This window comes from Triticum urartu, chromosome 4 (genome assembly GCF_003073215.2).
Source record: "Triticum urartu cultivar G1812 chromosome 4, Tu2.1, whole genome shotgun sequence".
NCBI lineage: Eukaryota > Viridiplantae > Streptophyta > Magnoliopsida > Poales > Poaceae > Triticum > Triticum urartu.
The window spans coordinates 121,995,794-122,067,882 of record NC_053025.1 but is presented as its reverse complement, the minus strand read 5'-3'; the positions used below and the strand labels follow the sequence as shown (position 1 = coordinate 122,067,882).

The 72,089-nt window shown below is 44.0% G+C and overlaps 2 protein-coding genes across 2 annotated transcripts; one reads left to right on the top strand and one right to left on the bottom strand.

The window, feature by feature from the left end:
• Nucleotides 1-23,821: 23,821 nt before the first annotated feature.
• On the top strand, nt 23,822-31,670 carry LOC125551026. The gene is made up of 4 exons (XM_048714175.1): nt 23,822-27,009; nt 27,093-28,716; nt 28,806-28,916; nt 28,985-31,670. The coding sequence occupies exons 1-3, from the start codon at nt 26,959-26,961 to the stop codon at nt 28,859-28,861; spliced, it is 1,731 nt and encodes a 576-aa protein (XP_048570132.1). The 5' UTR covers nt 23,822-26,958; the 3' UTR covers nt 28,862-28,916; nt 28,985-31,670.
• Nucleotides 31,557-35,085, bottom strand: LOC125551027 (calcium-binding protein CBP-like). Its single transcript, XM_048714176.1, has 5 exons — nt 34,297-35,085; nt 32,518-32,564; nt 32,235-32,410; nt 31,970-31,988; nt 31,557-31,878 (listed from the first exon to the last, which is right to left on the bottom strand). The coding sequence occupies exons 1-5, from the start codon at nt 34,925-34,927 to the stop codon at nt 31,774-31,776; spliced, it is 978 nt and encodes a 325-aa protein (XP_048570133.1). The 5' UTR covers nt 34,928-35,085; the 3' UTR covers nt 31,557-31,773.
• Between the last annotated feature and the right edge of the window lie 37,004 nt (nt 35,086-72,089).

Below are 72,089 nucleotides of genomic sequence, written 5' to 3'. Positions count from 1 at the left end.
TCCCCCTTTTGTCAGTAAGGACCAAAAAGGTTTGAAGACATAGAGCATCTACTCGTTCCCATGAAGAGTAGGTGAAGCCGCAGGGTCGTCGGTGGTGTTCGGCGGTGCAGAAGAACTTGGAGCAGTGTCGAAGCGTGCTGAAGGAGGTGGCGGTGAAGTAGCATCATCTTCATCCTTGATCACTCTGGCATTCACAGTTGCAGCAGAGGAAGAGAACTCAGAGTCTTCAAGAGATGGAGTTCGTCGCAGCACTGCCCTTCGAGGAGGTGTGGAGTCAAACTTGAAGCGTTCAGAGAAGCCATCCTCTTGAAGATCGTCTTTAGAACACATCAGCGTCAGCCCTTTCCATGTGCGTCGAGAGGTTTCATGGGCAACAAAGGCATTCTTGGTGGCAAGATTGCGAATGCGATTAACATCCACCAAGAGGCTTTGCATTTGACGCTTCAGCCAGTCATGATGCCTATCCTATTTCTGATGAAGAGCCATAAGAAGCTCTCGGTCATTGAGAACACGAGTGCGCTTCTTGGGTCGTTGGGCAATTGTACTATCAGTGGATTCAGTGAGAGCAGGATGCGGTGCACGTGTAGTGCCAGCCAAAGGATACACACGAGTGACTGCTTCAACTCCTTCAATGTTCTGAGAAAAACTTTGATGCTCTGCATTCTGAAGATTTAGAGGTTCCTTGGCAGGCTCAGGATAGATGGCTTCAATAGACATATCCACATCAGGCAGAAAGATCCGATGATTGCGAGTAGATGGCTGATATGAGATAGCGGAGTGAAGTTTGATCAGCCGCATTACCCATGGGGCGTAGAACTTCAAGCCAAAAAGATCAGAGCCTGATGCAGCAAGTTGGCGAATGAAGAAGTCCTGTGCATTGAAGCATTTGCCATGAAGAATATAGAAGACCAAAGTCTTCATTGCACCTTCCAGCTTGGCATGTGGAGAGTGTCCTTTGATGGGCCAGAGAGTTCACCTTATGATGTGATAAATAGTCCTTGGCAGATACTCAAGGTCTTCAATAAAGAACTCTTTGGGATATGCACCATCTTGGGGCAATGGCTTCATCATACTGAGCATCTGACTCATGTTAGGTTCAGACTTCTGAAAGATGCTCTCCACAGCTTCACTGTGATGTTGACAGCCAGATTCGTAGAGATCGCCGGGAGTGGGTAGACCAGTGAGCTCAATGATGTCAAAGGCTTTGGCTTCATGATGAACATTTCCTGTCATCCACTCCAGGACCCAAGTCTTCGGATCTCTGTTATACCCGCGGATGTGAAGTGTGGCATAGAATTGGAGCAGCAACTCTTCATTCCAATGCTCTTGGTCGGTGACGAACGGTAGCAGTCCAACCTCTTTGAAGCAATCTAGAGCTTCTTCCAGACAAGGCAGACCAGCTATTGCTTCAATGTCAAGACGCTTGTGTGGGAAGATGCAACCTTGATTGTATAGAATGCAGGAGTAATAGCTTCGCTGCGGATAGCTCCAGAACCGATCAGATGATATTCTTTCCCTTGAGTAGGGGTTCCTGGAGCTATTGAAGAATGTGTTGTCTGCTCTGAAGCCATTGACATTGAAGGATCCAGGTGCTGATGCAGGACCTGGAAAACTGGGCAATCTTGGGATTGGCTTCTGTACCTGAGGCCTGTGCTCAACATGATAGTCGAACTGAGGACCGGCAGCAGGCGCAAGAACAGAAGCAGTGGGATCAGTGGCTTCGCTGACTTCTGGTGCTTGGGTTGGTGAAGGCTCCACATTAGCTTCAGTCATGACAGCGTCAGTGGCTTCATTGGTGTTGATGGTGGCAGCCTCAAGATTTTCAACCTCCACTTGACGAGCTGGAGGGTCAGTCACAGTCACGTTCTCCTCGAGAACAGCTTCTTGGTGGGACAGGGGAGTAGCAGCTTGTGGGGCTTCTTCTTCATCGGCTGATGCAGCCGGAATGTCTTCAGCAGCTTTAGCTTCAGACTCAGAGACTGGAGGCCTTGGTCCTTTGCGAAGCCTGCGCAACGCTGGCGACGCCTGTGGAGTTGGTGTTGGCTGGGCCTCAAAGTCTTCTTCCTCTTGTGGGCGATCAGCCCATGATGCATCCTGAGCAATTGGCGTCAAAGGACGACCAATGCTGATGAGCTCGCTGTGCGTTAGCACAGGCGATGATACCTGTTGGTGCTCGAGCTGAGGAAGAACTGCATCATCTTCAACATGGTCATGGTGACCAATGTCTTCAGCAGCGATGGGATCAGCTGCTGGAAAGTCTTCAGCTTCATGAGCCTCTGTGAAAGCAGGCTCATGGACAGTCAGTTGACGTTCTTGCGGTTCAGCGTCAGGGTGAACCATGGAGATGGGTTCAACAATCAAGGGCTCTGTGGGAGCAGCCCGTTCCTTCTTGGTCTTCCTCTTCTTCTTGGAGGGGGCAGTAGCAGAGGCTTCAGGATGTTTCCTCTTCCTGGCTTCAGCCTCAGCAGTCCTCGTCTTCTTTAGCTCTGAAGCGGTTGACCGGGCCTTTGGCTTTGAGCCAGTCATGCTAGTTGGGAACACAATGGGATCTGCTTCCTGCCTTGGTGCGTTGGGTTCGGCCACAATGGGCTTCTTCTTCTGCTGCTTAGCAGCCATCCTGGGATCAATGCCCGGACGCCCAAGGGCCTTGCTCTTCTCAGCCTCATTGTAGCCTTGCACACACTTGTCAGCCAGGCTCTTCATGCGCTCCCGAGAACCCTGAGCTTCTGTGCGTTTCTTGAGAAAGGCTTCTTTGAGCTCGTGCAGCATAATCTTGAAGTTTTTCACCTCTTGCACGCTAAGCTTGGCCATATGCTTCTTGAACTGAGCCTTTTCATAGTCAATCTTTTGCTTCAGTTCGACGATGCGCTGAGCGAGAGCTAGCTCTGAAGCAATGCCGCCATGGAAGGCGACACTGAGGCCAATGGGTAGTTGCAGATCATTGAAGATTTCTGCTTCTTCTTTGCTCTTGATGAGTTTCTCAAGAGCGTCATCTGCAAGATCTTCATCACTGGACAGATCAATGGCATCGTTGCGCAGAATGGCAGCAGCTGTCAGCTCTTGGCCGGTGTGTGGCAGAGGCATCTTGACCTTCTGGGGCTTGGAGATGCGTGACAAATCTTCAGACTGCACACTATCTTCAGGAGGTGCAGTTGCCAATGGCTTCGCTCGTGAGATTTTTTGTGCAGAGGCAGGCTTGGAAGCTTTTGGCTGCTTCAGTTTATTTGGCTTCGGCGCTGCAGGCGCTTCATATGAGTCAGCGTCAACTGCAGGCTCATTTACGGCAGTCCCTTGAACCACTATGTGGGTGATGAGACCTTCAAGGTTGTAGAAGGGCCCAAGAAGATTGGGTTCAGCTTCGCGAGTTCCATCAGCACGGGGAGCAGAGGGACCAGGGTTGAAATCTAATCCCAAAGACTTTTTGTTCTGCTTCGCTAAGTTCTGGGCAAACTGGAAGTTGCGCTTAAACAGATTGTCGTCACGACACCATAGCAGTGACGATGGGTCAGCATCCGCAGGACGCTTAACCAGTTCCCATACATTATTCATCTCAAACTGTTGAAGCTCTTCTTGCATAGCTTGAATCCATTCAGGTTCCATGAAGACTTCTTCAACTTTCTTGGGTTCTGTTATTGAGACGAATGCGAAGTGCCCACAGAAATTTGCTAGCTGAGTTTCCCTTGAACGAGTGAGCGGACCGGGTGCATTGATGCCATCAATTATTCTCTCAATCTGCACTTCATTGGCAACACGAGGATGTACAGGGCGAAAGTTTTGCTCTTGCTGATCATTGTCATTGTTAGTGGGATTGTCTTCAGGCTGAGCATTGTCTTCAGGTTGATCAGGTGCGGATATGATAAGTTCCTCTTCAGGTTGAGCTTCAGAGGGTATGATTTCTCCGGTTCCCATAAGCTTGATTGATTCGCTGGATGGAACTTCATCTAGCACATTTGGGAGGTGCTCTCTTTGTGAACCGTTAGTCTCATCAAACCGCACATCCACTGTTTCAACCACTTTATAATGAAAGAGATTGAAGACTCTGTAGGAGTGCGAATCCTTTCCATATCCAAGCATAAAACCCTCATGTGCTTTTGGTGCAAATTTTGAAGTGTGATGTGGATCCTTGATCCAGCACCTCGCTCCAAATACTCTGAAGTAACTGACATTTGGCTTCTTGCCAGTAAGGAGCACATAAGATGTCTTGTTCAGAAGCTTGTGAAGATAAACACGATTGATTGTATGGCATGCAGTATCAATGGCTTCAGGCCAGAATTTTCTTGGAGTCTTGTATTCATCAAGCATCGTTCGGGCCATCTCAATGAGTGTTATGTTCTTGCGTTCGATGACGCCATTCTGCTGTGGTGTGTACGGGGCTGAGAATTCATGTGTGATGCCCAAGGTATCAAGATATGTATCAAGGCCGGTGTTCTTGAATTCAGTGTCATTGTCACTTCTGATGTGCTCTATCTTGGCGCCATAGTTGTTCATTGCTCGATTGGCGAAGCGTCTGAAGACATCCTCCACTTCAGTCTTGTAGAGGATTATGTGCACCCAAGTATATCTAGAATAATCATCAACAATGACAAAGCCATAGAGACAAGAAGTAGTAGTAAGAGTTGAGTAATGAGTGGGACCGAAAAGATCCATGTGGAGCAGTTCGAAGGGTCGAGTAGTTGTCATGATTGTCTTCGAGGGATGTTTGGCCCTCGTCATCTTTCCTGCTTCACAGGCACCGCATAAGTGATCTTTCTTGAACTTGACGCTCTCGATGCCTATGACATGCTTCTTCTTTGCAAGGGTGTGGAGGTTCCTCATGCCAGCATGCCCTAGCCTCCGATGCCAGAGCGAGCATTCTGAAGCTTTTGCTAGAAGACATATGGCAAGCTGTGGTCCTGCTGAGAAATCTACCACGTACAAATCATCTTTTTGATACCCTTCAAACACTAGAGACTTGTCAGATTCCATTAGAACAAGGTAGCGATATTTTCCAAACATTACGATCATGTTCAAATCGCAAAGCATTTAGACAGACATTAAGTTGAAGCCAAGGGATTCAACAAGGATGACTTTATCCATGTGTTGATCCTTTGAGATTGCAACTCTACCTAGACCCAATACCTTACTTTTACCAGTATCAGCAAATGTGATGTGACTCTTGTCGGATGGACGTAAGGTTGAGTCCATAAGAAGGCTTCTTTTGCCAGTCATGTGATTGATACACCCACTATCAATAATCCATTCTGAAGATGCTGGTGTCGTACCCTACAGTGCAGTTAGGGGGATAGGCTTCACGAAGAGAATTGTGAAGCAAAAACATTTGACGAACCAGTGGGTTATGAAAGCTTAGATCCAGATTAGGACTAATAGGGAGAGTAGCAAGCAATTCAGGAACGAAGTACATAGTAAGACCATTCGGGCATTTGATCTTGCGCCCTACAAGATGTTTAAGGTCCCCAGCAATAGCGTCAGACGATTTTGGTTTTCTGCTGGAGACCTTTCCCTGCAAAAGAGAGTTAAGCTTTCTTAGCCACCCACATCTTCAAGGGTGGCTTAGAAGCAATAAGTCGAAGTACAGCATCTGAGAACTTTGGCTTTGGAGCCCTAGCAAAAAGTCTTGCAGGCGGACAATAGTACTCATAAGAATAAGTAGAATAGTTCTTGGTCTTATGAACATGGCGGTTTGATGAACCGCGCTCATATTCATAGGGCTGAGTATGGTTTCCCTGCAAAACATTTGCGTTAGTGCGACTCAGGTGAGTCCTCTCTCTGTATGAAGCCTTTGGACCGTATGAAGCCTTTGGTCTGGGGTTTGTCTTCTTCACGTGTGGTGTCATGATGACATTCACAGGAAGATTCTCCAGACACTTTTTTGGAACCCAGATCTTCTTCATAGGCGGTCCATTCCTGCAGTTAGTACCAATGTACCTGGCAAACACTTCACCATTCTGATTCTTAAACAATTTATAGTTTGCATCAAAGGATTCATCAATGACAATGGGGTTGGCACAAGTGAAGCCAGATAGAGTGGATGGATCTGCTGAAGATTCCTTTCCAGCAACCCATGTGGTTTTGGGGTACTACTCAGGTTTCCAGTAAGAGCCATCAGCATTCATTTTCCTTACGAACCCAACACCCTCTTTCCTCGGGTTTCGGTTCAGGATCTGCTTTTTGAGGACATCACATAGTGTCTGATGCCCTTTAAGACTTTTGTACATCCCTGTTTCAAGCAATGTCTTCAACCTAGCATTCTCATTAGCAATAGCAGTGGAATCCTCAGCATAGGGGTTAGTTCCCACATCAACAGTTGAAGATATTGCAACAGTACCATCAGTAGAACATTCAGCAACAGTAGTAGCATTATCACGCTCAATGCATTTAAGACATGGTGGTTCAAATCCTTCCTGAGCGGAACCTATCTGTTTGGCCCGAAGTGACTCATTTTCCTTTTGAAGATCTTCATGAGCCGCTCTCAATTTCTCAAGATCTTGCTTCCTTTGAAGATAATCATAGGAAAGCTTTTCATGAGTTGTTGAGAGCGTTTCATGACGACTTTCAAGTTCCTCATACTTAACGTGAATATTTTTTATGTCTTCAATTAAGGACTCAGAACGAGTTATTTCAGCGCCTAACAGATCATCGCTTTTGTCTAATAGTTTTTGAATATGTTCCATGGCTTTCTGTTCTTCAGTTGCAATTTTAGCAAGTGTTTTGTAGCTGGGTTTTGAACCACAATCAGAGTCATCGTCACTAGATGTTTGATAGTGAGTAGTGCGTGTGTTTACCTTGGCACCGCGTGCCATGAAGCAGTAGGTAGGAGCGGAGTAGTCCTTGTCATTTGCATCGGTGTCGGTGATGAAGTCATTGTCTTCAGTGTTGAAGATGGACTTGGCAACGTATGCTGTAGCCAGACTTGCGACGCCAGAATCGGACTCCTCCTCAGACTCCACCTCCGCCTCCTCAGAAGCGGACTCCTCCTCTGAATCCATTTCCTTGCCAACAAACGCACGTGCCTTGCCAGATGTGCTCTTCTTGTGTGATGAAGACTTTGAGGAAGACTTGGAAGAAGACTTTGAGTATTTCTTCTTCTTCTTGTCGTCAGAGTCATATTCCTTGCTCTTCTTCTTATTTTTGTTCTCATTGTCCCACTGTGGACACTCAGAGATGAAGTGGACAGGTTTCTTGCACTTGTGACATGTTTTCTTCTTGTAGTCATGAGCAGAAGCTTCATCATTCCTTGAGCTTGATCGGGAAGACTTTCTGAAACCTTTCTTCTTGGTGAATTTTTGGAACTTCTTCACAAGCATAGCAAGTTCCCTTCCAATGTCTTCAGGATCATCAGAACTATTGTCAGATTCTTCTTCAAATGAGGAGACAGCTTTTGCCTTCAAGGCACGAGTTCGCCCATAGTTTGGACCGTAATATCTCTTTTCTCAGAAAGCTGAAACTCATGTGTGTTGAGCCTCTCAAGTATGTCATACGAATCGAGTGTCTTGAAATCAGGACATTCTTGAATCATCAGGGCTAGGGTGTCAAACGAACTGTCAAGTGATCTTAGTAGTGTCTTGGCGACTTCATGCTTGGTGATCTCAGTAGCGCCAAGGGCTTGAAGCTCATTCCTGATGTCAGTGAGTCGATCAAATGTGAGCTGGATATTCTCATTGTCATTTCTCTTGAAGCGGTTGAAGAGGTTGCGAAGGACACTGATTCTCTGATCTCTCTGGGTTGAGACGCCTTCGTTGACTTTGGAGAGCCAGTCCCAGACTAGCTTAAATGTTTCCAAAGCACTCACGCGGCCATATTGTCCTTTGGTCAGATGACCGCAGATGATATTCTTGGCAGTAGAGTCCAGTTGAATGAACTTCTTGACATCAGCAGCAGTGACACCTTCTCCAGCCTTGGGAACGCCGTTCTTGACGACATACCATAGGTCGATGTCAATGGCTTCAAGATGCATGCGCATCTTATTCTTCCAGTAGGGATATTCAGTTCCATCGAAGACGGGGCACGCAGCGGAGACTTTAATTATCCCTGCAGTCGACATAGCTAAAACACCAGGTGGTTAAACCGAATCACACAGAACAAGGGAGTACCTTGCTCTGATACCAATTGAAAGTGTGTTATATCAACTAGAGGGGGGGTGAATAGGCGAGTTTTATGAAAGTCTTCAAAACATGGAAGTTTCGAAGACAACCAATAAAAATAAACCAATTACCATGCAGCGGAAGGTAGACTACACTAGGCAAACCATAGTCAAGTATTCAATGGAGTGAGAGCACAATGACTAATAGCAGCAATGTAGTAAGGATCAGGTGGGAAGATGTTATAAAGCCAAACAGAACACACAGTCACTTAGTGAAGACAAAAGATAGTGCAAACATATAATGACTTCACAGGGAGTAACAGTAAGTAAAGGGAAGGGAAGGATGAAACCAGTGACTCGTTGAAGACAATGATTTGTTGGACCAGTTCCAGTTGCTGTGACAACTGTACGTCTGGTTAGGGCGGCTAGGTATTTAAACCTGAGGACACACAGTCCCGGACACCCAGTCCTGAACACGCAGCTCAGGACACCCAGTCCTCACCATATTCCCCTTGAGCTAAGGTCACACAGACCTCGCCCAATCACTCTGGTAAGTCTTCAAGGTAGACTCCCAAACCTTCACAGACTTCATTCACCGGCGATCCACAATGTCTCTTGGATGCTCAGAACGCGACGCCTAACCGGCTGGAGGATTCACAGTCCTCAAGTGTAATAAGTCTTCAGATCACACAGACAAGAAGACTTAAGTGATGCCTAATTCTCTTTGGCTCTGGGTGGTTAGGGCTTTATCCTCGCAAGGAATTCTCTCTCAAAGGCTTCGAGGTGGGTTGCTCTCAAATGACAAAAGTCGTACTCTAACTCTGAGCAGCCAACTGTTTATGGTTGTAGGGGGTGGGCTATTTATAGCCACTAGGCAATCCGACCTGATTTGTCCGAAATGACCCTGGGTCACTAAGGAACTGACACGTTTTCCAACGGTCAGATTTCAAACTCACACGGCAACTTTACTTGGGCTACAAGCAAAGCTGACTTGTCCGACTCTGGACAAGATTCGCTCTCATAGTCTTCACTCGAAGACATAGGTTTTGGTTAAGCATCACTTCAGTCATTCTGCCTGGTTTTCTTGGACCCCACTTAACAGTACGGTGGTTCCTATGACTCAACAAAGAAGAAAAAGAACTACGAAAGATCTAAGTCTTCGAGCTCCATAGGCTTCATGCGATGTCTTCTCTTGTCATAGTCTTCAATGTGAATATCTTCATATACCACCTTTGACATCAATGTCTTCATACATTTTTAGGGGTCATCTCTGGTAGGAAAACCGAATCAATGAGGGACTTCTACCTGTGTTATCCTGCAATTCTCACAAACACATTAGTCCCTCAACTACGTTTGTCGTCAATTCTCCAAAACCAACTAGGGGTGGCACTAGATGCACTTACAGAGACGAGCTTTGTTTCTGACAACTTGACCATGCTCATCTTGCTTGTTGCGATATATCCATTTGGTGCCTATTATATTGTGCTTCTGAGGATCAGGACGCTTAACCAGTTCCCATACATTATTCAGCTCAAACTGTTGAAGCTCTTCTTGCATAGCTTGAATCCATTCAGGTTCCATGAAGGCTTCTTCAACTTTCTTGGGTTCTGTTATTGAGACGAATGCGAAGTGCCCATAGAAATTTGCTAGCTGTGTTGCCCTTGAACGAGTGAGTGGAACTGGTGCATTATGCTATCAATTATTCTCTCAATTTCACTTCATTTGCAACACGAGGATGTACAGGACGAAGATTTTGCTCTTGCTGATCATTATCATTGTTAGAGGGATTGTCTTCAGGCTGAGGATTGTCTTCAGGTTGATCAGGTGCGGAGATGATAAGTTCTTCTTCAGGTTGAGCTTCGAAGGTATGATTTCTCCAGTTCCCATAAGTTTGATTGATTCACTGGATGGAACTTCATCTAGCACATTTGGCAGCTGCTCTCTCTTTGTGAGCCGTTAGTTTCATCGAACCGCGCATCCACTGTTTCAACCACTTTGTAATGAAAGAGATTGAAGACTCTGTAGGAGTGCGAATCCTTTCCATATCCAAGCATAAAACCCTCCCTCATGTGCTTTTGGTGCAAATTTTGACGTGTGATGTGGATCCTTGATCCAGCACTTGGCGCCAAATACTCTGAAGTAACTGACATTTGGCTTCTTGCCAGTAAGGAGTTCATAGGATGTCTTGTTCAGAAGCTTGTGAAGATAAACACGGTTGATGATATGGCATGCAATGTCAATGGCTTCAGGCCAGAATTTTCTTGGAGTCTTGTATTCATCAAGCATCGTCCGAGCCATCTCAATAAGTGTTTTGTTCTTGCGTTCGACGACGCCATTCTGCTATGGCGTGTACGGAGCTGAGAATTCATGTGTGATGCCCAAAGTATCAAGATATGTATCAAGGCCAGTGTTCTTGAATTCAGTGCCATTGTCACTTCTGATGTGCTTTATCTTGGCGCCATAGTTGTTCATTGCTCGATTGGCGAAGCGTCTGAAGACATCCTACACTTCAGTCTTGTAAAGGATTATATGCACCCAAGTATATCTTGAATAATCATCAACAATGACAAAGCCATAGAGACAAGCAGTAGTAGTAAGAGTTGAGTAATGAGTGGGACCGAAAAGATCCATATGTAGCAGTTCGAAGGGTTGAGTCATTTTCATGATTGTCTTCGAGGGATGCTTGGCCCTCGTCATCTTTCCTGCTTCACAGGCACCGCATAAGTGATCCTTTTTGAACTTGACGCCCTCGATGCCTATGACATGCTTCTTCCTTGCAAGGGTGTGGAGGTTCCTCATACTAGCATGCCCTAGCCTTCGATGCCAGAGCCAGCATTCAGAAGCTTTTGCTAGAAGACATACTGCAAGTTGTGGTCCTGCTGAGAAATCTACCACATACAAATCATCTTTTCGATACCCTTCAAACACTAGAGACTTGTCAGATTCCATTAGTACAAGGCAACGATATTTTCCAAACATCACAATCATGTTTAAATCGCAAAGCATTGAGAAAGACATTAAGTTGAAACCAAGGGATTCAACAAGCATGACTTTATCCATGTGTTGATCCTTTGAGATTGCAACTCTACCTAGACCCAATACCTTGCTTTTACCAGTGTCAGCAAATGTGATGTGACTTTTGTCTGATGGACGTAAAGTTGAGTCCATGAGAAGGCTTCGCTTGCCAGTCATGTGATTTGTACACCCACTATCAATAATCCATTCTGAAGCAGCTGGTGTCGTACCCTACAGTGCAGTTAGGGGGATAGGCTTCACGAAGAGAATTGTGAAGCAAAAACATTTGACGAACCAGTGGATTATTAAAGCTTAGGTCGAGATTAGGACTGATAGGGCAAGTTGCAAGCGATTTAGAAACAAAGTACATAGTAAGACCATTTGGGCATTTGATCTTGCGCCCTACAAGATGTTTAAGGTCCCCAGCAATAGTGTCAGACGATTTTGGTTTTCGGCTGGAGACCTTTCCCTGCAAAAGAGAGTTAAGCTTTCTTAGCCACCCACAACTTCAGGGGTGGCTTCGAAGCAATGAGTCTAAGTGCAGCATCTGAGAACTTTGGCTTTGGAGCCCTAGCAAAAAGTCTTGCAGGTGGACAGTAGTACTCATAAGAATAAGCAGAATAGTTCTTAGTCTTATGAACATGGCGGTTTAAAGGACCGCGCTCATATTCATAGGCCTGAGTATGGCTTCCCTGCAAAACATTTGCGTTAGTTTGACTCCGGTGAGTCCTCTGTCAGTATGAAGCCTTTGGACCGTATGAAGCCTGTGGTCTGGGGTTTGTCTTCTTCACCTGTGGTGTCATGATGACATTCACAGGAAGATTCTCCAAACACCTTTTCGGCACCCAGATCTTCTTCATAGGCGATCCATTCTTGCAGTTAGTACCAATGTACCTGGCAAACACTTCACCATTCTGATTCTTAAACAGTTTATAGTTTGCATCAAAGGATTCATCAATAACAATGGGGTTAGCACAAGTGAAGCCATATAGAGTGGATGGATCTGCTTAAGGTTCCTTTGCAGCAACCCATGTGGTTTTGGGGTACTACTCAGGTTTCCAGTAAGAGCCATCAGCATTCATTTTCCTTACGAACCCAACACCCTCTTTCCTAGGGTTTCGGTTCAGGATCTGCCTTTTGAGGACATCACAAAGCGTCTGATGCCCTTTGAGACTTTTGTACATCCCTGTTTCAAGCAGTGTCTTCAACCTAGCATTCTCATCAGCAATAGCAGTGGTGTCCTCAGCAGAGGGGTTAGTTTCCACATAAATAGTTGAAGATATTGCAACAGTAGCAGCAGTAGAGCATTCAGCAACAGAAGTAGATTTATCATGCTCAATGCATTTAAGACATGGTGGTTCAAATCCTTCCTGAGCTGAACTGATCTGTTCGGCGTGAAGTGACTCGTTTTCCTTTTGAAGATCTTCATGAGCCGCTCTCAATTTCTCAAGATCTTGCTTCCTTTGAAGATAATCATAGGAAAGCCTTTCATGTGCTGTTGAGAGCGTTTCATGACGACTTTCAAGTTCCTCATACTTAACGTGAAGATTTTTTATGTCTTCAATTAAGGACTGAGATTGAGTCATTTCAGCATCTAACAGATCATCGCTTTTGTCTAATAGTTTTTGAATGTGTTCCATGGTTTTCTGTTGTTCAATTGCAATTTTAGCAAGTGTTTTGTAGCTGGGTTTGGAACCACAATCAGAGTCATCGTCACTAGATGTTTGATAGTGAGTAGTGCGTGTGTTTACCTTGGCACCACGTGCCATGAAGCAGTAGGAAGGAGCGGAGTAGTCCTTGTCATTTGCATCGGTGTCGGTGATGAAGTCATTGTCTTCAGTGTTGAAGATGGACTTGGCAACGTATGCTGTAGCCAGACTTGCAACGCCAGAATCGGACTCCTCCTCAGACTCCACCTCCTCAGAAGCGGACTCATCCTCAGAGTCCATTTCCTTGCCAACAAACGCACGTGCCTTGCCAGATGAGCTCTTCTTGTGTGATGAAGACTTGGAGGAAGACTTGGAAGAAGATTTTGAGTATTTCTTCTTCTTCTTTTCGTCAGAGTCATACTCCTTGCTCTTCTTCTTCTTGTTGTTCTCATTGTCCCACTATGGACACTCAGAGATGTAGTGACCAGGTTTCTTGCACTTGTGACATGTTCTCTTCTTGTAGTCATGAGCAGAAGCTTCATCATTCCTTGAGCTTGATTGTGAAGACTTTCTGAAGCCTTTCTTCTTGGTGAATTTTTGGAACTTCTTCACAAGCATAGCAAGCTCCCTTCCAATGTCTTCAGGATCATCAGAACTACTGTCAGACTCTTCTTCAGATGAGGAGACAGCCTTTGCCTTCAAGGCACGAGTTCGCCCATAGTTGGGACCGTAGATGTCTCTTTTCTCAGAAAGCTGAAACTCGTGTGTGTTGAGTCTTTCAAGTATGTCAGACGGATCGAGTGTCTTGAAATCAGGACGTTCTTGAATCATCAGGGCTAGGGTGTCAAACGAACTGTCAAGTGATCTCAGGAGTGTCTTGACGACTTCATGCTTGGTGATCTCAGTAGCGCCGAGGGCTTGAAGCTCATTTGTGATGTCAGTGAGTCGATCAAACGTGAGCTAGACATTCTCATTGTCATTTCTCTTGAAGCGGTTGAAGAGGTTGCGAAGGACACTGATTCTCTGATCTCTCTGGGTTGAGACGCCTTCGTTGACCTTGGAGAGCCAGTCCTAGACTAGCTTAGATGTTTCCAAAGCACTCACGCGGCCATACTGTCCTTTGGTCAGATGACCACAGATGATATTCTTGGCAGTAGAGTCCAGTTGAACGAACTTCTTGACATCAACAGCAGTGACACCTTCTCCAGCCTTGGGAACGCCATTCTTGACGACATACCATAGGTCGACATCAATGGCTTCAATATGCATGCGCATCTTATTGTTCCAGTAGGGATATTCAGTTCCATCGAAGACGGGGCACGCAGCGGAGACTTTGATTATCCCTGCAGTCGACATAGCTAAAACTCCAGGTGGTTAAACCGAATCACACAGAATAAGGGAGTACCTTGCTCTGATACCAATTGAAAGTGCTAGTGATCGACTAAAGAGGGGGGTGAATAGGTGATTTTTATAAAAGTCTTTAAAACATGGAAGTTTCGAAAACAAACGATAGAAATAAACTTATTACCATGCAGCGGAAGGTAGACTACCCTAGGCAAACCATAGTCAAGTATTCAATGAAGTGAAAGCGCAATGACTAATAGCAGCTAGGCAGTAAGGATCAGGTAGGAAGATATTGTAAAGCCAATCAGAACAAGTAATCACTCAGTGAAGCCAAATGGTGATGCAATCGTACAATGACTTCACAAGGACCAACAGTAAGTAAAGGGAAGGGAAGGATGAAACCAGTGACTCGTTGAAGACAATGATTTGTTGGACCAGTTCCAGTTGCTGTGACAACTGTACGTCTGGTTAGGGAGGCTGAGATTCAACTCAGAAGACCACGTCTTCACCTTATTCCCCTTGAGCTAAGGACACCCAGTCCTCGCCCAATCACTCTGGTAAGTCTTCAAGGTAGACTTCCGAACCTTCACAGACTTCGTTCACCGGCGATCCACAATGACTCTTGGATGCTCAGAACGCGACGCCTAACCGGATGGAGGATTCATAGTCCTCAAGTGTAATAAGTCTTCAGATCACACAGACAAGAAGACTTAAGTGATGCCGAACACTCTTTGGCTCTGGGTGGTTAGGGCTTTATCCTCTCAAGGAATTCTCTCTCAAAGGCTTCGAGGTGGGTTGCTCTCAAACGACAAAAGCCGTACTTTAACTCTGAGCAGCCAACCGTTTATGGTTGTAGGGGGTGGGCTATTTATAGCCACTAGGCAACCCGACTTGATTTGTCCGAAATGACCCTGGGTCACTAAGGAACTGACACATGTTCCAACGGTCAGATTTCAAACACACACGACAACTTTACTTTGGGCTACAAGCAAAGCTGACTTGTCCAACTCTGAACAAGATTCGCTCTCATAGTCTTCACTCGATGTCTTCTCTTGTCATAGTCTTCAATGTGAATGTCTTCACATACCACCTTTGACTTCAATGTCTTCATACATTTTTAGGGGTCATCTCTGGTAGGAAAACCGAATCAATGAGGGACTTCTACCTGTGTTATCCTGCAATTCTCACGAACACATTAGTCCCTCAACTAGGTTTGTCGTCAATACTCCAAAACCAACTAGGGATGGCACTAGATGCCCTTACAAAAGCATGTTCTGAATAAATGCCTGGCATAACAGCCTACTATTCATCTACTATCAAAACCTATGAAATGATCTCTGAACCATGATCTAAAAAAAGCATGCTAAATTAGATATTGTATATACATGAAAAGAATTAAAACTACTATGTAGTGTGATGTTGCTGCATTGAATCATAACTACAAAAATCTACACCATTTCTTGACGGTAGCACCACCCCCAACCCAGCCCCCTCACCTGTCTTTGGCACACTGACAGCAGCACCAAACCCAAAAACACCCTCCAAAATCCATCCCAACCAAACTGCATCAACCATATTGATGTTTCCTATGAAGCACGAAGAAACACCAACACCGCCCCCCTACTGATGCAAATGTATCCATCAACCGACCCTCGCAGCAGATCCGGACGAGCCTCATCGCACAAATCACACACCTCCCACCTCCCCCACAACAGATCCAGCGACACATGAGCTCAATCAACCACCATCATGCCCCAGAACCAAAAAACCTCCAAAAATCCCCTCTATGAACCCTAACGCAACACTATGGAGAGGAAAAATGGAGGGGCTTCGATTGCTTACTTCGCCGGAGGAGCAGCGATGTCCATCGCTTCTGTTGGGTCTGCGCAAGGGACTTCCCTCCCTGCAACCTTCGGCGTCGCCGCCTGCCCACCTCGCACTCGGGAAGATCGTCGCATCCAGTCTGAATCTCGTCCGACGCGGAGGGAGAAGGAAAGGGAAGAAGGCCGAGAGAAGCAGACACAGATGCGAGATCGGGATGTTGCAATTATTGCTCAGGTGGGAGCCCAGGTACGACCTGGTCCGCTCGCGTCCCACGCGCAACCAGAAGCGTTCGATCTGTCCCGATTGGACGGCGCGCGAGGCGGTTTTCTTTCGCCAGAAATCATCCGGTTTAAGTTAAACGTTTTCCTAAAATTTATTACATCGTGAGATCAACATATTTGGAGACAACAACTCACGGGTGATATGAAATATGAAATTTAGACAGCCTTAAATGACATACAACTATGCACTGTTGGCATTGTTGGACCAATTCTAGATCAATCTTAACTGAAGTTTGCCTTTGAGTAATTTCTCTGCAAATAGACAAATATCAAGAGAAACCAGTGCGACTTCTCTGAAACAAACTACACAAACATAGACAGTACAACATCACCTTGCTCATTGTGACTGTGTGCCCTTCTATCCTGTAATCCATCGGGGAAAACAAAATCAAAATCAGAGATTATCTCACAAAATATGCACTTAATTGAATAGTTTGTGCATGGAGTTGGCTACGACGGTGGTGAGATCCTTGGCGGCACGGCGTTGCGTGCAGGACTGCGGCATCACAAGGAGGAGCTCGTCGAGGACACAAAGGAACGGCTGGACATGGACCAACGCCCCCCCTCCCCATCCTGGTAGAGGCCCAAGAATGGAGCACAAGGAGCTAGTCGTCAACGTGGGTGGGCAGCGGGTGCCTCTGGCTCGGCACGAAGCCATGGCGGCGTGGGGTTAGGGCATAGGAGAGAGGAGGCGACGACGGCGTGGGGTTAGGGCATATGAGAGAGGAGGCGGCGGCGTGGGATTAGGGCATAGGAGAGAGGAGGCGGTGACATGTGGTTGGGGCATAGGAAAGAGGTGAGGTGGATGGTGTAGTGGAGATCAAGATTTTTTTAAAGGAAAAGATAGAAAAATGTTTGATTTAGTAATGCTGATTATTTTTGGGAAATGGTAAGTTATGATATAGTTCTGTTTTTAGCCGTATAAGATTCCTTTATGTGTAGGCAAACAAATAGATCCCTGAAGGGCCACCACGAGGGTGTTAGAAAGGAATCGGGAAACAAACAGAGACAAAGCAAATGATTCCAGTGTTCTTTATTCATCATGGATGTACACTTATATACAAGGGGAACGGATGCGTCCATGGGATGCGACCGTTCACTGAGGCGCCTCCTCGAGAGGCAACTGCCAATATGGGAAGCGGGGATTATCCCTTAATAACCACTGGGTTATTATTTTCAACACTCCCTGTTGGGGAACGTAGCATAAATTCAAAATTTTCCTACGTGTCACCAAGATCAATCTATGGAGTCATCTAGCAACGAGGGAGGAGTGGATCTACATACCCTTGTAGATCGCGCGCGGAAGCGTTCAAGAGAACGGGGTTGATGGAGTCGTACTCGTCGTGATCCAAATCACCGATGATCCTAGCGCCGAACAGACGGCACCTCCGCGTTCAACACACGTACGGAGCAGCGACGTCTCCTCCTTCTTGATCCAGCAAGGGGGAAGGAGAGGTTGATGGAGATCCAACAGCACGACGGCGTGGTGGTGGAAGTAGCGGGATTCCAACAGGGCTTCGCCAAGCGCTGCGGGAGGAGGGAGATGTGTCATGGGAGGGAGAGGGAGGCGCCAGGGCTTATGTGGTGCTGCCCTCCCTTCCCCCACTATATATAGGGCCAAGGTAGAGGGGGGGAGCAGCTTTGGCCCTTCCTCCAAGGAAGGGTGCGGCCAGGGAGGAGTCCCTCCTCCCCAAGGCACCTCGGAGGTGCCTTCCCCCTTTAGGACTCTTCCTTTCCCTCTTCTCTTGGCGCATGGGCCTCTTGGGGCTGGTTCCCTTGGCCCATATAGGCCAAGGCGCACCCCCTACAGCCCATGTGGCCCCCCGGGGCAGGTGGCCCCACCCGGTGGACCCGCGGGACCCTTCCGATGGTCCCGGTACAATATCGATGACCCCGAAACTTGTCCCGATGGCCGAAATAGCACTTCCTATATATAATTCTTTACCTCCGGACCATTCCGGAACTCCTCGTGACGTCCGGGACCTCATCCGGGACTCCGAACAACTTTCGGGTTACTGCATACTAATATCTCTATACCCCTAGCGTCACCGAACCTTAAGTGTGTAGACCCTACGGGTTCGGGAGACATGCATACATGACCGAGATGACTCTCCGGTCAATAACCAACAGCGGGATCTGGATACCCATGTTGGCTCCCACATGTTCCACGATGATCTCATCGAATGAACCATGATGTCAAGGACTTAATCAATCCCGTATACAATTCCCTTTGTCTAGCGGTAGGATACTTGCCCGAGATTCGATCGTCGGTATCCCGATAACTTGTTCAATCTCGTTACCGGCAAGTCTCTTTACTCGTTTCGTAACACATCATCCCGTGATCAACTCCTTGATCACATTGTGCACATTATGATGATGTCCTACCGAGTGGGCCCAGAGATACCTCTCCGTTTACACGGAGTGACAAATCCCAGTCTCGATTCGTGCCAACCCAACAGACACTTTCGGAGATACCTGTAGTGTACCTTTATAGCCACCCAGTTACGTTGTGACGTTTGGCACACCCAAAGCACTCTTACGGTATCCGGGAGTTGCACAATCTCATGGTCTAAGGAAATGATACTTGACATTAGAAAAGCTTTAGCATACGAACTACATGATCTTGTGCTAGGCTTAGGTTTGGGTCTTGTCCATCACATCATTCTCCTAATGATGTGATCCCGTTATCAATGACATCCAATGTCCATGGTCAGGAAACCGTAACCATCTATTGATCAACGAGCTAGTCAACTAGAGGCTTACTAGGGACATGGTGTTGTCTATGTATCCACACATGTATCTGAGTTTCCTATCAATACAATTCTAGCATGGATAATAAACGATTATCATGAACAAGGAAATATAATAATAACTAATTTATTATTGCCTCTAGGGCATATTTCCAACACTCCCCCTAATCACCGCTTGACATAAGAATCCATTATCTTGATTAAGTCTCCTCCAAAAACCCTGTGGGAAAAATATGAGGAGTATAGAGTTTGATATGTTGCTAAAACTCCTTTAAACCCAGTGGGAAAAATAAGGAGAAAATGATGCAACATATAATGGTTATTGTCTCTTTTAACTCAATACAAGAAAACCAATAGAGTTCAGAGGACAATAAATATGTTGTATATACTTTCCCAAAAACCCTGGTGGGGAAAACAGAAAGTATGACATATGATCTCATGTTGATATTACCTCATTAAAACCTTTATGAGAACCTGTATAGTAAACTCATGAAGGGAAAAAGAGTATAATATGATGCTTTTAACAGGAACAATTTAGGAAGATACTCCCCCTGATTCTTGCATATTTCGAAGTCGTCATATACCAATTCCATGTACACATTCCTGGAATGTAAAAGTTGGTAGAGACTTGGTGAACAAATCAGTTGCATGATTTGACTTGCAAGATATGCAATATAGTGATATTGCTTATTATGTAACCTGTTTGCATCCGGGCAACACAAGAAACATTATCCTTGAGATAATGGTTGGTGGATGTAGTCATGAGGTCTGTTTCGAAGACTCTTCATGAGAGAGCTACCACACCTAGTAGGAACACTAAGCCTGTCTACGATCTGACATAGTGGGGATCTGATCGATGTATCCAATGATATCGGTGTTCACATTTTTGTGAAACTGAAAAACCAGGACAAGATGTTTGATGCCTTGGAGATATCGAAAGATATTCTTGAGTACCAACCAATTGTGTTTGGTGGATCCAATGGCATTATGGAACGTTGAGTCCCGATATCTCATTTCCATCATCTCTTGGTCTAAATAGATCTTTCTCTACGTCTAGGGAATGAACCACCATGAGAGTTATGGATGTATAAGACTTGTCCACAATGAATTTCTCCAATATATTTTGAATATAGACAACATAGTGTACCAAAATGTATGAGTAAAGGTGCTCAAGTTGTAGTAACGAGCGGTATCTTGGTTTTACCCAAATCCTTCATTTAAACTCCGTCGTTTAGATGATTACATGTATCGTCATTGCAGGAGTAATCATTGTGTATGACAGACAAACATGGATAACCATCATTGTAGAAGTAATCCTTGTGTAAAGGAACTCACTAAGTCGGTTGTACCAAATGTACTGACAACAATAAGTCATATGGTGACTTACTGATTTTTACACAATGTATGTTGCATTTTGTATTTCGATTCAGAATTGAGATTCCATTGGAAATCAATCATATATGTCTGAATCTAGTGAGCCACATGGATATGTGATCACTACATCTATCAACTGCAGAGATAGATGATTTTGAACTGCCAATGATATAAATTATCGGAAAGAGATTCCACCTCTGGAGAATAGTTGGGTATCTGCGTGAACCCTTGTGCTACAATACTTGCTCTATGTTTCACCACCTCGTTGTTCTCAATTCTGTTTCCAGAAGAAAACTGATGTAGGTATTGCTTATGAATACCTTCCCATTATTGAGCAAGATCATTTCTACCTAGATTATAACCTTTGCTTGAGTTCAGTCCGAGTGTTGTTCACACTTTGCCATGGCCATGGTCTTTGGATCTGAATCACTTGAAAGGTTTTTCAATCTAGTTGAGAAATGTATGTCGACAATTGTAGACTTTCGGTTATATGTTTCTCCAGAATCTGTATATCAATATATAGTTGATGGAAATATCGTTACCCATAGTGACTGCTCGCGATTTCCCAATGTGATTGAGTCGGGTATTCCGATGTCCCGGTCATTGTGTGCACTATGACCTGGGTTGGCGGGGGTTTCCCGTCCACTGGGTGTATACTACCCATTAGGTGTCTGTCAACGTGAAGTTGACTTGCATTTACCGAGTCACGGGCCTTGATATCCTTGCTTGCAAGAAGCTGAATCCTGATGTACTTTTCTCATACATCTCCCCCTGTTGCTTTGAACGGGGAGTGGAGTGAATTTTGTTTCTACCTCCACTCTTTCAGGCGTACTTTTGTGGGATTGTAGGATTGTGTGACACCTTTATAGTCAGTAAATGAATCTGGCAGGTTATTTGCAATGTGTTGCAAATCTTCTGAACGCATGGTTCAGATCTTTGAGTACGTGGATTTGAGGCAGAAATGTGTTGAACATTCCACTAATTTCCTGGCATTCTTTATGGTACTTGAAATCTCCCCCTAATGCCTGGAAATGTTCCTCATTGAATTAGCATACTGGCCTTGAATAACTCCCCATGCGAGGGGCTTGAGGTATTGACGGAAATACAGTTATTCATCACATAGATCCCAACTATATGTTGAGGGGCCAATGATGTATGCCGGGTGGTGATATCGGTATGCAACCGAATTACCGCGGATAGGAAATACTTGGTAGATTTCCACGTATCAAAGATAGTGGGGAATAATATAATGCAGTTATGTCATGAGCGTGTAAAACTGCATGACTCCAACATAAAGTTGGTAAGTTGCAATTCCAAAGTAAAGATAATGCAATGAGCTTAACTCTTTGGATAGGATTCTACCAAACCATTTTGAGTCTAGACATTAGGAAAAATTGCTAAACTTCAATCCAAAGGCCATAGAGAAGGCCCTCAAGGAGAATTCTGCAATGTTATCCATTCAATTTGCTTGAAATCGATGTCAGGATAATGAGCCAATGGTTTCGTGTGAATAAAGCACACACTTAAGACCATCATATAGATATGTCTTTTAGAACCATGGAATCCCTGAATAGTCTACTCAATGGCTGGGAAGAGCCACTTACCTCGACTTGATGCATTCAAGGAGTCTGAGTGGTTCAGCTTAGACTTTAAGATGTGCGAGCCTTAAAATTAGCTTTCCAGTGTCACTTGTAGTGCACATAAAATCCAAATGTTATTAGAATTTAGCATCATAATAATCATAAACTATTGAATTGCGCATAGTTCCGGTTTCAACCCAATGTCTCGATGACCATGGCGTGTATGCCAAGTTTGTCATGTACAAGACATTTTGCAAACTATCTTGGGCGCAACATGTGCTACGGGTTTTGTAGTATGTGTAGTACAATCCAGATGATACATAGAGAATGTGCTTGCCATATCTATTGCATATGGTAAAGAGAAGTTATTTCTCTTTCTTGTCAGCATAAGTTTCGCTATGGAAACCATTTTGACGAATATCTCTATAGCTTAGTAGGGTACGAGTTAAACTTGGGAAGCAATGAAGCATCCCGACGTTACTGGAGTACCCACAGGGATAGTAAATATGACTCGAGTTGAGCCAACAAATACCTCATCGCGTCTAGCGATTTTAAAATAGCTCCTTTCTCTCAATGAGAGTGGAAACATTGAACTTCCCTGAGTATAGAGTTTGTGGTGCGTATGTCCACAAGGCACATATCATCTTTCATCGGATTGACTCCCGTAGAAATCTATATATAGACATGCAGATCCTCAATATGAAAATCGCTGTCAGATATTTAGAATACATACAAATGTATTTGTACCAAAGTACTGATACAATATATTGTGATATACAATATATGATGACAACAATAATTATGTTCTTATTAGAACATCATAAATGGACATAAATAAATAGATCACTAAGGAGACTAAGGGACTAAATGTATAGTCTCCAAACATGTCAGTTGATGCATATTCAACCATCATGCTCTCCATGCTCATAGGGTCTCGTGACAGCTTGATGGTGTCATGTTGAGGGTTTGAAGTGAGTTTCAAACAATTACCCTTGAGGTCCTTTGCGTCCCGATGGCATGGCTTGGATCGCACGCATTATCCCATGGGATGCAAGACTGATCTTGATGTCCATGACCCGCTTAAGTAAGTTGTGGCCATTGAGGGCAAGAGCCTCAAATTGTTAGCCATTGATTACTTATAGGGGCAAGCCAGAGATAATTAATTTACAAGAAGTAAATTAAAAACCATCATGGTTTTGTAATAAGAATGCAAAAATTTGACTCAAGTGTATAACTTGAAAATGCTCAATCTCAATTATGGGAACATAACACATTGAAGATCATACAGATCTCACAGTAATAGAGAGTCTGCACATGGGCAGAAGATCCAACTCATTACCTTATGTTTTCCTAATATAATGAGGGAGATGTTATTGTCAAAAATTTACAAGTTTGTTGTGCGGGAGAAATCAATCTCGAACGTTGTATGTATTTGCAAGAAATTGAAAATCTCAATTGCAAATAGATGTATTATTCTCGACATGTGTTTAACATGGAACTAGATACATCATAGAAATATTCCGAAATACTGTGTACTCAACAGAGAAACAGTACTGCAGAGGTACTGAATTTATCTTTGCAAGAGATTAAAAATCTCTATTGCAAATGGACATAATTAACCTCAATACGTGATAAGCGTGGAAATGTATTACATCAACTTAAGATCTGGAATACATCTCGGTACTCAACAGAAAAACACTACTATTGTAATGAATAGTAATGATGTTGCAAACTTGATGTTCAAGTGAAAAATTTGAATTGTATTGACCTCAAATTAAATGAGATGATCTTGTATCAAGTTGCAAGATAATTCAGCAAAGTGAATTAATATTTTGTGAGAGAAAATTAATCTCAATTGCAATGAGATTGTTTTGCGAGAAAATAATAATTCTCAATCGCAAATATATATTGTTGTACGAGAAAATTTAATCTCAATCGCGGGAAACATGTTCTAAAGAATCTGATATGTAGTAAACACATTGAACATGTCAAGTATCAACATACGCATATTTCTGGAATTTTAAAACTCAACAGAAAAAGGGTTGAGAATGCAAAGTCCAAGTTGCCAGATGGCTCGATTGTAAAATACAGTAAAGCGTAGAGCTAAACTGAAAAGATTCATAAGCCTGAGGATCGAATCAGAATTTACTTGGACGTATTTAGCATTAAGATAAAGTCAGAGGGCTAAATCCAGAAATGGTTGAAAGGATAAGATTTCCTTTCTTCCTCCTGTGCGGATATGAAATTCCCAATGGGGAATTTTCTACGCCACAGCCATTCGAGATGGGCTCCGCCGGCCGGAGGGGCCGCTGCTTCCGTCGCGGGAGGGGCCGCTGCTGTGGGCGCACCGTCGTCTCCGCTTCCAGGAACCATGCCGGAGGAAGCCTCGCGACGGGCTCGGGCCTGGCCAGCGCCGGGTGCAGGCTGCACTCTGCCAGGCGGAGGGAGAGCCTGCTCCATCTCCGCCACGGCTGGCCTCACCTGGAGGAGTGGGGTCAGCGGATAGCGCCGCACCCCAGGGCAGAGGTCCACCACGTCGTCGAGTAGGAGCCGCGGGAGCGAACTGCGCCGAAGGCGCCGCTGCAATCTTCACCGCGAGTCGTGATGGGGAGGGCGCATCACATTTGACAGAGCGCGGGAACGCCGCGTGTCTCCGTCGTAGTGGCCGGCGAGTACGCCGAGGCTGGGTTCTCCACCGCGCCTGCTACTGCATGCGTCCTCGATGAGCAAGTTGCTTCTGCATTGATGGCGAGAGGGTTAGACTATCCACAATGGGAGTAACATGGGTGATAACATCACACTTATCTATGCAAAATAGATGATGTGGCATGTAATTAATGAAGTATGAGAGACATGTGGTAACATAGCTAGTTACCGTAACATCACACATATCAAAAAAAGATGAGTCTACAATCTAATAAATAAAGTGATGCATGACACAACACATATTTTATTAGCCATTGTGGAGGTAATAAAATAGTAACATATGCATGTTACTGCTTTAAGTTTACTCCGTACTGTGACTAGTCTTAGCGGCACCGTCCGCTAGTTACAACGTAATGGAGATTAGGAAATTATACAAGGTAGTTACTTCCCTTTGCATCATTGGTTGTTTTCGTTGATGTGCCTGAACCGAGGAAATGCTCCAGAAATCACTCATTGAATCAACAGATCATGACGCCCACGCGCGCAACCGGGCGGCCGGGCACGGAGGCCGAGGTCTGGGGCGCGGAGGGCGCGAGTCCGTTGGCGCGGACGGGCGCGGCGCAACAGGGTGGCGGCCGAGCGGACGGGCGCGACCGAGGCGCGGGGCGGCCGGCGCGATCAGACGGCGATGGCGCGAGGCGCGGTGTGGCCGGGCGGAGCCGACCAGGGCCTGGCTCGGGCGGGCGCGGCCGCGGAGGCTGGGGAGCGGTGCCGACGCGGCCAGGGACGGCCACGGCGCTGGCGGGCGTTGCCACGGAGGGATCTACAGGCTCATACCTTTATCTGTTCTTGATTCTCCAATGCTCTTGGACTTGACTCCTAATCCAATCGCTCCAAGGCAGCGATGCACCTGTAGATGGAGATCGCCGGAGTTGCTCCACGACGTTGCCGCTTTCCTGTTTCTTCGTTCTCGCTGTTGAACGCCGATGGAATCGCTCCGCGGGAGCGTGCTGATGACGTGTTAGAAAGGAATCGGGAAACAAACAGAGACAAAGCAAATGATTCCAGTGTTCTTTATTCACCATGGATATACACTTATATACAAGGTTGGATCATATGCCCCAGTGCCTCACTTTATATAGGATTAGATGATTTGCCCTGCTTTTCTTTTCTCTTTAGATAATATGTCTTTTTTATTTACTGTAATCATTTTTGACTTTTTATCCCTATGTTCACAACACGAAATGACTATACTGCCCCTGTAGCAAATTTGCAATTCTTCTTCTTATCTTCTCTCCCTACGTTGCTATACCCAACCAAACAAACAGATCAAGAAATCATAGATTGATTCTGTTATTAGTTTTTATCTCCATGTCCGCGCCCAGCAGAGAGGTGGATGCACCGCCAGCCACCAAGCCATCAACTCCAGCGCCTCCCGGACAGGGAGGGCTCACACAGGCCGGCGGCGAGGTGATTCCTCAAACTACCGGTCGGGCAGACGACTCCTGCATCCATGGATCATCACGAGATGCTACAGATTGGTTAGTATCTGATCAACCCACACCCTCCTCTCCCATGGCTGTTGCGGCGAGCACTAACACCTTGAGGATCATGATCCTAGATCCCACTTCCCAGTACAACACAAGCAGATCACGCATTTCACAACATCATCAGTCACGTACATCTAATCCTATTGAACTCGCTTCATGGTGTACATGTGTGCGCCTGTACATGGATCCTGGCTTTGATTAACCTAGGATCCCATTTCCCATGGTTATTGCAGCTAGCACAACACTTCTCTGGCGTTAATGAACCTGTACAGAAAGTAGAGTAAACTAAGATGAAGCATGAAAAAACAAACCTTCAGATCTAGCATGGTTTTGTTATTTGATAAAATGTTCTCTAACTAATTGGATGATGCCCTTATGTTAAAATGTTTATTTGTTCTCCAAGTAGGCCAACGGTGGTTGCAAGAAATGATATACATGTATCAACAATGGAAGGAGGCATTGATTGGTCCCAGATTGAAATAGCACCAATCAATGATGACGAAATTGATGTTCCTATAACAGAGGAGAACATGTGCACGGTTCTTGGCATCAATGACGAACCTGAGCATCGGAAAATTGTATCTGAAGCAGCTATGAAAGCCTCCATTGCACATGTTGATGCATGTGTGGCTGATATTGATGAGGATTTACTTGCTGATGCGGCTCTTCCTGTGCCTGACCATATGCCTGAAGAGAATCACTTCTGGTATGATAAGGAACATCCTGTGATAGAGGAAGGATCTTTGTTTCGTTCAATGAAAGAGTTCAGGATGCTCATGAGAACATTTGCTATTAGAGGTAAGTTTGACATCAAGATCAAGGATAGTGACACTACTAGATTTTTGGGTCACTGTAAAGGGAATGGATGTCCTTGGAGAATACTGCTAGGACAATAGAAGATGGAAAAACAGTCAGGGTACAAACTTATCCAACATGAATCATTTTTTATGTTGAAACCATTTTACTTGTAACTGATGGTTGGTGTTATGTTTTGTGCAGGTTAACAAGATAGTAAAGCCTCATAAGTGTTCATCAACCGCTGCAGTGATTACAAGCATGGCAGACCAAGCATGGGTGGCAGAAAAGGCAATGGGGTATCTTCAAACTGAACCAAATATTGATGCCAGGGAGCTCCAAAAAAAGCTACAAGCCGAGTACAAATGTACTATTGGGTATCATACTGTTAACAAGGGAAAAGAAAGGGCCAAGAATAGTTTATATGGGACCTGGGGAAAAAGCTTTCAGTCTTTATTGAACTTCAAAGCTGAGATTGATAAAGATCTCCTGGTAGCATTGTCGAGGTTGATGTCAAGAGGGAAGGAGGTGAACTGCATTTCCGCAGATTTTTTTATGGCACTTAAGCCGTGCATTGATGGCTTCTTGGCTGGTTGTAGACCATATGTCAGTATAGACTCTACATTTTTGACTGGAAAGTGGAATGGTCAATTAGCAGCATGTACAACACTAGATGGGAAAAATTGGATGTTTCCTTTAGCATTTGGTTTCTTTGATACAGAGACCGAGGATAACTGGATTTGGTTTATGCAACAACTGCATAGGGCAATAGGACATCTTCAAACTCTAGCTGTTTGTACTGATGCATGCAAAGGGTTAGAGAATGCAGTTAAAATTGTGTTTCCCCAAGCTGAGCAAAGAGAATGCTTTAGGCATCTGATGGCAAACTTCAAAAAAAAATTCCATGGAGATGTTTTTGGTCGCATGTGGCCAGCAGCCAAGGCTTACCGTCTGGAAACATTTAACTATCATATGGGCAAGATATTTGAAGCTGAACCTGCAGTGAGTGCCTACTTGTGTACCTATCATAACTTAAAGTGGATGAGATGTGACTTCAACACAGAAATCAAATGTGATTACATTCACAATAATCTGGCCGAGTGCTTCAATAGTTGGATCAAAGGAACAAAGGAGCTGCCCATGGATGAGCTAGCCGATACAATAAGAGAGAAAATTATGATACTTGTTTATAGAAGGAGAAGAATTGGGGAAATGCTCCAGGGAAAGATGTTGCCTGCCATCATTCAACAAATAAATAATAGAACTAGGCAACTTGACCATTTGGTTGTTGGAAGATCAACCGGAGAAAGTTGTGAGGTCAAGGACACTAGCAAGAATAATCTTAGGCATGTTGTGAAGATAGGCAGCCGTGAGTGCACTTGCCTAGAATGGCAACACACTGGAAAGCCCTGTGAGCATGCACTTGCATTTCTTATAGAGACAGCAGATGTAAACTTTGAACCATATGTACATGAGTACTACTCCGTGAGTAGGTTCCGGGCTGCCTATGCTGGAGAGATTGAACCAATCACAGACAAGTCTCAATGGCCTCATGTTAATCTAGATATTGAGATGGTGCCACCGGTTTTAAAGAGCTCTGTTGGGAGACGGAGGAAGCAGAGAATCAGAAGTTGCCTTGAAGACGGTGGTCGTGGTGGCAGCAAACGGAAGAAGAAAGATGATAATGGCAAAAAACAAATGACCAACAAGGAGGTGACAAAGAGAAGGAAAAAGAAAAGAAGAGATTTGGCAGCAAAAATAGGTGCAAAGAATGTGGGATATTGGGGCACAGGAAAGCAACTTGCAAACAAAATGAAGCTAAAGAGAGGTAACCCATGCACTAGTATCTCATCTATATTAGTATCAAATTAGTACTATTATACCATCTGTAACATCCGGTGTGATTGAACTTTCTAGTGACGTGTCTACTCACGAGCTCGCTCCAGCTGTTGTTGCGACACTTACACACATAACAACAATCACACTACCTCCCAGCCTTCATAACAGCCCTGGGCCTATCACAAGGAGGTAACAATTATATTTCTCATATGCACATTTGATTCCTACTTTTATAACATTGGTGTGTAAACATGTAGGAGGCTTGCTATGGCCATAGCTAGAGACGATGCATCACAACCATCTGGGACAACTATTAATTCTGTAGCATCACCTACCTCTCACTTCCCTTCAAGCTCTACGACACGCAAGAAAAAATTGACCCCCAAAAGGAAGAAGCTCCAATTTTAGTGCATTAAATTTCTATTTTAAATTCTGAGAGATGTTCACATCTGTCAGTTTCAAAGATATGGAGTCGGAAGAATTATTATTTTGCTTGATGTAAACTCGGATTAATTTGTCATGTCATTTGAACCGAGCAACCTTTTTGTGACATTACTTTTGTGATTTCGGTGTGATATATTCTGCCAATTCCATGTGCTAAGTGAACATATGTTGTCACTTTATTTTTAAAATCTATGAAATTGTTATATGCTGCCAAATTCCAACGAAGTGCATATGCGAGGATGCACAACATATATACAGACCCCTGACCTGTGACTAGAGGAGATCCAGCAAGAGATGAACTCAAAACCATTTGTGATTTAGTTAGAAAGTACTCTTCAGCATCTACGCATTTTTTAGTGTGTGATACAATTTAAGTCTCAAGCATCTGGAGGAGATCACTCAGCGAAGTATTTTAAACAACCTACCCAGCTTGATGACTGAAGCAGGACCAGCAACTGCTAGGGTATTTATTAGTACTATATATAAACACTGTAGTCCAGCCATGGCTATTACCGGCGAAGCAACGAACTCTCACACAAAAAATCTGTAAATCCATCAATCACTTAAAAAGTTAGCTTTTATCAGCAACGAGGGCGCCATCCGCAGCTCCGAGTTGCAGCCGATGCCCTGGGACCCGCCGGTCCGCCGAGCTGCCTACATGCAGCGGGAATCGCCGTGGCGGGCCGCCGACCTGCAGCCGGAGCAAGACGCCGCGGGCCGTCGACCTGCAGCGGCAGCCACCGCGCTGGGCCGAGGAGCTGCAGTGGGAGCCGCCGCCGCGGGGCGCCGAGCTGCAGCGGGAGCCACCGCGCCGGGCCGAGGAGCTGCACCGGGAGCCGCCACGCTGAGCTGCTGCTGCCGGGGGCCAAGGTGCCGTTGTCGGCATCCTCCAGTAGGTTGGGGAAAGAAGAACAGAGTAAAGGCGTTGAACTGGGGAAAAGGTGAGCTGGTCGATGGAACTCACACACAGCAGAGAAGATAAGAAGGAGAATTGCAAATTTGCCACAGGGGCAGTAGAGTCATTTCGCGTCGTGAAAATAGGGATAAAAAGTCAAAAATGATTACAGTAAATAAAAATGGCATATTATCTAAAGAGAAAAGAAAAGTAGGGCAAATCATCTAATCCTATGTAAAGTGGGGCAAATTATCAAATGCCCAAGTAAACTGGGGCATATGATCCAATCTGCGTCCATGGGACGCGACCGTTCACTGAGGCGCCTCCTCGAGAGGCAACTGCCAATATGGGAAGCGGGGATTATCCCTTAATAATCATTGGGTTATTATTTTCAACAGAGGGAAGGCATAAAAACACTACGTGCAGGAAAAACCGTGGGAAGAGTTTTGTAAGAAAATTTGATAAAATCAATAGGTAAAACTGATGGGAGGAGACGTCTGTGATGAAAGTGGATTAACGGGAGTGAAGGCGCTAAAACCAAAGCTGCCAATGGTGGGAGAGATCGTCTCGAGTCCAATTCATGTAAGAACTTGGCTCCAGAGGATGGTAGATACCAACCAAGCCCACAAGACGATGATCAACATCTTCTCGATCAAATAAAGCAAAAAACACATTTCTCGGAGTATTTTGTGAAAAAAGATTTAAATCTATTACCAGAATTCATCAAAAGTATAAAGCATCTAAAATTATATCGAGATTCTGAGACCATCGAACGACCACTATCGTCGTCAGAATGAGCCGTCAAAGCACTGTTGTCGCCACTCTCTATTAGAGTCAGCTTGACTTTATTGATGACAACCGAAAGTCTTCATGCACATGCCCCTAAGGACCAACGTCCCGAGGTCACAGTGGTCGCCGTTGAATAAATCAGAAGCACCTGACATCAAATCTCGCCACACAATGAAAAGCCCTAACCTCACCGCCCTAACAAGACAACCAGGATCTCACTGAAGCTCTGTCGAGTACATCCAGATGGACGAACTTGAGAAGGAATGGAACCCGAAAGACAAACTTAAAAAAAAAAACACCGTCATTCGCCTGAGGGCTGTACCTGCGAGGACTAAAAAACACTAACCTAACCTAAACTACTAACCAGGCAGAGGCACCTTGATCCTCCTTCTTCCCGCAAGGGAGGGGGGGTGAATCCACAGGCTCACTGGTGAAGTTCAGAGGGCAGAGTTTACCCTAGCTGTGGCGAGGCGATCAACCGTCCAAATTATTCTCCGGATCACGAGGACATGAAAACATCGAGCTCGCCCGGCGGCTGGTCAGCGATCCAGGGGTTGTTGAGGACTAGCTCCTCCGGTGACGGTGAGGGGTTGAGTTAAGTGAGGACGAGCTAGTGCACATGATTTCCACTGGCAATCGAACTAGTGCACCACTTTTCATCAGAGTTCCAAATGCATCGATGAGCAGATAAGCTCTACCAGTATAGGAGTACCATAACTTGTTCGAATCCTCCAAAAGACTTGTCTGGTCAGCAAAGCAGTACTAATAACAACACCGAAGTGCCAGTATTATACAGCCGGTAACAGAGCTAGTGGCAAAACAACTCTAGCAACCGTTTCGATACAGCTGGGACGATACATCTTTTCGAAAAAAAGCTGGGACGATACATACGCTGAGCCCTGAAGCACTGCAGCGCCATCATGCGATGAGGAAAGGGAGCACGGTCAGCATGAACGCCTCGTAGCCGAAAGTCGCAGACCCCGAGTACGCCGTGTCCTTCTCCTTGAACTTCTCGGTCAGGCCCTGCCAAAATAATTCAGGAAAATTATAAAGGTAATTCAGCCAAATGAACACCGTGAAATGAAAAAAAACTTAGTTTATTTGGTGGAATTACCTTCACTGTAAGGCAGCATCTGCATACATAAAGAACAAACAGTCAGGAATGTGTATATAGTGCAGTTCAAATTGTGCTACTGCTAAGCTTTATAAGGGAACCCAGCGTTTTTCTGCCAATTCTGATTTTGACATAAAAATAATATTGACAAACGAAAAAAATTTGATCTATCCATGTTTCAGTACATTAGATGCTGCAGAATCTTGTGCAGTTTAGTGGGAAAAGCAATCAGCCAAGTCGAAACTAATTGAAGGAATAATCTTACTCAATGAAGTTGTCATATTCAACCGCTTTGTTCTTGCCCCCAGTCTTGTCAAATTTAGACACAAGCAAGTCTAGCACAGTAGGAGAAACGGAATATCCAAGATCTAGAAGAGCATCACGCAGTTCTGGTGCATCAATTCTACCACTTCGGTCACGGTCAAACCTCTCAAATATGCCCTGCACAATAAACATGGGAAATGTAACACATGGAATGTTAAGTCAGTTGATTGGTTCCCTCACAACGAAGCAAGGGAACTTGAAGCTGTACTGCTGTAGCATCTCACCCTCCAATTCTGAAGACTGTAAAACACAGAAGTGAACTCCTTTGGCCCTGAAAGAATCACAGGTAATGTATTTACAGTTAGGAGGTTAAAGAAAAAAGGTATAGAGGATGAAAATGTCAAATGTTGAAAACAGTGTGGGCCTTTTTGATTCGAAGGATTTCAAAAATACAGGAATAGGATACGATTGCATGTGTAAAGCAGAGAACTATGAAAACGCAGGAATCTGCAAAATTGGATGTTTGATTCACAAGAATAGGAAAAACAACAGGAATCCTAAAAGGCACGGTCAAATTAAGGTCAAATCATATGAAAAGATAAGATGGGAAGTTAATATTATGCTATTTCTGGCCTTTGTCTCGCTCTTTGTGCATAGGAATGTAAAAAAGAGGTTAAGTGGATTGTAAAAAACCCTTTGTTTTTCCTATGAAAATCAATCCAAAGGAAAAATTCCTCTGTTTTTATATGGTTAATTCCTTTGAATCAAACGGATGAAGAGTGTCACCATATGAAAATTTCCAATTCCTATGATTGTCCTCTACTTTTCCTATGAATTAAAGAGGCCCTATATGTATACTTCACACTTTAAAACAAATAAAGACAAAATATAAATGGCAGATAATTCTACATAGCACGCTACAAACGAGAAGTGTGTGGCAGATTAAGATCAATTCATGCTTGTACTGTGATGGATTACACAACAAAGAACTTACATACTCCCTCTGTCCGAAAAAGTTTGTCCCTCAAATGGATGTATCTTTTTTTTAGAAAAGGAGGATGACCCCAGCCTCTGCATCTGGGAGATGCATGCGGCCATTTTATTGATTATTCTCGAGGACCTTACAAAGTTAGTGCTAGATACATCCATTTGAGAGACAAGCTTGGGACAAGCTTTTTCGGACGGAGGGAGTACTAGTTGGTTTTATCCTGCAAACCATAGTTTCATCACGACAGAAACAACCTTCAGTTGTGGCGAAGGACAGTTAGGAAAAGTATCTCAGGCTTTCAAGGATAAACTTCTGCCAAAAAAAGCTTTGGTAGAAGTAGAACTAACTCAAAGCAGTTCCAACTTTGAAGCTTGGATAAGCATCAATTAAACTCACGTTTCCGTAATGGACCAGGTTAAACTGAAAGTAAAAAAATGTGCATAGCTTGTATTAGGAAATGCAGATCTGATAAAGCAATCCACACTTCCCATCCAATCTTTCACATTGGGGAGAAAAGAAAATACAACAATCGCCAGTGGCAAGTGAGTTGCTAAGATGTCCATAACAACAGAACAACTCGTGGGTCTTGCAGTAACCTTATTGAAGTACTCCCTCTAGTACAAATTTATACTAAGCTCAAGACACTTATTTTGGGACGGAGGGATATTAAGTAAGGGTCTAATACTTTCCAACATGACTACTTGGCATGTGCTCCAGCTGTATCTAACGTTAGTCTATAGACTGAGAGTCTGAAATCCAGTCAAGCTGAACTAAAAAATTGTGCGGCTTCCTCGGGATCCTTCCCCAGAAATGAAAAGGGTTGATTTGTGACCTCTGGCTCAAACAATTCACCACTAAGTGCCCTCACGTCGCGTGCTACAAAGACCAGAGGAACATCAACACTAAGTCGTGTGCATGTCGAGACGCGGCGCGGTGGACCAGGGAGACGCACGATTGCCTCCTGGAAACCAAGAGTCAAAGACAATGACGCAAAGGATCCCCCATTCATCCTAGCACGATCGTGGATAAGACTTGAGAGATAGTACGACATATGGAGGAGGGAGGGAGGACTCGCCGATCTTGCGGACGTTGGTGTTGGTGAAGAGGTACATGAGGAGGTGGACGGTGCGGAGGCTGAAGCTCTGGCTGCTGAACCCAGAGAGCGCGGACTGCAGCTCCTTGTCGTCGATCATCCCGCTGCCGTCGCGGTCCGCCGCCTGGAAGCACGCCACCACGTTGGGGTCCGTCCCCGGCGGGAACGTGGACGGCACCAGCGCCGCGAACGGGCTCCCGTACCCACCGGCGCCGCCTCCTGCGTAGGGCTGCGCGGCGGGCGGGCCCCCGTACGGCGCGGCGGACGAAGGCGGCTGGGCGCCGTAGGGCTGCTGCCCGTAGCCGCCTCCGCCGCCCCCGCCGTAAGGCTGCTGCGGGGATGGAGCGCCGTGGTAGGGGTCGGAGCCGGAGGAGTAGGAGGTCTTGCCTTCCTTGGGAGGCTTCTGGCCGTAGGACGGTGGGGCTCCGTAGCCGCCGCCGCCTCCGCCGTAAGGCTGCTGCGGGGGCGGAGCACCGTGGTAGGGGTCGGGGCCGGAGGAGGAAGAGGTCTTGCCTTCTTTGGGGGGCTTCTGGCCGGAGGGCGGTGGGGCTCCGTAGCCGCCAGCGGCGCCGTAGGGGTAGCCGGAGCCGGGGGGTGGGGGGTAGCCGGCCATGGGGTTAAGCTTGGGGAATTGGAGTTGTGTGCTCGATCACGGGGACGGGGATGGAATTGGAATGGAACAGGTGGGAAGGGGGCGAAGCAGAACGTGGTTTGGTTTGGCGACGCGGAGGGGAGGGGAGCAGATCGAAAGCACCGACAACGCGGACGGCGATGAATGACGACGCGACGGCACGGCAAACGTGTTGACTAACGGGTGAAATTAAATTTCATAAAAATAAAAGTAAATTCCATATTTGATAATTTACACCAACTTGCTACCGCGTAACACAAAACTCCCGGGACTTAAAAATGCTCCAATACGGCTCCCAAAGGCATCGATGCGTAACATGCATGCTCTCGGGCGCCACGGTACTGCTACGCGTCCTCGCAACGAAGCAGGCGAAGTGCATTGAGGGGAAGGGAAGGGAAAAGAAGCATCCTGCATAGGTTTTTCGTGGCCCCTTGGCGGCAATTAGAGTTTCGAGCGGAGTTGGCGGGCATACGCCGGATCTTGCCGGCGAGGGCGTCCTTTGATTCCGGTGGAGGATGGCTACATCATCCGAAGGCAAGCAGAAAGAGTCGGGGTCCTGACTCACCGCGGTCGGCAAGGGCTCGGCTAGAAGAGGCGTGAAGAAAACTATGAATCATGGACGAGGAGGTGATTCCCCGGGTAATCAATGATAGGGAAGGAAAGGTGAAGAAGTGGCTCTTTGCTGGTAGGATTTTGCACTGGAATATTTTTCACATCCAAACTATTGCCAGTGCGCTTCGACGGGGTGAGTCCCCCAGGGCCCCAATCCAGACAATCCAAATTAATTGTGAGGACGGTATAAGGCGTTATGTGGCCCTATTTGACTGGCTCCATCTTTGGGCTAGGGTTTCGAATCTCCTGTATAATCTCAAAGATGATACTTGGGGAAAACTTATTGCACAACAAATTGACAAGGATGCTACTTCGATCCATTTTGATCATGTTGGCGGATATCTATGATCAAGAGTCTCACATGATGTTAGTAAACCATTAAGAAGATGGATTCTGGTTGATTTGGTTAAGAGAAAAAAAGACAGACTTGTATGACATACAATATGAACAAGTGCCACACTTCTGTTTCTCATGTGGTCGGCTTGGTCATTCTGACATGTTTTGCACAATCCTTGGCCCTCGTAACGAGAATGACAATTTTACCTTTTGGGCCAAAGTTGAGGGCGCCATATGAGACAAAGAAGACTTCTTCTGGGGACAGTTCGAGCAAGGAACAATATTCAAATCCAAGTAGTCAGAGGGAGTCTAGAAATTCTAGTAATGCTGGTAAAGAGGGTGTTAAAGTTACTTCTCCGACAAGAACATACCTCATAATAAGAGGAAAGAAGCACCCAAGCAAGTGTACCGGCGCGTGGATCATACACCACTTCTTTTAACCGATGGTACAGGAGCTGCTACTGAGCTTGTGAGTGGTTTGAAGGATGCATGTGATGACCAAAAGAGACTGGTGACGAGAATGAGTTGGAGAGGAACTGAAAGAAGAAGAACCTGACACCTGAAAACTCGTTAGCGACTGCAGAGCAACGCTTCCCGTCCCAATGATTTGCATGAGCTAGAATTGCCGGGGGATTGAGAACCCCGAGGCAGTTCACGAGCTTTTGCTGCACAGTGAAGCAAGAAGCTCGTGCCCTGCTATTCATCATGGAAACAAAAATGAGGGCTAAAAGGGTGGAAGACCCGTGATACCAGCTTGGTTTTGCGGGTTGCTTTGTCGTGGATAGTGAAGGCCTTAGTGGCGACATGGGTCTTTATTGGTCTAATAAAGATGTTGAGGTTGAACTGAAAAGCTACAGTACCAGCCATATCGATATATTGGTAAGGATGAGGGATCAAAGTTCGGCGACGTGGCGATTTATTGGTTTTTATGGTGCTCCGAGAGCCGAAAACAGACATCTCAACTGTCGTTTTCTTTGGAAGTTGTATGCACTGCCACATTCAGCATGGTTATGCATGGGTAATTTTAATGAGACTCTCTATGGCGAGGAACACTTCAGTCGGTCGGTTCGACCAGAGTCGCAAATGAAGGCATTTAGAGAGGTCACATATGAGATTTCCTTCCAAGACTTAGGACGGACTAGGTTGGCATATACTTGGGTTGGTCGCCAAGCGGATAATGCTAATATCTAAGCTCGGTTAGACTGTGCTTTACTAACGAGGCTTTTCGACAGAAATATGAACATATTTGTGTGCGTCATGTAAGTTCAGTTGAGTCTGCTCATTATTTTGTAGTGACTGAAATCAATGAAAATTGCACTCTCAAGGTGTACGACATGCAAAAACATTTTAGGTGTGAGAATGTTTGGAAAAATCACACAAAATATGAGAAGTTAGTCAAGGATTCGTGGCAATGGCAGAACCACACTCCAGGTCTACACGGGATAGTGGAGTTCCTTGGAGCCTACCGCGAGAGTTTGAGACAAGGGGTATACGTGAGTTTGGGTGCCTAACAAGGTCATTTCGAGAACTTAAGTAAAAGCTAGACAAATTAAAAAAAACTAGACAAATTGGGGCGGCAATCTATAGGGTGTGGCCCTTTTGACGAAGAGAAAAGCACGCCTGCCAGATTGCATGATATGCTCCGTTAAGAGGAGGTGTGGCTACGATAGCACTCAAAGGTCTGGCTATGAGCAAGAGATTGTACTACATGATACTTTCAAGCACAAGCTAAGCAGAGGCAGCAAATGAATAAAATCAGTGGGCTACAGAGGGCTGAGGACTCAGTTTGTGCTGATGAAGGCGAGATAAAGATAAAATTCAGTCGTTTTATCAAAATGTGTAGACATCCCAAGGACTGTATGATACATGCGATGGAACATGTGCCCGTGAAAGTTACAATGGAGATGAATGAGTTAATGATCCAACCATTCGAGTCAAAGGAAGGATAGACGCCATGTTTTAGATGGCCCCATCAAAAGCTCCATGTGTCGCTGGTTTTGACAGCAGGATTTTTCCAGCGACATTGGCACTTGCTGAAAGATGATGTTACTAAAGCCGTGCTTGGATTCCTCAATGGTGGTGATCTACCGTTGGGCCCTAATGACACTTCCATTAGCTTAATTCCAAAGGTACACCATCCACAGTCGATTTCCCAATATCACCCTATTGCCCTATGCCCGGTTTTATACAAATTAGCTGTTAAGTCAATTACAAAATCGCATGAGGGGGTTTATGGAATATATTATCAGCGAGGGGCAAAGTGTGTTTGTTCCTGGTCGCTTGATTACGAACAATGTTCTTGTGGCCTTTGAGTGTCCACACTTTGTGCAGACGGAAGACAAGGAAAGATTATGCATGTGCAGTCAAGTTAGATATGATAAAAGCATATGATCGAGTGGAGTGACACTATATGTAGGCCATTCTTTGGAGACTTGGCTTCAGCATCAACTTAATCAGATTAATAATGAATTATGTCTCATCTGTTCGCTTCTTGGTTCGGGTTAATGCGGAATTACAACCCTATCTTACCCATTTAAGAGGGCAGGCAGGGTGACCCTTTGTCACCATTCTTATTTCTATCACGTGCAAAAGGATTCTCATCTTTACTAAAAAAAATTGGAGGACATATTGATAGGGTATAAGGATGAGCATCCGAGCACCATGGATGAGTCATTTGCTTTTCGTGGATGATAGTATGATATTTTTAAATGCAAATTCTCAGAGTGCAGAAAGGCTAAATAATATAATATGGTTCTATGGGAAAGCTTCAGGCCAATGTGTAAAGAGAGACAAAAGTGTTATCTTTTTCAGCCCGAAGACCCCATATTCTTCCAGGCAAGCTATGAAGGGAACCCTGGGTGTTTATGTTGAAGTAATCAATGAAAGGTATCTTCGGATCCCTACCATTGTTGGCCAAAACACTAGTGGCACATTCGACCATATCGGTGAACAACTGAAGGAAATATGCCCCAAAGGCAATAGTAAAGTTGTTATTTATATTTCCTTATATCATGATAAATGTTTATTATTCATGCTAGAATTGTATTAACCGGAAACTTAGTACATGTGTGAATACATAGACAAACAGAGTGTCCCTAGTATGCCTCTACTTGACTAGCTCGTTAATCAAAGATGGTTAAGTTTCCTAGCCATGGACATGTGTTGTCATTTGATGAACGGGGTCACATCATTAGAGAATGATGTGATGGACTATACCCATCCGTTAGCTTAGCACTATGATCGTTTAGTTTATTGCTATTGCTTTCTTCATGACTTATACATGTTCCTATGATTATGAGATTATGCAACTCCCGAATACCGGAGGAACACCTTGTGTGCTATCAAACGTCACAACATAACTGGGTGATTATAAAGATGCTCTACAGGTGTCTCTGATGGTGTTTGTTGAGTTGGCATAGATCGAGATTAGGATTTGTCACTCCGATTGTCGGAGAGGTATCTCTGGCCCTCTCGGTAATGCACATCACTATAAGCCTTGCAAGCAATGTGACTAATGAGTTAGTTGTGGGATGATGCTGAAGGAAATATGTCCTAGTGGCAATAATAAAGTTGTTATTTATATTTCCTTATATCATGATAAATGTTTATTATTCATGCTAGAATTGTATTAACCGGAAACTTAGTACATGTGTGAATACATAGACAAACAGAGTGTCACTAGTTTGCCTCTACTTGACTAGCTCGTTGAATCAACGATGGTTATGTTTCCTAACCATAGACATGAGTTGTCATTTGATTAACGGGATCACATCATTAGAGAATGATGTGATTGACTTGACCCATCCGTTAGCTTAGCACGATGATCGTTTAGTTTGTTGCTATTGCTTTCTCCAAAACTTATACATGTTCCTATGACTATGAGATCATGCAACTCCCGAATACTAGAGGAACACTTTGTCTGCTACCAAACGTCACAACGTAACTGGGTGATTATAAAGGTGCTCTACAGGTGTCTCTGATGGTGTTTGTTGAGTTGGAATAGATCGGGATTAGGATTTTTCACTCCGATTGTCGGAGAGGTTGCTACCTCTTGAGCACTGCGTTGGTTTTCCCTTGAAGAGGAAAGAGTGATGCAGCAAAGTAGCGTAAGTATTTCCCTCAGTTTTTGAGAACCAAGGTATCAATCTAGTAGGAGACTACATGCAAGTCCCTCGTATCTACACAAACAAGTAAGAACCTCGCAATCAACACGATAAAGGGGTTGTCAATCCCTTCACGGTCACTTAAGAGAGTGAGATCTGATAGAGATAATAATAATAAGATAAATATTTTTGGTATTTTTATGATATAGATTGAAAGTAAAGATTGCAAAATAAAATAGATCGGAAACTTATATGATAAAAGATAGACCCGGGAGCCATAGGTTTCACTAGTGGCTTCTCTCAAGATAGCATAAGTATTACGGTGGGTGAACAAATTACTGTCGAGCAATTGATAGAAAAGTGCATAATTATGAGAATATCTAGGCATGATCGTGTATATAGGCATCACGTCGGCGACAAGTAGACCGAAACGATTCTGCAACTACTACTATTACTCCACACATCGACCGCTATCCAGCATGCATCTAGAGTATTAAGTTCATAAGAACAGAGTAACGCATTAGGCAAGATGACATGATGTAGAGGGATAAACTCAAGCAATATGATACAAACACCATCTTTTTATCCTCGATGGCAACAATACAATACGTGTCGTGCTGCCCCTGCTATCACTGGGAAAGCACACCGCAAGATTGAACCCAATGCTAAGCACTTCTCCCATTGCAAGAAAGATCAATATAGTAGGCCAAACCAAACTGATAATTCAAATAGACTTTCAAAGATAACCAATCATACATAAAAAGATTTCAGAGAAGAATCAAATATTGTTCATAGATAAACTTGATCATAAACCCACAATTCATCGGATCTCGACAAACACACCGCAAAAAGAGTTACATCAAATAGATCTCCAAGAAGATCGAGGAGAACATTGCATTGAGATCCAAAGAGAGACAAGAAGCCATCTAGCTAATAACTATGGACCCGAAGGTTTGTGGTAAACTACTCACACATCATCGGAGAGGCTATGGTGTTGATGTAGAAGCCCTCCGTGATCGATTCCCCCTCCGGCGGAGCTCCGGAAAAGACCCCAAGATGGGATCTCTTGGGTACAGAAGGTTGCGGCGGTGGAAATAGGGTTTCATGGTGCTCCTGGATGTTTTCGAGGTATGTGGACATATATGGGAGGAAGAAATAGGTCGGTGGAGCCATGAGGGGCCCACGAGGGTGGGGGGCGCGCCTCCCTGCCTCGTGGCCTCCTCGTTGATTTCTTGACATCCACTCCAAGTCCTCTAGATCACGTTTGTTCCAAAAATAACTCTCCCGAAGGTTTCATTCCGTTTGATATTCCTTTTTTGCGAAACACTGAAATGGGCAAAAAAACAGCAATTTGCGCTGAGCCTTGGGTTAGTAGGTTATTCCCAAAAATAATATAAAAGTGTATAAATAAGCCCATTAACATCCAAAACAGATAATAAAATAGCATGCAACAATAAAAAATTATAGATACGTTGGAGATGTATCAAGCATCCCCAAGTTTAATTCCTGCTCGTCCTCGAGTAGGTAAATGATAAAAACGGAATTTTTGATGTGGAATGCTACCTAGTATAATTCTCAATGTAATTTTCTTTATTGTGGCATGAATGTTCAAATCCGAAAGATTCAAGACAAAAGTTTAATATTGACATAAAATAATGATACTTCAAGCATACTAACAAAGCAATCATGTCTTCTCAAAATATCATGGCCAAAGAAAGTTATCCCTACAAAATCATATAGTCTGGCTATGCTCTATCTTCACCACACAAAGTATTTAAATCATGCACAACGCCGATGACAAGCCAAGCAATTGTTTCATACTTTTGATGTTCTCAAACTTTTTCAATCTTCGTGCAATACATGAGCGTGAGCCATGGACATAGCACTATAGGTGGAATAGAATGGTGGTTGTGGAGAAGACAAAAAGGAGAAGATAGTCTCGCATCAACTAGGCGTGTCAACGGGCTATGGAGATGCCCATCAATAGATATCAATGTGAGTGAGTAGGGATTGCCATGCAACGGATGCACTAGAGTTATAAGTGTATGAAAGCTCAACAAAAGAAACTAAGTGGGTATGCATCCAACTTGCTTGCTCACGAAGACCTAGGGCATTTTGAGGAAACCCATAATTGGAATATACAAGCCAAGTTCTATAATGTTAAATTCCCACTAGTATATGAAAGTGACAACATAGGAGACTCTCTATCATGAAGATCATGGTGCTACTTTGAAGCACAAGTGTGGTAAAATGATAGTAACATTTTCCCTTCTCTCTTTTTCTCTCATTTTTTTATATTTGGGCCTTCTCTTTTTTTATGGCCTCTTTTTTCTTTTTCTTTTTTTTATTTCGTCCAGAGTCTCATCCCGACTTGTGGGGGAATCATATTCTCCATCATCCTTTCCTCACTTGGGACAATGCTCTAATAATGATGATCATCACACTTTTATTTTCTTACAAGTCAAAAATTACAACTCAATTCTTGGAACAAAATTGACTCTATGTGAATGCCTCTGGCGATGTACCGGGATGTGCAATGACTCATGCGCGACATGTATGAAAGAATTATGAACGGTGGCTTTGCGACAAATACGATGTCAACTACATGATCATGCAAAGCAATATGACAATGATGTAACGTGTCATAACAAACGGAACGGTGGTAAGTTGCATGGAAATATATCTCGGAATGGCTATGGAAATGCCATAATAGGTAGGTATGGTGGCTGTTTTGAGGAAGGTATATGGTGGATTTATGGCACCGGCGAAAGTTGTGCGGTACTAGAGAGGCTAGCAATGGTGGAAGGGTGAGAGTGCGTATAATCCATGGACTCAACATTAGTCATAAAGAAATCACATACTTATCGCAAAAATCTATTAGTCATCGAAACAAAGTACTACGTGCATGCTCCTAGGGGGATAGATTGGTAGGAAAAGACCATCGCTCGTCCCCGACCGCCACTCATAAGGCAGACAATCAATAAATAAATCATGCTCCGACTTCATCACATAACGGTTCACCATACGTCCATGGCACGGGAATCACAAACTTTAGGACAAGTATTTCTCAAATTCACAACTACTCAACTAGCATGACTCTAATATCTGTTGGGGAACGTAGCAATAATTCAAAAAATTTCCTACGTGTCACCAAGATCAATCTATGGAGTCATCTAGCAACGAGGGAGGAGTGGATCTACATACCCTTGTAGATCGCGCACGGAAGCGTTCAAGAGAACGGGGTTGATGGAGTCGTACTCATCGTGATCCAAATCACCGATGATCCTAGCGCCGAACGGACGGCACCTCCGCGTTCAACATACGTACGGAGCAGCAACGTCTCCTCCTTCTCGATCCAGCAAGGGGGAAGGAGAGGTTGATGGAGATCCAACAGCACAACGGCGTGGTGGTGGAAGTAGCAGGATTCCAACAGGGCTTCGCTAAGCGCTGCGGGAGGAGGGAGATGTGTCACGGGAGGGAGAGGGAGGCGCCATGCCTTAGGTTTTGTTTGCCCTCCCTTCCCCCCACTATATATAGGGCCAAGGGAGAGGGGAGGGCGCAGCCTTGCCCCTTCCTCCAAGGAAGGGTGCGGCCAAGGGGGGGAGGAGTCCATCCTCCCCAAGGCACCTCGGAGGTGCCTTCCCCCTTTAGGACTCTCCCCTCCTCTTGTCCCTTTGGCGCATGGGACTCTAGGGGCTGGTTCCCTTGGCCCATGTAGGCCAAGGCGCACCCCCTACAGCCCATGTGGCCCCCCGGGGCAGGTGGCCCCACCCGGTGGACCCCCGGGACCCTTCCGGTGGTTCCGGTACAATACCGGTGACCCCGAAACTTGTCCCGATGGCCGAAATAGCACTTCCTATATATAATTCTTTACCTCCGGACCATTCCGGAACTCCTTGTGACGTCCGGGATCTCATCCGGGACTCCGAAGAACTTTCGGGTTACCGCATACTAATATCTCTATAACCCTAGCGTCACCGAACCTTAAGTGTGTAGACCCTACGGGTTCGGGAGACATGCAGACATGACCGAGACGTTCTCCGGTCAATAACCAACAGCGGGATCTGGATACCCATGTTGGCTCCCACATGTTCTACGATGATCTCATCGGATGAACCACGATGTCAAGGACTTAATCAATCCCGTATACAATTCCCTTTGTCTATCGGTACGACACTTGCCCGAGATTCGATCGTCGGTATCCCGATACCTTGTTCAATTTCGTTACCGGCAAGTCTCTTTTACTCGTTCTGTAACACATCATCCCGTGATCAACTCCTTGATCACATTGTGCACATTATGATGATGTCCTACCGAGTGGGCCCAGAGATACCTCTCCGTTTTCACGGAGTGACAAATCCCAGTCTCGATTCGTGCCAACCCAACAGACACTTTCGGAGATACCCATAGTGTACCTTTATAGCCACCCAGTTACGTTGTGACATTTGGCACACCCAAAGCACTCCTACGGTATTCAGGAGTTGCACAATCTCATGGTCTAAGGAAATGATACTTGACATTAGAAAAGCTTTAGCATACGAACTACACGATCTAGTGCTATGCTTAGGATTGGGTCTTGTCCATCACATCATTCTCCTAATGATGTGATCCCGTTATCAACGACATCCAATGTCCATGGTCAGGAAACCGTAACCATCTATTGATCAACGAGCTAGTCAAACTAGAGGCTTACTAGGGACATGGTGTTGTCTATGTATCCACACATGTATCTGAGTTTCCTATCAATACAATTATAGCATGGATAATAAACGATTATCATGAACAAGGAAATATAATAATAATCAATTTATTATTGCCTCTAGGGCATATTTCCAACAGGCTCCCACTTGCACTAGAGTCAATAATCTAGTTCACATCGCCATGTGATTAACACTCACAGGTCACATCCCCATGTGACTAATGCCCAAAGAGTTTACTAGAGTCAATAATCTAGTTCACATTTACCATGTGATTAACACTCGATGAGTTCTGGGTTTGATCATGTTATGCTTGTGAGAGAGGTTATAGTCAACGGGTCTGAACCTTTCAGATCCGTGTGTGCTTTACAAATCTCTATGTCATCTCCTAGATGCAGCTACCACGTTCTATTTGGAGCTATTCCAAATAACTGTTTCTACTTGGAGCTATTCTAAATTGTTGCTCCATTATACGTATCCGGTATCTCTACTCAGAGCTATCCGGATAGGTGTTAAGCTTGCATCGACGTAACTCTTTACGTCGAACTCTTTATCACCTCCATAATCGAGAAAATTCCTTAGTCCACTAGTTACTAAGGATAACTTTGACCGCTGTCCTGTGATCCATTCTTGGATCACTCTTGTACCCCTTGACTGACTCATGGCAAGGCACATTTCAGGTGCGGTACACAGCATAGCATACTGTAGAGCCTATGTCTTAAGCATAGGGGACGACCTTCGTCCTTTCTCTCTATTCTGCCATGGTCGAGCTTTAAGTCTTAACTTCATACCTTACAACTCAGGCAAGAACTCCTTCTTTGACTGATCCATCTTGAACACCTTCAAGATCATGTCAAGGTATGTGCTCATTTGAAAGTACTATTAAGCGTTTTGATCAATCCTTATAGATCTTGATGCTCAATGTTCAAGTAGCTTAATCCAGGCTTTCCATTGAAAAACACCTTTCAAATAACCCTATATGCTTTCCAGAAATTCTACGTCATTTCTGATCAACAACATATACTCATCGGAAATTCTATAATGCTCCCACTCACTTCTTTGGAAATACAAGTTTCTCATAAACTTTGTATAAACCCAAAACCTTTGATCATCATCAAAGTGTATATTCCAACTCCGAGATGCTTACTCCAGTCCTTAGAAGGATTGCTAGAGCTTTGCATACTTGTTAGCATCTTTCAGGATTGTTAAAACCTTCTGGTTGTATCACATACAACCTTTCCTCAAGAAAATCACGAGGAAACAATATTTTTGACATCCTATCTGCAAGATTTCATAAATAATGCAGTAATCGCTAATATAATTCCAACAGACTCTTAGCATCGCTACGAGTGAGAAAGTCTCATCGTAGTCAACTCCTTGAACTTGTCGGAAAACATCTTAACGACAAGTCGAGCTTTCTTAATGGTGACATTTACCATCATTGTCCGTCTTCCTTTTAAAATCCATATGTACCTAACAGCCTTACGACCATCAAGTAGTTCTCCCAAAGTCTACACTTTGTTTTCATATATGGATCCTCTCTCGGATTATATGGCCTCGAGCCATTTATCGGAATCCAGGCCCACCATCGCTTCTCCATAGCTCGTAGGTTCATTGTTGTCTAGCAACATGACTTCCAAGACAGGATTACGTACCACTCTGAAGTAGTACGCATCCTTGTCATCCCACGAGGTTTGGTAGTGACTTGATCTGAAGTTTCATGATCACTATCATAAGCTTTCCACTTCAATTGGTGTAGGTGCCACAGGAACAACTCCCTGTGCTCTGCCACACACTAGTTGAAGAGACAGTTCAATAACCTCATCAAGTCTCCACCATCCTCCCACTCAATTCTTTCGAGAGAAACTTTTCCTCGTGAAAGGACTCGATTCTAGAAACAATCCCTTATTGCTTTCGGATCTGAGACAGGAGGTATACCCAACTGTTTTGGGTGTCCTATGAAGATGCATTTATCCGCTTTGGGTTCGAGCTTATCAGCCTGAAACTTTTTCACATAAGCGTCGCAGCCCCAAACTTTTAAGAAATGACAGCTTAGGTTTCTCTAAACCATAGTTCATATGGTGTCATCTCATCGAAATTACGTGGTGCCCTATTTAAAGTGAATGTGGTTGTCTCTAATGCCTAACCCATAAACTATCGTGGTAATTCGATAAGAGACATCATGGTATGCATCATATCCAATAGGGTGCAGTTATGATGTTCGGACACCCCATCACACTATGGTGTTCCAGGCTGTATTAGTTGTGAAAAAATTTCCACAATGTCTTAATTCTATGCCAAACTCGTAATTCAGATATTCATCTCTATGATCATATCATAGATATTTTATCCTCTTGTCACGACGATCTTTCAACTTCACCCTGAAATTACTTGAACCTTTCAATAATTCAGACTCGTGATTCATCAAGTAAATATACTCAACATCTACTCAAATCATCTGTGAAGTAAGAACATAACGATATCCACTACATGCCTCAGCACTCATTGGACTGCACACATCAAAATGTATTACTTCCAACAAGTTGCTTTCTAGTTCCATTTTACTGAAAACGAGGCTTTCAGTCATCTTGCCCATGTGGTATGATTTGCATGTCTCAATTGATTCAAAATCAAGTGAGTCCAAACGGTCCATTTGCATGGAGTTTCTTCATGCATATACACCAATAGACATGGTTCGCATGTCTCAAACCTTTTAAAAAACGAGTGAGCCCAAAGATCCATCAACATGGAGCTTCTTCATGCGTTTTATACCGATATGACTTAAGTGGCAGTGCCACAAGTAGGTGGTACTATCATTACTATCTTTTGGCATGAACATGTGTATCACTATGAGCGAGATTCAATAAACCATTCATTTCAGGTGTAAGACCATTTGAAGGTATTATTCAAAAAAACAGAGCAACCATTATTCTCCTTAAATGAATAACCGTATTGCGATAGACATAATCCAGTCATGTCTATGCTCAACGCAAACACCAAATAACAATTATTTAGGTTTTAATACCAATCTCGATGGTAGAGGGAGCGTACGATATTTGATCAACCTTGGAAATACTTCCAACACATATCGTCATCTCACCTTTAGCTAGTCTCCGTTTATTGCGTAGCTTTTATTTCGAGTTACTAACACTTAGCAACTGAACCGGTATCTAATACCCTGGTGCTACTAGGAGTACTAGTAAAGTACACATCAACACAATGTATATCCAATATACTTCTATCGACCTTGCCAGCCTTCTCATCTACCAAGTATCTAGGGTAATTCTGCTCCAGTGGCTGTTCCCCTTATTACAGAAGCACTCAGTCTCGGGTTTGGGTTCAACCTTGGGTTTCTTCACTAGAGCAGCAGCTGAATTGCCGTTTCATGAAGTGTCCCTTTGTTCCCTTGCCCTTGTTGAAACTAGTGGTTTCACCAACCATCAACAATTGATGCTCCTTCTTGATCTCTACTTTTGTGGTGTCAAACATCGCGAATATCTCAAGGATCATCATATATGTCCCTGATATATTATAGTTCATCACGAAGCTCAAGCAGCTTGGTGGTAATGACTTCGGAGAACCATCACTATTTCATCTGGAAGATCAACTCCCACTCGATTCAAGCGATTGTTGTACTCAGACAATCTGAGCACAAGCACAACAATTGAGCTTTTCTCCTTAGTTTGTAGGCTAAGAAAATCATCGGAGGTCTTATACCTCTTGACGTGGGCACGAGCCTGAAATCCCAATTTCAGCCCTCGAAACATCTCATATGTTTCGCGACGTTTCAAAATGTCTTCGGTGCCTCAACTCTAAGCCGTTTAACTGAACTATCACGTAGTTATCAAAATGTGTATGTCAGATGTTCGCAACATCCACAGACAACGTTCGAGGTTCAGCACACTGAGCGGTGCATTAAGGACATAAGCCTTCTATGAATCAATGAGGACAATCCTCAGTTTACGGACCTAGTCCGCATAACTGCTACTATAGACTTTGAACTAAACTTTCTCTAGGAACATATCTAAACAGTAGAACTGAAGCGCGAGCTACGACATAATTTGCGAAGACCTTTTGACTATGTTCAGGATAATTAAGTTCATCTTATGAACTCCCACTCAGATAGACATCCCTCTAGTCATCTAAGTGATTACATGATCCGAGTCAACTAGGCCGTGTCCGATCATCACGTGAGACGGACTAGTCAACGTCGGTGAACATCTTCATGTTGATCGTATCTTCTATACGACTCATGCTCGACCTTTCGGTCTTCTCTGTTTCGAGGCCATGTCTGTACATGCTAGGCTCGTCAAGTCAACCTAAGTGTTTTGTGTGTGTAAATCTGTCTTACACCCGTTGTATGTGAACGTTAGAATCTATCACACCCGATCATCATGTGGTGCTTCGAAACGACGAACTTTCGCAACGGTGCACAGTTAGGGGGAACACTTTCTTGAAATTTTAATGAGGGATCATCTTATTTACTACGGTCGTTCTAAGCAAATAAGATGTATAAACATGATAAACATCACATGCAATCAAATAGTGACATGATATGGCCATCATCACTTTGCTCCTCTAGATCTCCATCTTCGGGGCTCCATGATCATCATCGTCACCGGCATGACACCATGATCTCCATCATCATGATCTCCATCATCGTGTCTTCATGAAATTGTCTCGTCAACTACTACTTCTACTACTATAGCTAACGGTTAGCAATAAAGTAAAGTAATTACATGACGTTTATGTTGACACGCGGGTCATAAATAAATTAAGACAACTCCTATGGCTCCTGCCGGTTGTCATACTCATCGACATGCAAGTCATGATTCCTATTACAAGAACATGATCAATCTCATACATCACATATATCATTCATCACATCCTTTTGGCCATATCACATCACATAGCATACCCTGCAAAAACAAGTTAGACGTCCTCTAATTGTTGTTTGCATGTTTTACGTGTCTGCTATGGGTTTCTAGCAAGAACTTTTCTTACCTACGCAAAAACTACAACGTGATATGCCAATTGCTATTTACCCTTCATAAGGACCCTTTTCATCGAATCCGATCCGACTAAAGTGGGAGAGACAGACACCCGCTAGCCACCTTATGCAACTAGTGCATGTCAGTCGGTGGAACCAGTCTCACGTAAGAGTACGTGTAAGGTCGGTCCGGGCCGCTTCATCCCACGATGCCGCTGAATCAAGATAAGCCTAGTAATGGCAAGCATATTGAACAAAATCAACGCCCACAACTACTTTGTGTTCTACTCGTGCATAGAAACTACGCATAGACCTAGCTCATGATGCCACTGTTGGGGAACGTAGCAGAAATTCAAAATTTTTCATACGTGTCACCAAGATCAATCTATGGAGTCATCTAGCAACGAGGGAGGAGTGGATCTACATACCCTTGTAGATCGCGCGCGGAAGCGTTCAAGAGAACGGGGTTGATGGAGTCGTACTCGTCGTGATCCAAATCACCGATGATCCTAGCGCCGAACGGACGGCACCTCCGCGTTCAACACACGTACGGAGCAGCGACGTCTCCTCCTTCTCGATCCAGCAAGGGGGAAGGAGAGGTTGATGGAGATCCAACAGCACAACGGCGTGGTGGTGGAAGTAGTGGGATTCCAACAGGGCTTCGCTAAGCGCTGCGGGAGGAGGGAGATGTGTCACGGGAGGGAGAGGGAGGCGCCAGGCCTTAGGTTTTGTTTGCCCTCCCTTCCCCCCACTATATATAGGGCCAAGGGAGAGGGAAGGGCGCAGCCTTGCCCCTTCCTCCAAGGAAGGGTGCGGCCAAGGGGGGGAGGAGTCCATCCTCCCCAAGGCACCTCGGAGGTGCCTTCCCCCTTTAGGACTCTCCCCTCCTCTTGTCCCTTTGGCGCATGGGCCTCTAGGGGCTGGTGCCCTTGGCCCATGTAGGCCAAGGCGCACCCCCTACAGCCCATGTGGCCCCCCGGGGCAGGTGGCCCCACCCGGTGGACCCCCGGGACCCTTCCGGTGGTCCCGGTACAATACCGGTGACCCCGAAACTTGTCCCGATGGCCGAAATAGCACTTCCTATATATAATTCTTTACCTCCGGACCATTCCGGAACTCCTCGTGACGTCCGGGATCTCATCCGGGACTCCGAACAACTTTCGGGTTACCGCATACTAATATCTCTATAACCCTAGCGTCACCGAACCTTAAGTGTGTAGACCCTACGAGTTCGGGAGACATGCAAACATGACCGAGACGTTCTCCGGTCAATAACCAACAGCGGGATCTGGATACCCATGTTGGCTCCCACATGTTCCACGATGATCTCATCGGATGAACCACGATGTCAAGGACTTAATCAATCCCGTATACAATTCCCTTTGTCTATCGGTACGACACTTGCCCGAGATTCGATCGTCGGTATCCCGATACCTTGTTCAATCTCGTTACCGGGAAGTCTCTTTTACTCGTTCCGTAACACATCATCCCGTGATCAACTCCTTGATCACATTGTGCACATTATGATGATGTCCTACCGAGTGGGCCCAGAGATACCTCTCCGTTTTCACGGAGTGACAAATCCCAGTCTCGATTCGTGCCAAACCAACAGACACTTTCGGAGATACCCGTAGTGTACCTTTATAGCCACCCAGTTACGTTGTGACGTTTGGCACACCCAAAGCACTCCTACGGTATCCAGGAGTTGCACAATCTCATGGTCTAAGGAAATGATACTTGACATTAGAAAAGCTTTAGCATACGAACTACACGATCTAGTGCTATGCTTAGGATTGGGTCTTGTCCATCACATCATTCTCCTAATGATGTGATCCCGTTATCAACGACATCCAATGTCCATGGTCAGGAAACCGTAACCATCTATTGATCAATGAGCTAGTCAAACTAGAGGCTTACTAGGGACATGGTGTTGTCTATGTATCCACACATGTATCTGAGTTTCCTATCAATACAATGATAGCATGGATAATAAACGATTATCATGAACAAGGAAATATAATAATAATCAATTTATTATTGCCTCTAGGGCATATTTCCAACAATATCACCATCTTCATATCTCAAAACAATCAAGTACCAAACTTCTCATAGTATTCAATGCACTTTTTATGATAGTTTTTATTATACCCATCTTGGATGCCTATCATATTGGGACTAATTTTATAACCAAGGCAAATTACCATGCTGTTCTAAAAGACTCTCGAAATAATATAAGTGAAGCCTGATAGATCAATAATTTCTATAAAATAAAACCACCAATGTGCTCTAAAAGATATAAGTGAAGCACTAGAGCAAAAATTATCTAGCTGAAAAGATATAAGTGAAGCACATAGAGTATTCTAATAAATTCCAATTCATGTGTGTCTCTCCCAAAAGATGTGCACAGCAAGGATGATTGAGGCAAACTAAAAAGCAAAAAATCAAATCATACAAGACGCTCCAAGCAAAACACATATCATGTGGTGAATAAAAATATAGCCTAGTAAAGTTACCGATAGTAGAAGACGAAAAAGGGGATGCCTTCCGGGGCATCCCCAAGCTTAGGTTTTTGGTTGTCCTTGAATTTTACCTTGGGGTGCCTTGGGCATCCTGATGTCTACTACACAACCTTCTTCTTGTAGACGTTGTTGGGCCTCCAAGTGCAGAGGTTTGTAGGACAGTAGCAAATTCCCTCAAGTGGATGACCTAAGGTTTATCAATCCCTAGGAGGCGTAGGATGAAGATGGTCTCTCTCAATCAACCCTGCAACCAAATAACAAAGATTCTCTTGTGTCCCCAACACACCCAATACAATGGTAAATTGTATAGGTGTACTAGTTCAGCGAAGAGATGGTGATACAAGTGGTATATGGATGGTAGATAAAGGTTTTTGTAATCTGAAAATATAAAAACAGCAAGGTAACTAATGATAAAAGTGAGCACAAACGGTATTGCAATGTGTATAAACCAGGCCTAGGGTTCATACTTTCACTAGTGCAAGTTCTCTCAACAATAATAACATAATTGGATCATATAACTATCCCTCAACATGCAACAAAGAGTCACTCAAAAGTCACTAATAGCGGAGAACAAACGAAGAGATTATGGTAGGGTACGAAACCACCTCAAAGTTATCCTTTCTGATCGATCTATTCAAGAGTCCGTAGTAAAATAACATGAAGCTATTCTTTCCGTTCAATCTATCATAGAGTTCGTACTAGAATAACACCTTAAGACACAAATCAACCACAACCCTAATGTCACCTAGATACTCCAATGTCACCTCAAGTATCCGTGGGTATGATTATACGATATGCATCACACAATCTCAGATTCATCTATTCGAACCAACACAAAGTACTTCAAAGAGTGTCCCAAAGATTCTACCGGAGAGTCAAGACGAAAACGTGTGCCAACCCCTATTGATACGTCCATTTGGCATCATGCTTTTATATCGGTATTTATTGCATTATGGGCTGTTATTACACATTATGTCAAAATACTTATGCCTATTCTCTCTTATTTTACAAGGTTGACATAAAGAGGGAGAATGCCGGCAGCTGGGATTCTGGGCTGGAAAAGGAGCAAATCTTAGAGACCTATTCTGCACAGCTCCAAAAGTCCTGAAACTTCACGGAAGACGTTTTCAGAATATATAAAAAATACTGAGCGCAAGAAGTTCACTAGGGGGGCCACACCCTGCCCATGAGGGTGGGGACGCGCCCTACCCTCCTGGGCGCGCCCCCTACCTCGTGGGCCCCCCGGTGTCCCTCTGATGGCCATCTTCTGCTATATGGAGTCTTTCGATGAGGAAAAAATCATAAGCCATCTTTCCGGACGAGACTCCGCCGCCACGAGGTGGAACCTTGGCGGAACCAATCTAGGGCTTTGGCGGAGCTGTTCTGCCAGGGAAACTTCCCTGCGGGTGGGGGAAATCATCGCCATCGTCATCACCAACACTCCTCTCATCGGGAGAGGGTAATCTCCATCAACATCTTCACCAGCACCATCTCCTCTCAAAACCCTAGTTCATCTCTTGTATCCAATTCTTGTCTCTAAGCCCGGGATTGGTACATGTGGGTTGCTAGTAGTGTTAATTACTCCTTGTAGTTGATGCTAGTTGGTTTAATTGGTGGAAGATCATATGTTCAGATCCTATTGCTACCTCTTGAGCACTGCATTGGTTTTCCCTGAAGAGGAAGGGATGATGCAGCAAAGTAGCGTAAGTATTTCCCTCAGTTTTTGAGAACCAAGGTATCAATCCAGTAGGAGGCTACGCGCGAGTCCCTCGTACCTGCACAAAACAAACAAATCCTTGCAACCAACGCAAATAGGGGTTGTCAATCCCTATAAGGCCACTTACGACAGTGAGATCTGATAGATATGATAAGATAATTTTTTTGGTATTTTTATGATAAAGATGCAAAGTAAAATAAAGGCAAAGGAAATAGCAAAGGAAATAACTAAGTAGTAGGAGATTAATACGATGAAGATAGACCCGGGGGCCATAGGTTTCACTAGTGGCTTCTCTCGAGAGCATAAGTATTCTACGGTGGGTGAACAAATTACTGTTGAGCAATTGACAGAATTGAGCATAGTTATGAGAATATCTAGGTATGATCATGTATATAGGCATCACGTCCGAGACAAGTAGACCGACTCCTGCCTCCATCTACTACTATTACTCCACTCATCGACCGCTATCCATCATGCATCTAGAGTATTAAGTTAAAAACAGAGTAACGCCTTAAGCAAGATGACATGATGTAGAGGGATAGACTCATGCAATATGAAGAAAACCCCATCTTGTTATCCTCGATGACAACAATACAATATGTGCCTTGCTGCCCCTACTGTCACTGGGAAAGGACACCGCAAGATTGAACCAAAAGCTAAGCACTTCTCCCATTGCAAGAAAGATCAATCTAGTAGGCCAAACCAAACTGATAATTCGAAGAGACTTGCAAAGATAACCAATCATACATAAAAGTATTTAGAGAAGATTCAAATATTATTCATAGATAGACTTGATCATAAACCCACAATTCATCGGTCTCAACAAACACACCGCAAAAAGAAAATTACATCAAATAGTTCTCCACTAGAGAGGGGGAGAACACTGTATTGAGATCCAAAAAGAGAGAAGAATCCATCTAGCTACTAACTATGGACCCGTAGGTCTGAGGTAAACTACTCACACTTCATCGGAGGGCCTATGGTGTTGATGTAGAAGCCCTCCGTGATCGATGCCCCCTCCGGCGGAGCTCCGAAACAGGCCCCAAGATGGGATCTCGTGGATACAGAAAGTTGCGGCGGTGGAATTAGGTTTTTGGCTCTGTATCTGATCGTTTGGGGGTACATAGGTATATATAGGAGGAAGGAGTATGTCGGTGGAGCAACAGGGGGCCCACGAGGGTGGAGGGCGCGCCCCCTACCTCATGGCATCCTCTTTTCTTTCTTGACGTAGGGTCCAAGCCTCCCGGGTCTTGTTCGTTGAGAAAATCACGTTCCCGAAGGTTTCATTCCGTTTGGACTCCGTTTTATATTCCTTTTCTTCGAAACCCTAAAACATGCAAAAAACAACAATTCTGGGCTGGGCCTCCGGTTAATAGGTTAGTCCCGAAAATAATATAAAAGTGGATAATAAAGCCCAATAATGTCCAAAACAGTAGATAATATAGCATGGAGCAATCAAAAATTATAGATACGTTGGAGACGTATCAAGCATCCCCAAGCTTAATTCCTGCTCGTCCTCGAGTAGGTAAAGGATAAAAACAGAATTTTTAATGCGGAGTGCTACTTGGCATAATTTTAATATAATTCTTCTTAATTGTGGTATGAGTATTCAGATCCGAAAGATTCAAGACAAAAGTTCATATTGACATAAAAATAATAATACTTCAAGCATACTAACAAAGAAATTATGTCTTCTCAAAATAACATGGCTAAAGAAAGTTATCCCTACAAAATCATATAGTCTGGCTATGCTCTATCTTCACCACACAAAATATTTAAATCATGCACAACCTCGATGACAAGCCAAGCAATTGTTTCATACTTTTGACATTCTCAAAACTTTTTCAATCTTCACGCAATACATGAGCGTGAGCCATGGATATAGCACTATAGGTGGAATATTGTGGTGGTTGTGGAGAAGACAAAAAGGGAGAAGATAGTCTCACATCAACTAGGCATATCAACGGGCTATGGAGATGCCCATCAATGGATATCAATGTGAGTGAGTAGGGATTGCCATGCAATGAATGCACTAGAGCTATAAGTATATGAAAGCTCAAAAAGAAACTAAGTGGGTGTGCATCCAACTTGCTTGCTCATGAAGACCTAGGGCATTTTGAGGAATCCCATCATTAGAATATACAAGCCAAGTTCTATAATGAAAAATTCCCACTAGTATATGAAAGTGATAACATGAGAGACTCTCTACTATGAAGATCATGGTGCTACTTTGAAGCACGAGTGTGGTAAAAGGATAGTAACATTGTCCCTTCTCTCTTTTTCTCTCATTTTTTATTTGGGCCTTTTTATGGCCTCTTTTCTTTCTCCTTTTTTTATTTGGGCTTCTTTGGCCTCTTTTTATTTTTCGTCTGGAGTCTCATCCCGACTTGTGGGGGAATCATAGTCTCCATCATCCTTTCCTCACCGGGACAATGCTCTAATAATGATGATCATCACACTTTTATTTTTCTTACAACTCAAGAATTACAACTCGATACTTAGAACAAAATATGACTCTATATGAATGCTTCCGGCGGTGTACCAGGATATGCAATGACTCATGAGTGACATGTATGAAATAATTATGAATGGTGGCTTTGCCACAAATACGATGTCGACTACATGATCTTGCTAAGAAATATGACAATAATGGAGTGTGTCATAATAAACGGAACGGTGGAAAGTTGCATGGCAATATATCTCGGAATGGCTATGGAAATGCCATAATAGGTAGGTATGATGGCTGTTTTGAGGAAGGTATATGGTGGGTGTATGATACTGGCGAAAGGTGCGCGGTATTAGAGAGGCTAGCAAAGGTGGAAGGGTGAGAGTGCGTATAATCCATGGACTCAACATTAGTCATAAATAACTCATATACTTATTGAAAAAATCTACAAGTTATCAAAGCAAAGTATTACGCGCATGCTCCTAGGGGGATAGATTAGTAGGAAAAGACCATCGCTCGTCCCCGACCGCCACTCATAAGGAAGACAATCAATAAATAAATCATGCTCCGACTTCATCACATAACGGTTCACCATACGTGCATGCTACGGGAATCACAAGCTTCAACACAAGTATTTCTCAAATTCACAACTACTCAACTAGCATGACTTTAATATCACCATCTTCATATATCAAAACAATCATCAAGTATAAAACTTATCATAGTATTCAACACACTCATAAGAGATTTTTTTATTCTTGAATACCTAGCATATTAGTATTTTAAGAAAATTACCATGCTATTAAGACTCTCAAAATAATCTAAGTGAAGCATTAGAGATCAATAGTTTCTATAAAACAAATCCACCACCGTGCTCTAAAAGATATAAGTGAAGTACTAGAGCAAAATTATATAACTCAAAAGATATAAGCGAAGCACATAGAGTATTCTAACAAATTCTAAATCATGTATGGCTCTCTCAAAAGGTGTGTACAGCAAGGATGATTGTGGTAAACTAAAAATCAAAGACTCAAATAATACAAGACGCTCCAAACAAAACACATATCATGTGGCGAATAAAAATATAGCTCCAAGTAAAGTTACCGATAGAAGTAGACGAAAGAGGGGATGCCTTCCGGGGCATCCCCAAGCTTTGGCTTTTAGGTGTCCTTATATTATCTTGGGGGTTCCATGGGCATCCCCAAGCTTAGGCTCTTTCTACTCCTTGTTCCATAATCCATCAAATCTTTACCTAAAACTTAAAAACTTCACAACACAAAACTTAAAGTAGAAAATCTCGTGAGCTCCGTTAGCGAAAGAAAATAAAAGACCACTTCAAGGTACTGTAATGAACTCATTATTTATTTATATTGGTGTTATACCTACTTTATTCCAACTTATCTATGGTTTATAAACTATTTTACTAGTCATAGATTCATCAAAATAAGCAAACAACACACGAAAAACAGAATCTGTCAAAAACAGAACAGTCTGTAGTAATCTGTAGCTAGCGCAAGATATGGAACCCCAAAAATTATAAAATAAATTTCTGGACATCAGGAATTTATCTATTAATCATATTCAAAAAGAATTAACTAAATATCACTTTCCAAATAAAAATTACAGCAGTTCTCGTGAGCGCTAAAGTTTCTGTTTTTTACAGCAAGTTTAACAAGACTTTCCCCAAGTCTTCCCAACGGTTCTACTTGGCACAAACACTAATTAAACACAAAAAACACAACCAAAACAGAGGCTAGATAAATTATTTATTACTAAATAGGAGCAAAAAGCAAGGAATAAAAATAAAATTGGGTTGCCTCCCAACAAGCGCTATCGTTTAACGCCCCTAGCTAGGCATAACAAGCAAGAATAGATCTAGGTATTGCCATCTTTGGTAGGGAATTCTTCAATTAGGCATCTACCATCTTTAGGAATTTATTTCTTTTTATTAATTATCAAACTTTTAGGCACAAGATCTAAAAATTCATTTGTAACAAATGGTTCCTTAATGATAGCAAAAAGATTGGGATGAATACTTATAGATTTGAGATCCGCATCCTTACTAGAGGATTCACTGATACGTCTCCGTCGTATCTATAATTTTTGATTGTTCCATGCCAATATTATTCGACTTTCATATACTTTTTGGCAAATTTTTATATTATTTTTGAGATTAACATATTGATCCAGTGCCCAGTGTCAGTTCCTGTCTGTTGCATGTTTTATGTTTCGCAGAATATCCATACCAAACGGAATCCAAACGGGATAAAAACGGACGGAGCTTATTTTTGGGATATTTGGAAAATTCCGGAAGAAAAATCCACACGATACGGTGCCCGAGGTGGTCACGAGGTAGGGGGCGCGCCTGACCCCCCTGGGCGCGCCCCCTACCCTCGTGAGTCACCCGTAAGGCGGTTGACGCTCTTCTTTTGCCGCAAGAAAGCTAATTTTCGGAAAAAAAAATCACGGCAAAGGTTTCAGGCCAATCGGAGTTACGGATCTCCATATATATATACGAAACGGTGAAACAGAGCCAGAACAGAACGCAGAAACAGAGAGATACAGAGAGACAGATCCAATCTCGGAGGGGCTCTCGCCCCTCCCATGCCATGGAGGCCAAGGACCAGAGGGGAAACCCTTCTCCCATCTAGGGAGGAGGTCAAGGAAGAAGAAGACGAAGGGGCCCCCTCTCCCCTTCTCTTCTGTTGGCGCCGGAATGCTTCCGTGGCCATCATCATCATCACCGTGATCTACACCAACATCTCCATCACCTTCCCCCCTCTATCTACAGCGGCCCACTCTCCCGCAACCTGCTGTACCCTCTACTTGAACATGGTGCTTTATGCTTCATATTATTATCCAATGATGTGTTGCCATCCTATGATGTCTGAGTAGATTTTCGTTGTCCTATCGGTGGTTGATGAATTGCTATGATTGATTTAATTTGCTTGTGGTTATGTTGCTGTCCTTTGGTGCCCATCATATGAGCGTGCGCGTGGATCACACCATAGCAACAATACAATACGTGCCTTGCTGCCCTCACTATCACTGGGAAAGGACACTGCAAGATTGAACCCAAAGCTAAGCACTTCTCCCATTGCAAGAAAGATCAATCTAGTAGGCCAAACCAAACTGATAATTCGAAGAGACTTGCAAAGGTAACCAATCAAACATAAAAGATTTCAGAGAAGAATCAAATATTGTTCATAGATAAACTTGATCATAAACCCACAATTCATCGGATCTCTACAAACACACCGCAAAAAGAGTTACATCAAATAGATCTCCAAGAAGATCGAGGAGAACAATGTATTGAGATCCAAAGAGGGAGAAGAAGCCATCTAGCTAATAACTATGGACCCGAAGGTCTGTGGTAAACTACTCACACATCATCGGAGAGGCTATGGTGTTGATGTAGAAGCCCTCCATGATCAATTCCCCCTCCGGCGGAGCTCCGGAAAAGGCCCCAAGATGGGATCCCTTGGGTACAAAAGGTTGCGGCGGTGGAAATAGGGTTTCGTGGTGCTCCTGGATGTTTTCGGGGTATGTAGACATATATAGGAGGAAGAAGTAGGTCGGTGGAGCCATGAGGGGCCCATGAGGGTGGGGGCACGCCTCCCTGACTCGTGGCCTCCTCGTTGATTTCGTGACGTCCACTCCAAGTCCTCTGGATCATGTTTGTTCCAAAAATAACTCTCCCGAAGGTTTCATTCCGTTTGATATCCTTTTCTGCGAAACACTAAAATAGGAAAAAAACAGCAATTTGTGCTGGGCCTTGGGTTAGTAGGTTAGTCCCAAAAATAATATAAAAGTGTATAAATAAGCCCATTAACATCCAAAACAGATAATAAAATAGCATGGAACAATCAAAAATTATAGATATGTTGGAGATGTATCAGAGGTATCTCTGGGCCCTCTCGGTAATGCACATCACTATAAGCCTTGCAAGCAATGTGACTAATGAGTTAGTTGCGGGATGATGCATTACGGAACGAGTAAAGAGACTTGCTGGTAACGAGATTGAACTAGGTATTGAGATACCAACGATCGAATCTCGGGCAAGTAACATACCGATGACAAAGGGAACAACGTATGTTGTTATGCGGTTTGACCGATAAAGATCTTCATAGAATATGTAGGAGCCAATATGAGCATCCAGGTTCCGCTATTGGTTATTGACCGGAGACATGTCTCGGTCATGTCTACATAGTTCTCGAACCCGTAGGGTCCGCACGCTTAACGTTCGGTGACGATCGATATTATGAGTTTATGTGTTTTGATGTACCGAAGGTAGTTCGGAGTCCCGGATTTGATCACGGACATGACAAGGAGTCTCAAAATGGTTGAGACATAAAGATTGATATATTGGACGGCTATATTCGGACACCGGAAGTGTTCCTGGTGATTTCGGAGAAAACTGGAGTGCCGAAGGGTTACCGGACCCCCCCCCCCCCCGGGGGGGGGGGAACGTTGGGCCTTCATGGTCCATAGGGAAGAGGGGAGGCAGTCCACAAGGGGCAGCCGCGCCCCCTCCCTATAGGGAGTCCGAATTGGACTAGGGAGGGGGGCGCCCCCTTTCCTTCTCCTCTTCCTCTCCCTTTCCTTCCTTCCCCTTCTCCTCCTAGTAGGACTAGGAAAGGAGGAATCCTACTCCTACTAGGAGGAGGATTCCTCCTCCCTTGCCGCGCCACTAGGGTCGGCCTACCTCCCCCTTGCTCCTTTATATACGGGGGCAGGGGGCACCCTAGAACACACAAATTGATTGTTTCCAGCCGTGGGCGATGCCCCCTCCACCATAATCCACCTCGGTCATATCGTAGCAGTGCTTAGGCGAAGCCTTGTTCTAGTAGCATCATCATCACCGTCATCATGCCATCATGCTGACAAAGCTCTCCCTCGAAGCTCTACTGGATCGTGAGTTCATGGGACGTCACCGAGCCGAACGTGTGCAGATCGCGGAGGTGTCGTACCTTCGGTGCTAGGATCGGTCGATCGTGAAGACGTACGACTACATCAATCGCGTTGTCATAATGCTTCCTCTTAGAGTCTACGAGGATACTAGACAACACTCTTCCCTCTCGTTGCTATGCATCACCATGATCTTGCGTGTGCGCAGGATTTTTTTTGAAATTACTGCGTTCCCCAATAGTGGCATCCGAGCCAGGTTTATGCATAGATGTTATATGCATGAGTAGAACACAAAGGAGTTGTGGGCGTGGGTATATACATATTGCTTGCCGTCACTAGTTGATTCTTGATTCGGCGGTATTGTTGGATGAAGCGGCTCAGACCGACATTATGCGTATGCTTACGTGAGACTCATTCTACCGACGTGCTTCGCACACAGGTGGCTGGTGGGTGTCAGTTTCTCCAACTTTAGTTGAATCGGATTCAATGAACATGGTTCTTTCTGAAGATCAAAAAGCAATCACTATATCACTTTGTGGTTTTTTGATGCGTAGGTAAGAACGGTTCTTGCTCAGCCCATAGCAGCCACGTAAAACTTGCAACAACAAAGTAGAGGATGTCTAACTTGTTTTTGCAGGGCATGTTGTGATGTGATATGGTCAAGACATGATGCTAAATTTTATTTTATGAGATGATCATGTTTTGTAACACAGTTATCGGCAACTGGCAGGAGCCATATGGTTGCCGCTTTATTGTATGAAATGCAATCACCATGTAATTGCTTTACTTTATCACTAAGCGGTAGCGATAGTCGTAGAAGCAATAGTTGGTGAGACGACAATGATGCTTCGATGGAGATCAAGGTGTCAAGCCGGTGATGATGGTGATCATGACGGTGCTTTGGTTCAAAGGCACAAGATGATGATGGCCATATATATCACTTATATTGATTGCATGTGATGTTTATCCTTTATGCATCTTATTTTTCTTAGTTCGGCGGTAGCATTATAAGATGATCTCTCACTAAATTTCAAGGTATAAGTGTTCTCCCTGAGTATGCACCGTCGCGCTGAGACACCACGTGATGATCGGGTGTGATAAGCTCTACGTTCACATACAACGGGTGCAAGAAAGTTTTGCACACGCAGAATACTCAGGTTAAACTTGATGAGCCTAGCATATGCAGATATGGCCTCGGTACACTAAGACCGAAAGGTCGAGCGTGAATCATATAGTAGATATGATCAACATAGTGACGTTCACCATTGAAAACTACTCCATCTCACGTGATGATCGGACATGGTTTAGTTGATAGGGATCACGTGATCACTTAGATGATTAGAGAGATGTCTATCTAAGTAGGAGTTCTTAAGTAATTTGATTAATTGAACTTTAATTTATCATGAACTTAGTACCTGATAGTATTTTGCATGTCTATGTTGGTGTAGATAGATGGCCCGTGTTGTTGTTCCGTTGAATTTTAATGTGTTCCTAGAGAAAGGTAAGTTGAAAGATGATGGTAGCAATTACACGGACTGGGTCCGTAACTTGAGGATTATCCTCATTGCTGCACAGAAGAATTACGTCCTGGAAGCACCACTAGGTGACAAACCCGCTGCAGGAGCAATGCCAGATGTTGTGAACACCTGGCAGAGCAAAGCTGATGACTACTCGATAGTTCAGTGTGCCATGCTTTACGGCTTAGACTTCAACGATGTTTTGAATGTCATGGAGCATATGAGATGTTCCAGGAGTTGAAGTTAATATTTCAAGAAAATGCCCGGATTGAGAGATATGAAGTCTCCAATAAGTTCTACATCTGCAAGATGGAGGAGAATAGTTCTGTCAGTGAACATATACTCAGAATGTCTGGGTACCACAACCACTTGACTCAACTGGGAGTTAATCTTCCTGATGATAGTGTCATTGACAGAGTTCTTCAATCACTACCACCAATCTACAAGAGCTTCGTGATGAACTATAATATGCAAGGGATGGATAAGACGATTCCTGAGCTCTTCGCAATGCTAAAGGCTGCGGAGGTAGAAATCAAGAAGGAGCATCAAGTGTTGATGGTCAACAAGACCACCAATTTCAAGAAAAAAGGTAAAGGGAAGAAGGAGAACTTCAAGAAGAACAACAAGCCAGTTGCTGCTCAAGTGAAGAAACCCAAGTCTGGACCTAAGCCTGAGACTGAGTGCTTCTATTGCAAAGGAACTGGTCATTGGAAGCGGAACTGCCCCAAGTATTTGGCGGAGAAGAATGATGGCAAAGTGAAAGGTATATTTGATATACATGTTATTGATGTGTACCTTACTAATGCTCGTAGTAGTGCCTGGGTATTTGATGCTGGTTCAGTTGCTAACATTTGCAACTCGAAACAGGGGCTAAGGATTAAGCGAAGATTGGCTAAGGACGAGGTGACGATGCGCATGGGAAATGGTTCCAAAGTCGATGTGATCGCCGTCGGCACGCTGCCTCTACATCTACCTTCAGGATCAATTTTAGACCTAAATAATTGTTATTTGGTGCCAGTGTTGACCATGAACATTATATCTGGATCTTGTTTGATGCGAAATGGTTATTCATTTAAACCAGAGAATAATGGTTGTTCTATTTATATGAGTAATATCTTTTATGGTCATGCACCCTTGATGAGTGTTCTATTTTTACTAAATCTTGATAGTAGTGATACACATGTTCATAGTATTGAAGCCAAAAGATGCAGAGTGATAATGATAGTGCAACTTATTTGTGGCACTGCTGTTTAGGTCATATTGGTGTAAAGTGCATGAAGAAACTCCATTCTGATGGACTTCTGGAATCACTTGATTATGAATCACTTGGTACTTGCGAACCATGCCTCATGGGCAAGATGACTAAAACTCCATTCTCTGGAACAATGGAGCAAGCAACAGAGTTATTGGAAATCATACAGACTGATGTATGTGGTCCAATGAACATTAAAGCTCGTGGTGGATATCGTTATTTTCTCACCTTCACAGATGATTTGAGCAGATATGGGTATATCTACTTAATGAAACATAAGTCTGAAACATTTGAAAAGTTCAAAGAATTTCAGAGTGAAGTGGAAAATCATCGTAACAAGAAAATCAAGTTTCTACGATCTGATCGTGGAGGTGAATATTTGAGTTATGAGTTTGGACTTCATTTGAAACAATGCGGAATAGTTTCGCAACTCACGCCACCTGGAACACCACAACGTAATGATGTGTCCGAACGTCGTAATCGCACTTTATTAGATATGGTGCGATCTATGATGTCTCTCACTGATTTACCGCTATCGTTTTGGGGTTATGCTTTAGAGACGGCTGCATTCACGTTAAATAGGGCACCATCTAAATCCATTGAGACAACACCTTATGAACTGTGGTTTGGCAAGAAACCCAAGTTGGCGTTTCTTAAAGTTTGGGGATGTGATGCTTATGTGAAAAATCTTCAACCTGATAAGCTGAAACCCAAATCGGAGCAATGTGTCTTCATAGGATAACCAAAGGATACTGTTGGGTACACCTTCTATCACAGATCCGAAGGCAAGATATTCGTTGCTAAGAATGGATCCTTTCTAGAGAAGGAGTTTCTCTCAAAAGAAATGAGTGGGAGGAAAGTAGAACTTGATGAGGTAATTGTACCTTCTCCCTTATTGGAAAGCAGTTCATCACTGAAATCAGTTCCAGTGATTCCTACACCAGTAAGTGAGGAAGCTAATGATGATGATCATAAAACTTCTGATCAAGTTACTACCGAACCTCGTAGGTCAACCAGAGTAAGATCCGCACCAGAGTGGTTCGGCAATCCTGTTCTGGAAGTCATGTTACTTGACCATGACGAACCTACGAACTATGAGTAAGCGATGATGAGCCCAGATTCCGCAAAATGGCTTGAGGCCATGAAATCTGAGATGGGATCCATGTATGAGAACAAAGTGTGGACTTTGGTTGACTTGCCCAATGATCGACAAGCCATAGAGAATATATGGATCTTCAAGAAGAAGACTGACGCTGACGGTAATATTACTGTCTACAAAGCTCGACTTGTTGCAAAAGGTTTTTGACAAGTTCAAGGAGTTGACTACGATGAGAGCTTCTCACCCGCAGCGATGCCTAAGTCCGTCTGAATCATGTTAGCAATTGCCGCATTTTATGATTATTAAATTTGGCAAATGGATGTCAAAACTGCATTCCTTAATGGATATCTTAAAGAAGAGTTCTATATGATGCAACCAGAAGGTTTTGTCGATCCAAAAGGTGCTAACAAAGTGTGCAAGCTCCAGTGATCCATTTATGGACTGGTGCAAGCCTCTCGGAGTTGGAATATACGCTTTGATAGTGTGATCAAAGCATACGGTTTCATACAGACTTTTAGAGAAGCATGTATTTACAAGAAAGTGAGTGGAAGCTCCGTAGCATTTCTGATATTATATGTGGATGACATATTGTTGATCGGAAATTATACCGAATTTATGAATAGCATAAAAGGATACTTGAATAAGAATTTTCCAATGAAAGACCTCAGTGAAGCTGCTTATATATTGGGCATCAAGATCTATAGAGATAGATCAAGACGCTTAATTGGACTTTCACAAAGGACATACGTTGATAAAGTTTTGAAAAAGTTCAAAATGTATCAGGCAAAGAAAGGGTTCTTGCCTGTATTACAAGGTGTGAAGTTGAGTCAGACTCAATGTCCGACCACTGCAGAAGATAGAGAGAAAATGAAAGGTGTTCCCTATGCTTCAGCCATAGGCTCTATCATGTATGCAATGCTGTGTACCAGACCTGATGTGTGCCTTGCTATCAGTTTAGCAGGGAGGTACCAAAGTAATCCAGGAGTGGATCACTAGACAACGGTCAATAATATCCTAAAATACCTGAAAAGGACTAATGATATGTTTCTCGTATATGGAGGTGACAAAGAGCTCGTCGTAAACGGTTACGTCGATGCAAGCTTTGACACTGATCCGGATGACTCTAAGTCACAAACCGGATACGTGTTTTTATTAAACGGTGGAGCTGTCAGTTGGTGCAGTTCCAAGCAGAGCATCGTGCTGGGATCTACGTGTGAAGCGGAATACATAGCTGCTTCGGAAGCAGCAAATAAAGGAGTCTAGATGAAGGTGTTCATATCCGATCTAGGTGTCATACCTAGTGCATTGGGTCCAGTGAAAATCTTTTGTGACAATACTGGTGCAATTGCCTTGGCAAAGGAATCCAGATTTCGCAAGAGAATCAAGCACATAAAGAGACGCTTCAATTCCATCCGCGATCAAGTCAAGGAGGGAGACATAGAGATTTGCAAGATACATACGGATCTGAATGTTGCAAACCCGTTGACTAAGCCTCTCTCACGAGCAAAACATGATCAACACCAAGACTCCATGGGCGTTAGAATCATTACAATGTAATCTAGATTATTGACTCTAGTGCAAGTGGGAGACTGAAGGAAATATGCCCTAGAGGCAATAATAAAGTTGTTATTTATATTTCCTTATATCATGATAAATGTTTATTATTCATGCTAGAATTGTATTAACCGGAAACTTAGTACATGTGTGAATACATAGACAAACAGAGTGTCACTAGTTTGCCTCTAGTTGACTAGCTCGTTGAATCAAAGATGGTTATGTTTCCTAGCCATAGACATGAGTTTTCATTTGATTAACGGGTTCACATCATTAGAGAATGATGTGATTGACTTGACCCATCCGTTAGCTTAGCACGATGATCGTTTTGTTTGTTGCTATTGCTTTCTCCATAATTTATACATGTTCCTATGACTATGAGATCATGCAACTCCTGAATACCGGAGGAACACTTTGTGTGCTACCAAACGTCACAATGTAACTGAGTGATTATAAAGGTGCTCTACAGGTGTCTCCGATGGTGTTTGTTGAGTTGGCATAGATCGAGATTAGGATTTGTCACTCCGATTGTCGGAGAGGTATCTCTGGGCCCTCTCGGTAATGCACATCACTATAAGCCTTTCAAGAAATGTGACTAATGAGTTAGTCACGGGATGATGTGTTGGGGATCGTAGCAGAAATTTAAAATTTTCTACGCATCACCAAGATCAATCTATGGAGTAATCTAGCAACGAGGGGAAGGGGAGTGCATCTACATACCCTTGTAGATCGCTAAGCGGAAGCGTTGCAAGAACGCGGATGAAGGAGTCGTACTCGTAGCGATTCAGATCGCGGTTGATTCCGATCTAAGCGCCGAACCACGGCGCCTCCGCGTTCAACACACGTGCAGCCCGGTGACGTCTCCCACGCCTTGATCCAGCAAGGGGAGAAGGAGAGGTTGGGGAAGACTCTGTCCAGCAGTAGCACGACGGCGTGGTGGTGGTGGAGGAGCGCGGAACTCCAGCAGGGCTTCGCCAAGCACTCGCGGGAGAGGAGGAGGGCTTGGGAGAGGGGGAGGGATGCGCCAGAACTTGGGTGCGGTTGCCCTCCCACCCCCCACATATATAGGGGCAAGGGAGAGGGGGGTCGGCCCCCTCAGATCCAATCTGACGAGGGGGCGGCGGCCAGGGCGGTTGCCTTGCCCCCCAAGCCAAGGGGGCCTTAAGGCCCATCTGGACCTAGGGTTTGCCCCCTCCCACTCTCCCTTGCGCCTTGGGCTTTGGTGGGGGGGCACCAGCCCACCTGGGGCTGGTCCCCTCCCACACTTAGCCCACGCAGCCTTCTAGGGCAGGTGGACCCTCCCGGTGGACCCCTGGAACCCCTCCAGTGGTCCCGATACAATACCGGTAAACCCCCGAATTATTCGGTGACCGTATGATGACTTCCCATATATAAATCTTTACCTCCGGACCATTCCGGAACTCCTCGTGACGTCCGGGATCTCATCCGGGACTCCGAACAACATTCGGTAACCACGTACATACTTTCCCTATAACCCTAGCGTCATCGAACCTTAAGTGTGTAGACCCTACGGGTTCGGGAGTCAAGCAGACATGGCCGAGAAAACTCTCCGGCCAATAACAAACAGCAGGATCTGGATACCCATGTTGGCTCCCACATGCTCCACAATGATCTCATCGGATGAACCACGATGTCAAGGATTCAGTCAATCCCGTATACAATTCCCTTTGTCTATCGGTACGATACTTGCCCGAGATTTGATCGTCGGTATCCCGATACCTTGTTCAATCTCGTTACGGCAAGTCTCTTTACTCGTTCCGGTAACACATCATCCCGTGATCAACTCCTTGGTAACATTGTGCACATTATGATGATGTCCTACCGAGTGGGCCCAGAGATACCTCTCCGTTTACACGGAGTGAAAAATCCCAGTCTCGATTCGTGCCAACCCAACAGACACTTTCAGAGATACCCGTAGTGAACCTTTATAGCCACCCAGTTACGTTGTGACGTTTGGCACACCCAAAGCACTCCTACGGTATCCGGGAGTTGCACAATCTCATGGTCTAAGGAAGTGATACTTGACATTAGAAAAGCTTTAGCATACAAACTACACGATCTTGTGCTAGGCTTAGGATTGGGTCTTGTCCATCACATCATTCTCCTAATGATGTGATCCCGTTATCAACGACATCCAATGTCCATGGTCAGGAAACCGTAACCATCTATTGATCAACGCGCTAGTCAACTAGAGGCTTACTACGGACATGGTGTTGTCTATGTATCCACACATGTATCTGAGTTTCCTATCAATACAATTCTAGCATGGATAATAAACAATTATCATGAACAATGAAATATAATATAATAATAACTAATTTATTACTGCCTCTAGGGCATATTTCCAATAGTCTCCCACTTGCACTAGAGTCAATAATCTAGTTCACATCGCCATGTGATTAACACTCACAGTCACATCGCCATGTGACCAACATCCAAAGAGTTTACTAGAGTCACTAATCTAGTTCACATCACTATGTGATTAACACTCAATGAGTTCTGGGTTTGATCATGTTATGCTTGTGAGAGAGGTTGTAGTCAACGGGTCTGCAATATTCAGATCCCTATGTATTTCGCAAAACTTTATGTCATATCGTAGATGCTGCTACCACGTTCCACTTGGAGCTATTCCAAATTGTTGCTCCATTATACATATCCGGTATCTCTACTCAGAGCTATCTGGATAGGTGTTAAGCTTGCATCGACGTAACTCTTTACGTCGAACTCTTTATCACCTCCATAACCGAGAAACATTTCCTTATTCCTCTAAGGATAATTTTGACCGCTATCTGGTGATCCACTCCTAGATCACCTTTGTACCCTCTTGCTAGACATGTGGCAAGGCACACATCTGGTGCGGTACTCAGCACGACATACCGTATAGAGCCTATGACAAAAGCATAGGGGACGACCTTCGTCCTTCCTCTTTCTTTTGCCGTGGTCAATCTTCGAGTCTTACTCAACTTCACACCTTACAACTCATGTAAGAACCCCTTCTTTGACTGATCTATTTTGAACTCCTTCAAAAACATGTCAAGGTGTGCGTTCTTTGAAAGTATCATCAGGCGTTTTGATCTATCTCTATAGATCTTGATGCCCAATATGTAAGCAGCTTTATCCAGGTCTTCCTTTGAAAATCACTCTTCAAACAACCGTTTATGCTTTCCAGAAATTCTACATTATTTCGAATCAACAATATGTCATCCACATATACTTATCAGAAATGTTGTAGTGCTCCCACTCACTTTCTTGTAAATACAAGTTTCTAGCGAACATTATATAAACCTAAAAGCTTTGATCACTCCATCAAAGCATATATTCTGACTCCGAGATGCTTGCTCTAGTCCATAGAAGGATCGCTGGAGCCAGCATACCTTTTAGCATCCTTAGGATCGACAAAACTTTGATTGTATCACATACAACTCTTTCTTACGAAAACTGGTAAGAAAACTTGTTTTTGACATCCATCTGTCAGATTTCATAATCGAAAAATACAGCTAATGCTAACATGATTCCGACGGACTTAAGCATCGCTACGGGTGAGAAATTCTCATCGTAGTCAACTCCTTGAACTTGTGAAAAGACTCTTTCCCACAAGTCGAGCTTCATAGACGGTAACATTACCGCCCACGTTCGTCTTCTTCTTAAAGATCTATTTATCTCAATGGCTTGCCGAACATCGTGCAAGTCCACCAAAGTCCATACTTTGTTCTGATACATGGATCCTATGTCGGATTTCATGGCTTCTAACCATTTGTCGGAATACGGGCCCACCATCGCTTCTTCATAGCTCATAGGTTCATTGTTGTCTAACAACATGATATCTAAGATAGGATTACCGTACCACTTAGGAGTAGTACATATCCTTGTCGATCTACGAGGTTCGATAGCAACTTGATCTGAAGCTTCATGATCACTATCATTAACTTCCTCTTCAACAGATGTAGGCGCCACAGAAAACATCTTTCTGTGTTGCATCACTCTCTGGTTGAAGTAAAGGTTTGACAACCTCATCAAGTTCTATCTTCCTCCCACTCAATTCTTTCGAGAGAAACTCCTTCTCAAGAAAGGACCCTTTCTTAGCGACAAACAATTTGCCCTTGGATCTGAGATAGAAGGTATACCCAACTGTTACCTTTGGGTATCCTATGAAGATGTATTTGTCCGTTTTTGGGTTCGAGCCTTTCCGGCTGAAGCCTTAAGCATCGCAGCCCCAAACATTAAGAAACGACAACTTTGGTTTCTTGCCAAACCATATTCAAACGACGTCGTCTCAACGGACTTAGATGGTGTCCTATCTAAAGTGAATGCAGCTGTCACTAACGCATATCCTCAAAATGAAAACGGTAGATCGGTAAGAGACATCATAGATCGCACCATATCTCATAGGGTTCGATCACGACGTCCGGACACACCATTACCCTATGGTGTTCCAGGTGGCTTCAACTGTGAAACAATTCCACAATGTCTTAAGTGGTTGCCAAACTCATAACTCAGAAATTCTCATCGATCAGATCGTAGGAATTTGATATTCTTGTTATGATGGTTCTTAACTTCACTCTGAAATCGCTTGAACTTTTCAAACATTTCAGACTTGTGCTTCATTAAGTAAATATACCTATATCTACTCAAATCGTCAGTGAAGATGAGAAAATAGCGATATCCACCGCACGCTTCAATTCTCATTGGATCACACGCATCAGCATGTATGATTTCCAACAAGTCACTTGCCCGTTTCATTGTACCTGAAAACAGGGTCTTAGTCATCCTGCCCATGAGGCATGGCTCGCATGTGTCAAGCGATTCAAAATCAAGTGACTCCAAACATCCATCGACACGGAGTTTCTTCATGCATCTTACGCCAATATGACCTAAGCGGCAGTGCCACAAGAAAGTGGTACTATCTACATCTTTTGGCGTGAACATGTGTATTACCACGACCGAGATTCACTGAACCATTCACATAGGGTGCATGACCATGAAAGGTATTATTCATGTAAACAAAATAACCATTATTCTCTAACTTTAATGAATAATCGTATTGCAATGAACATGATCTAATCATATTCATGCTCAACGTAGATACCTGATAACATTTATCTAGGTTCAATACTAATCCCGAAGGCAGATGGAGCGTGCGATGGTGATCTCATCAACTTTGGAAACACTTCCAACACACATCGTCACCTCGCCCTTAGCCAGTCTCTGTTTAGTCCGTAGCTTTTGCTTCAAGTCACCAATAATAGCAACTGAACCGGTATCCAATACCCAGGTGCTACCAGGAGTACTAGTGAGGTACAATTAATAACACGTATATACTTTGTTGAAGTTGCCAACCTTCTTATCTACCATGCATTTGGGGTAGTTCCGCTA

What these genes read in the sequence shown, in the direction of transcription:
- LOC125551026 (XM_048714175.1), top strand. Translation starts at nt 26,959, where the DNA reads ATGTCCTTGGAGAATACTGCTAGGACAATAGAAGATGGAAAAACAGTC. An exon ending in AAGATGGAAAAACAGTCAGG is followed by an intron (nt 27,010 to 27,092) that starts GTACAAACTTAT and finishes TGTTTTGTGCAG; the next exon opens with GTTAACAAGATAGTAAAGCC. An exon ending in CAAAATGAAGCTAAAGAGAG is followed by an intron (nt 28,717 to 28,805) that starts GTAACCCATGCA and finishes TGAACTTTCTAG; the next exon opens with TGACGTGTCTACTCACGAGC.
- LOC125551027 (XM_048714176.1), bottom strand. Translation starts at nt 34,927, where the DNA reads ATGGCCGGCTACCCCCCACCCCCCGGCTCCGGCTACCCCTACGGCGCC. An exon ending in CACCAACGTCCGCAAGATCG is followed by an intron (nt 32,565 to 34,296) that starts GCGAGTCCTCCC and finishes TGATTCTTTCAG; the next exon opens with GGCCAAAGGAGTTCACTTCT. An exon ending in ACAGTCTTCAGAATTGGAGG is followed by an intron (nt 32,411 to 32,517) that starts GTGAGATGCTAC and finishes TTTATTGTGCAG; the next exon opens with GGCATATTTGAGAGGTTTGA.